This window comes from Trichomycterus rosablanca, chromosome 14, assembly GCF_030014385.1.
Source record: "Trichomycterus rosablanca isolate fTriRos1 chromosome 14, fTriRos1.hap1, whole genome shotgun sequence".
Lineage (NCBI taxonomy): Eukaryota > Metazoa > Chordata > Actinopteri > Siluriformes > Trichomycteridae > Trichomycterus > Trichomycterus rosablanca.
In genome coordinates this window covers 6596953-6669041 of record NC_086001.1, presented here as the reverse complement: position 1 = coordinate 6669041, position 72089 = coordinate 6596953, and the positions used below count along the sequence as shown (strand labels likewise).

General features: G+C 41.0%; 3 protein-coding genes across 3 annotated transcripts in view; 1 reads left to right on the top strand and 2 right to left on the bottom strand.

The window, feature by feature from the left end:
* Positions 1-15306, bottom strand: part of hgsnat (heparan-alpha-glucosaminide N-acetyltransferase) — an 18711-nt gene extending 3405 nt beyond the window's left edge. Inside the window, exons 1-15 of the mRNA XM_063009186.1 lie at positions 15129-15306; positions 11442-11557; positions 11220-11356; positions 10098-10201; positions 8660-8729; positions 8482-8551; positions 7773-7867; positions 5299-5375; positions 3640-3670; positions 3372-3532; positions 2646-2764; positions 1442-1563; positions 1203-1329; positions 1006-1092; positions 631-708 (exon numbers count right to left, since the gene is read on the bottom strand). Of these exons, the coding sequence (XP_062865256.1) occupies positions 631-708; positions 1006-1092; positions 1203-1329; positions 1442-1563; positions 2646-2764; positions 3372-3532; positions 3640-3670; positions 5299-5375; positions 7773-7867; positions 8482-8551; positions 8660-8729; positions 10098-10201; positions 11220-11356; positions 11442-11557; positions 15129-15306 (1572 nt within the window). The remainder of the gene's footprint in view (positions 1-630; positions 709-1005; positions 1093-1202; positions 1330-1441; positions 1564-2645; positions 2765-3371; positions 3533-3639; positions 3671-5298; positions 5376-7772; positions 7868-8481; positions 8552-8659; positions 8730-10097; positions 10202-11219; positions 11357-11441; positions 11558-15128) is intronic.
* A 2090-nt stretch (positions 15307-17396) lies between these two features.
* itln1 (intelectin 1) lies at positions 17397-25848 on the top strand. The gene is made up of 7 exons (XM_063008562.1): positions 17397-17455; positions 18038-18169; positions 18577-18692; positions 21954-22112; positions 22232-22352; positions 24396-24499; positions 25510-25848. Exons 1-7 carry the CDS (start codon positions 17431-17433, stop codon positions 25660-25662), a joined length of 810 nt encoding a protein of 269 aa, XP_062864632.1. The 5' UTR covers positions 17397-17430; the 3' UTR covers positions 25663-25848.
* Positions 25849-32109: 6261 nt separating this feature from the next.
* pcdh7a (protocadherin 7a) lies at positions 32110-71114 on the bottom strand. Its single transcript, XM_063008595.1, has 4 exons — positions 68520-71114; positions 64306-64962; positions 35535-35715; positions 32110-32693 (listed from the first exon to the last, which is right to left on the bottom strand). Exons 1-4 carry the CDS (start codon positions 71112-71114, stop codon positions 32161-32163), a joined length of 3966 nt encoding a protein of 1321 aa, XP_062864665.1. The 3' UTR covers positions 32110-32160.
* Between the last annotated feature and the right edge of the window lie 975 nt (positions 71115-72089).

Sequence of the window (72089 nt, the reverse complement as noted above, 5' to 3'; positions counted from 1 at the left end):
GACACAGCAATGCTTATGGAGTTTTTAAACATCTCACTGTCACTGCTGGACTGAAAATAGCCCACCAACCAAAAATATCCAGCCAACAGCGCCCTGTGGGCAGCGTCCTGTGACCACTGATGAAGGTCTAGAAGATGACCAACTCAAACAACAGCAATAGATGAGCGATCTTCTCTGACTTTACATCTACAAGGTGGACCAACTAGGTAGGAGTGTCTAATAGAGTGGACAGTGAGTGGACACGGTATTTGAAAACTCCAGCAGCGCTGCTGTGTCTGATCCACTCATACCAGCACAACACACACTAACACACCACCACCATGTCAGTGTCACTGCAGTGCTGAGAATGATCCAATCCAACACCCAAATAATACCTGCTCTGTGGTGGTCCTGGGAGAGTACTGACCATTGAAGAACAGCATGAAAGGGGGTTAACAAAGCATGCAGAGAAACAGATGGACTACAGTCAGTAATTGTAGAACTACAAAGTGCTTCTATATGGTAAATGGAGCTGATAAAATGAACAGTGAGTGTGGAAACAAGGAGGATCGGTGTATTATACATAAATAATACATAAATATTATTATATTATATTAAACAAAAAATTACAATGGAATAAAAGAAATGTACCAGTATAAAAGCCCAAACGAGAAATCTGGTCATTATCTGTCTGGGGTAATCTCTGTAATGAAGCAGGATATATCCTGCCTGTAACAGACCAACACACACATTATACTCACATTAAATCCACACCCATTTTATACACAAACATTATGTACCAATTTACTATTCCTTTAATCCTCCGGAGGAAAAACCAGGCTTTAAATGGTTGCTACACAGAAACAGTTTGTCTATTTAAAATGCTGTGTACAAGTGAACATCTCATAATCAGGCCAAGTTAGAAAACAAAAGAAAATAATAAAAGAAGATGATAATGGATAACTGCAGAACTATAATGTTGCACTGAATAATCAGTAATTAAGAATTAAGAAAATGTTGATGTACCTGCAGACCAAGAAATGCCATGAGTACAGAGTTGATGCTGCCCAACACGCCCTCAGGATCAAACCCTACAGTCGTCTGATACACCAACTACACAACAAGAAAATATTCATATCCAACTGTTCTTTTAAATATATTTATAACACATAATGTATATGTGTGTAAGAGAATTAGTGTGGGTGTAGTGGGGATGAGTATACCCGTGAAGATGGGGTTTGATACATATGATTATCTCCGAGCAGCCAACGGTCAATGACCGCTGCAGCTCCACCAGTGCAATTCTGGAAACGACCGAAATCTCCGATTCCACCTGGACCCAGATACCCTCTACAGGAAAAACAGAAACGCAGAACCAAGACTAAGCTTCCTATCAGTCCAAAATTCCAAAAGAAATCCAAAATGAACATATGTTACGTATGAATACAAGTTGATGACTTACGTTGGACAGCCAGGTACAGGAAGCAGGAACGTCAAACACAGCCAGATTATTTCCAGTGTCAACACACACAACCACGACGGCCAGTAGAGGACGATGTCATGAACAGGAAACCACCACACGTTCTGAAGACATCACACACACACACACACACACACACACACACACACACAGATCAGTCACCTGCTAAACAGAAACAATTAAAAAGCAACAATCCTTTTTCAAGACTGTGTTTCCTTAACTCAATCACCAACTTCATTGGCAAGCTGTAGCCTAGTGGTTAAGATACTGAGCTAGTAATCAGAGGGTTGCTGGTTCAAGCCTCACCACTGCCAGGTTGCTGCTGTTGGGCCCTTGAGCAGGGCCCTTAACCCTCAATTGCTCAGACTGTATACTGTACCTGTAATGTAAGTCGCTTTGGAAAAAGGCATCTGCTAAATGCCAGAATGTAAATGTAAATTGTTTTCTTAACTACTTAATGTCAATCTCTTTTGTTTCCTTATTCTTCAAATCCCCAATGTCACTAAACCCAAACTCTCTAGTTTCTTTAAATAATCAATCCTGAGCTCCATGCTTCCTCAGCTCCTCACTCTCCAGATCATCACATGCTTATTCACCAGCTCCTTCATTTCTTTAACCCCCTACTTCCAGGTATTTTCTACACTCCTCAATCCAAAACTTCTTTGTTCTTTTAATCACCAGATTCCTCTAATTTTGTTCTCCAGTTTTCTTATTTTCTTGTTTTTAACATTTCTAGCCTTGTGCCTTTTTATACCTCACGGCTCAATTTTTTTGCCCTCCCAATTTTTTTATCCCCTTGTTGAGCTTTTTAGGTTCCCTGATCTTGTTTCTGAACATCTTAATTTCCTTTCTCATCTGTTCACTGGATTCTTTTTCGATGGCTTGTAAATTTTCTTGATCATCATCTTCCTTGTTTTGTTCATATCTTGTTATCTCATAATTGTTTCATTAATTTCCAGAATTCTTTTCCCCAGATTTACCGAACGGAGCTAAACATTGAGAGGAAAATCTCAGAAGGTTCGACACTTTGACTACTGTCAGATAAACATCAGCACATCATACACCATGAAGAATAACGGTTCAGAAGCTGCATTCGTTATGTTCGTTACCAAGACTGAGGTGTTAAGCAAAAATGTTTATAGGTAGATAATGTGGTAGATAAAGGATCTGGATCAGTTCTACTCACTGGAGCTGTAGAGCTTCCGGGCTGAACTGGAGAGAAGGAAACAGCTAACGTGGCTATAACGAGGTAGGTAAATGCCAGACGCTGTAACACACCCGGGATACGGAGTGAATCCCACGTGACTAGACACAAACAAAAGTACAATTAGTTTAGCAGAATAAATATTAGCACAGCATTTAGCATTTATATTTTTGACTCAGTAGAAAAAACTAAACATCTTTACTGATACAAAATAAAAAGTGTTCTACAGAAGCACGCTAGTCCACCAATTCTGACATCTCCTTAGTTCAATGCTCAGCTCTGTTAATGGCCAGCCAGGCACCTAGAGGGACAATGATTGGCTCTTTCAGGGGAAGGAGGGCTGTAAAGATTCGTCATATTTGCTGTTATTAGAACCTTTGCTGGATGACTGATGACACTTGCACAATGAGACTAGGGATAATGGAGATCGATGCATGACTCTCAGTGTGCGATACGGATCCCCATATGATCACCTCGTGCAGGTGAAAAAAAGTGGTCGGTTACTGCACACGTGTTGGAGGGAGTGTGTGCTTGGTCAGGAGTGGAGGTCAGCAGCAGTAATTGGGTAATTGGATATGACCAAATTGGGGAAAAAATGGGGAAAAAGTGCATGATCCAAGAGTCAACTCTGGTGGAACTTCATTTAACACATAATCAATAATCCAAATGTAGAAAACATGTTTATTAGACAGATCTGATGTAACTCACGAGGTCCAGAGCAGTAATTTGGGTTGATAATAAAGACTCCGATGATGAAGAGCTGTACACTCCTCCAAAAGACCTTCTTTATGAGGTGGAATCGCCGTGCCCCTCGATTCAGAGCACTGCTAACCGAAAGAGATATCGATGTACCCATGATGAACACGAACCTGCACACAGAGAGGAGTTCTCATTACAAGTCTCATTTCTGTACATACTTCCACTGTTCATTACACTCCAATATGTTAATGTGCTTTTCCTGAAGATGAGATCTTACCAGGGAAAAACTAGATCAGCTACAAAGAGTCCTGCAGAAACAAAAACAAAAAAGTACTATTACTGAACTGTTTAATAACAATAATATGTTCAAAGATTAATAAATGAAAGAAGACAGGAAGAACAATAATCAATAAGAAAGAAAGGGAGGAAAAATAAACAGAACAGAAGCTATTCCAATAACAGATCTACATGGAACAGTGGTGGAACAGTGGTTTATTTGTTTTTGTCTGTTTAATTCTTAACGCCATGTCAGCTGCAATGGCTATTATCATGGCTAACTAATACATTATGTAAACGTCAAGGTGGTGGGTCCATCAGCGTTTGTGTGACTGTAAGGGTCTAACTTATATGGTGTTTGTAATTGCAAGTGATTCCAAAAATTTAAGCAGTTTTTGGGGGATACTGAAGTGAAAATGTCCTTGTAGCTGTTTGTACTGTAGAACTGTGTTCTGATGGTGTTCATTTGTTGGCATGAGTAGAGGAATAGATGTTTGATAGAAGTTCTTGATTTACAGAGGGGACAAGTGGGGGCCTGGTCTCCTTTTAGCAGGTGTGTATGGGTCAGTTTGGTGTGTCCTATGCAGCATCTTGTGTATATACATTGTTCCCATTGTATATATATACATATACAGTGAGCAAACATTCGAACAGCGGACGGTGTTTTTCCGGTGTTGTCTTTATATTTTGTAAAATTCAATATTAAAATGTCCCCAAAGAATGTGCAGGGAAAGCAAAGTGGTGAGAAAATGAACAAATCTATTACATTTGTTGTGTTGTATAAACTTCTGCCAGTAGGTGTCACTGTGTATCAGACAGAGGAGACAGTGCGTGAGAGAGAAGAAGGAAATCGCTGAGTAAAGTATTCTTTCTTTCGTGCAATTACACCTACAAAATACAACACTACTGAAATAAAGAAGGAAATAATAGAGAAATATGAGATTTGTTGTTTCTGGTAGATACATTTTATATAAAAAAGAAGGAAATTTATTATGGTGTATGATACAGCACACGTACTTTACTGAAATGTGATGTGTGTTTTATGTACAGTACTACTGTGTATTGTTGTTTATTACAGGAATGTCTATTCTCTAATTTAAGATTTAAGGGAAAATATACTTGTATTTATAACAAAAAAGACCATTTAAGACATTAGAAAGGTTAGGTAAGGGGTTTGGGGGGTCCGGCATGGATTAATTCTATTTACATTATTTCTTATGGGAAAAATAGGTTTAACTAACGAACATTTTGACTTAAGAACAGCCCTTCGCAACCAATTAAATTCCTAAGTCAAGGGTCCACTGTATTGAGCTTTATCAGCGTTTATGGTAGGGCGGATCTCGTACAGTTTGTTGTTGGTATGCGTTTCCCATTCTCTTAGCCAAACTTCTGCTGTGTATGCTTTTATGGCCGGTTTGAGATCAGATGGTGGGTAAGGACATTGTTGGAATGGGGACGTTACAGCTTGGTGGAACAGTGGTCGCTTTGCCATAATTCATACCTATTGCTGAGAGGAATTGTGTCTAGATGGTCAGACACAAACCAAGAACCACTGTTCCATATTCTTTGTTTATAATAATGTTGGTCAGTAATAATATGATTCATTTCATATTCAAAGTGATTAAAAGTGTGTGAGTGCAGATGTGTGATGTGATCTAACCGTTCCAGCTCTGGTGTCTGAAGAACCAATAACGTCCTCCTCCGTAATTCACGAACACCATCACCACCAAAGAAAACCTAGCACAGACAAAATCATTTAAGAACACAAGTTTAAAAAGCTGAAGATGACGACGTGTTTGTGTTGTTATACACTGATGTAAACAGAAATTATAATTAAATATACAATATCAGTCAAAAATTTGTGGACAATTGATATTTACAGATTAAGCCAGTCTCAATGTATAAATGAAGAATGTTGCACATTGTTATGTACAGTTTAACGTGTGTGTGTGTACGTGATCTGCCGGGAGCAGTGCTGGTTGTATAATCTAACAGCAGCAGGAAGGAAGGACCTGCGATACCGCTCCTTCAAACATTTGGGGTCAAGCAGCCTGTCGATGAAGGAGCTGCCCAGTGATGCCAGAGTCTCATGCATGGGGTGGGAGTCATTCTCCAGCATGGGTGCCAGCTTGGCTAACATTCTCCTGTCTCCCACTACCTGCACTGGATCTAAGGGGCTTCCCAAGACAGAGCCGGCCCTCTTAATGAGTTTGTTCAGTCTCTTTTTGTCTGCCGTAGAGATGCTGCTGCCCCAGCATACCACTCCATAAAAGATGGCTGATGCCACCACTGTATTAAAGAAAGTCCAAATGACCGCAGTCTCCTAAGTAGGTAATAAAATGAGTAATTTTGATTTTGCACTTGTAGGTTGCTTTACATTCACCCTTCTGTCCAGTTCATCCCAAACTACCTTGACAGGGTTTAAGTCTGAAAGCTGTTCTGTACATTTAATGATTTGAAGCCTACTGTTAGGTAAAATATCAAGATGTCCAAAGGTCTCCTCTGACCTCTGTGTTACACCAGAGGTGCTCATTTCCACAGAACCTGTCTCCCCCTCTGAATGTTAAACAACCCCAACACCTCTAACCATTAACTTGGTTCTGCTTGTAAATAATTCTCTTTAGTCCCTGCTATCATTAAAATTCCACTAAGCCTCGGCATAGGCTCACATTCTCATGTACACCTGTTATCTCCATTTATATAAACTTCCATCTTCATACAATAAATTGGAAGCTTAATCTGACTGTCTGTGTGATAAGGTTGTGCAAAGTTCTTTCTCTCAAACTCATAACAGCAAATTACATAAGTAGAAGATCTGAACGCCAAGATTTCTTTAAGATCTCTTGCTGTTTTAACATACCATCTTGTTCTTGTCCTTTTTGTCAATGGTCTGCCTTTCTTCTTTTGTAAATTGCCTTTTACTCACCATTACAATACAATAGTTCTGACCTAGAGGTCTAACCATGCTTTTAATCTGACAGCAAGTCATTTAAATGGGGACAGCTGTAGGTTTGATTTACTTCCATTGCTGCAGAACAGCTGTAAGTTGATTTGTTTTCTAATTAAGCTTATTTGTCATGACTTTAAATTGACATTCTTCTTCCTCAGCCTTTGTCCCGTTCGGTTGCGGGGTCGGCTCGTCTGGATCGCAGTCGCCATTTTTCTCGGTCATGAGCTTGGTCTAGGTGGAGTCGTGCAGCGGCGAGATCAGTGTGCAGCGCGTCTGTCCAGCGCTGCTTCGGACGGCCTTTCGGGCGCTTTCCGGGCACTTCAAGGCTGTAGCCGATTGCATTGACCCGCGCGTTGGCTTCGTGCTTCAGGCTGCCATCAGCCAAGATCGACGAGCCGAGGTATTTGAAGTGCTCCGTGCGGGTCAGATCAACACTGCTGACATTGATCGTGCCGTATTCGCTCGCATCCGTTGTCAGGTCTTTTTAAGGTTCAGCCGGAGCCCATTCTGTGCGAGGCGATTGTGCCAGGTCTGGACAAGCAGCTGCAGGTCGGCCTTGTCGTGGGCGGCGAGAAGCACATCATCTGCATAGAGCAGAGTATAGGGCGCCGTTCGTTGGAGGTCGCGAGTGATGGTGTCCATGACGAGTACGAACAGCAGGGGTGAGAGGGCAGAGCCTTGGTGCACGCCGACAGAGATGCGCAGTGGCTTCGACGTTCCGGCGGCGCTTCAAACTCAAACTCTTTGGTACTTTGGAACTTTTTGGTAACCTGAACTTACTATTTATAATCTATGGCAGTGTAGCGCTTAAACTTGGACCATTAACTGCTTAAATATCATTAAAAACTGAATAAAGTGGGGGTGTTCAAAAACTTCTGACTATTAGTGTAAATAGTGTGAATGCAAACAGGAACATTTTAATACATTTATACAGTAAGCAACAGCAGTATTAGTTTTGTATGCTGCTGCAGCTTCTGCTTCTTACAATATTTCTTTCTTTTTTTCATTTCTTTTTTATGTTTTACCACTGCTTAATTCTGGTCAAAGTCGCAGTAGGTCCTGTATCACCAGAATCACTGGGCGCAATACAGTAACACCCCTGACAGGATGCCAATCCAGTACACATTTATTATTACTATTTTTGTTGTTGCTGTTATTATTATTATTATTGAATTGTATCTCACCCTCTGAAGGTATCAAGTGAGCGGAGGCGTCTGAGGGCAGAAGATGGAACTATTACCTCTGTAGAATCTATCATCGCACCAGGAGAACCTAGATCCTACATACAAAACACATAAAGAACTTGAGTCTGGAATTTAGTACAGAACCTCTAACACACATGCATGTTCATCCTGGAAACAACCGGCAATTTAAAAGCATCTCAGAGTACAAATGCCTAGCAAACTGATGCTGTATATTTAAATCCAGTGTTTGGATGGGAAGGTTTGTTTGAAAATGTATCTGCTGTAATTCTGTAATCTAGCACGGGGTCTCAGCCTAGTGGACCGAGCACTTGTCAAAAAGAGGGGGGCGAGATGATAAATTATTATTAAGTTTACAAATGTATGTCTATGGTTCATTTACCTGAGCAAAGATGCTTAAAGCTGAGGGGAAATGACCCCCTCGCCCCCTGCTGCTGTCATTAGTAAACATTATTCATATGCCAGTATTATATGTACAGGGCTTTTTTTACTGTAACTGTTACTTTCTACTCTGTTGTAAGGTGCATGGAGGTATTGAGTTGGTCTTTGTTTGCTTTTTCAGTATAATTAATATATAACAGTTAAACATTTCTTAAGCAATCTGACGTGATTGAATCAGGCATTAGAAATTATGAAGAATGATGACAGGGTGAGTAAATATATAATAAATAAATAAATAGTGGAGTCTCACAGAGTTTATGAATCTTTCAGCCTCCATGTTGCTTCCTAAACACAACTGCAGATTCCTCATACAGTCCAACCTGCAGCCATGAACACATAAAAATAATATATATATATCGTAATATATATAATAAATATATCGTTTTCACAGTAGGTGTGTATGGGATTAAAACCAATACCCTTCTTACCTAGCCAATGTGTTCCACACTGCTGCCAAAATGTACAAACCCACAAACAGCAGGAATGCAAACAAGATTGCTAAAGAATACAATAAAAAAAAGACATATATTTAGTAACCAAAGCTCCCGGAGGAAACCCATACAGACACAGGGAGAACATGCAAACTCCACACAGTAAGGACCCAGACCACTCTGCCTGGGGAATGAACCCAGGACCTTCTTGCTGTGAGGCGACAGTGCTACCCATCGAGCCGCCCACTTTTAAAAGGTTAATAAAGTTACAATCGTAAAGCTTAGTAAAGTAAAGCTTCTTCATCACCTGCTAATGTTACATTCCCACACATGGTCGTCCAACCTCCCATCCAAAACAAGACAAATTGTATTTGTGTGGATCCCAGGCCAGGTTGATGGGTCTGTTGAGATTCAAACTTGCGAATCTGAATACTCTGCAGCGGTGTGTTACATACAGACTAGGCAAAACATTATGACCACTGACAGGTGAAGGGAATGACACTGATTATCTCCATCACGGCACCTGTTAGTGTGTGGGATATATTAGACAGCAAGTGAACATTTTATCCTCAAAGTTGATGTGAGGCAGTGAGATGGGATGGGCAATTTGGGCAATGTTCTGCTGGGAAACCTTGGGTCCTGCCATCTACGTGGATGTTACTTTGACACGTACCACCTACCTAAGCATCGCTGCAGAGCATGTACACCCTTTAATGGAAACATATTCCCTGATGGCTGTGGCCTCTTTCAGCAGGATAATGCGCCCTGCCACAAAGCAAAAACGCTTCAGGAACGGTTTAAGGAGCACAACAACGAGTTTGAGGTGTTGACTTGGCCTCCAAATTCCCCAGATCTCAATCCAATCGAGCATCTGTGGGATGTGCTGGACAAACAAGTCCTATCCATTGAGGCCCCACCTTACAACTTACAGGAGTTAAAGGATCTGCTGCCGACATCTTGGATCTTAGGGGTGTAGTGGGGTTCATGCCTTGACGGGTCAGGGCTGTTTTGGCAACACAATATCAGGATGGTGGTCATAATGTTATGCGTAGTCGGTGAATATGTTTTCAGTCTTATATTATTAAGGAAGTTGATGATTAATTCTGTATTATCTTATGTGATAGTGTCCTTTAATGTATTGGGCATATGTGGACTTTGTCTTCCACTGTTGTACTTTGGGCATTCGTTCAGGATGTGTTTTATGGTAATTGGTATGTGACTAGTGAGGAAATATAAAAGAAACTTTAATGCAGTTAGCTACGTAAAGTTTGTTAAAGTAAGTAAAACATAGCACAGTAAAATTCAGTAATGTTTTAAGGTTTACAATGACTGAAGCTGATCCCAGTTCTGCCCAGTTCTGAAAGTTTTGAACAAAAGCCTTAATAATAATAACAATTATGTATGTACTTATTTATTTATGTAGGTATACACTTACGAAGGTAGCTGTTGATGGGTTCTGAGTTGATGACGATGGTACAGTTGCCCTTATCTGCAACCCACAGTGAGTAGTTCCCATGCTCCCCGAAGTGGAAGTGTACTCTGTAAAAAAGAGTGCAGGGGAAGTTGTGAAAGATTGTGTCATGAAAACAGCACCAGACAAGAATTACTGTAACAGAACCTGAATAAAACAAACATACCAGAATAAATAGCATTAACTTAGTGCTAAATACAGGAGTATGTGATTTTGTTTGTTTATTAGGATTTTAACGTCATGTTTTACACATTTGGTTACATTCATGACAGGAACGGTAGTTAACATTACACAAGGTTCATCACTACACAAGGTTATATCAAACTCAGTCGTGGACAATTTAGTAACTCCAATTCACCTCACTTGCATGTCTGTGGACTGTGGGAGGAAACCCAAGCAGACATGGGGAGAACAAGCAAACTCCGCACAGAAAGGACCTGGACCGCCCCACCTGGGGATCGAACCCAGGACCTTCTTGCTGTGAGACGACAGTGGTACACACTTAGCCACCGTGCCGCCCGGAGTATGTGATTAAATACATGAACATGGGCCGCTCAGGTGGCGCAGCGGTAAAAGACACGCGCTGCAACCAGAGCTGGATTTCGAAGGAGCGTCGTTTCGAATCCAGCTCTGCCTTCACGGTCGAGGCTGGGCGGCTATGGACAACGATTGGCCTGTTGTCCGGGTGGGGGGCGGGACTTGAGACCGTAGGGGATGCTCTCTCAGGAACGGGGCGATTGCGCCCTCTGCTGGCTGGTTGGTGGCGCCTGTATGGAGACTGGAGGGGGTGTGGCGGAGTGTGTGATCCTCCGTGCACAGTGCTCTGCCACGCTACACTCGTCAAGTGTGGGTGATAAGACGGTCGATTGGCTGTGCACGTTTCGGAGGAGGCGTGGAACGGCCTCGTCAGCCCCAATCAGGAGCAGGAATCCGCACTAATGAGAGGATGATAGATGGGATGAAATTGGACGTGCTAAATTTATTAAAAAATAAAAAATAAAAAAAATAAAAAAATACATGACCATGTACAGTAGATAAGGCAACAATAAGAGCTGGTGGTACAGTAGTATGTTGTGTGTAACTCACCTGCACACTTCAGTTTTTAACGGCGTGCTGTTTAGCTGCAGTGTTAGCGGGTGTTGTGTATTCAGGTAAAATCCAGCTACAGAGACATTACTCGACGATGACGCGCCGGGTACGAACCCTACAGGCTGAGGCCAACACTGGAACCGAAAATATGGAATGACTGAATTATGATTTGTTCAGATAATTAGCACTAAATCATTAGATATAAAATATTAAATGAACCTGGAAGCACTCATCAGACAGCACGGAAAGGATCAGTTCTGAGTGGATCTCGTTCAGTACAGACAGGAAGGCCTCGTCCATCTTTAACGATGCATTCTTACGAACATGTCTGAACACTGTAGAGAAATATTAATATATAGAAAACAAGTAAAAACCTATTTTACTCTTAAATAAAGAAGACAAACACTTTCCTTTAGGCATGAGCAGTCCTTGTTAAAGGATTATGATTTAGAACCTGTGCCCATATAAATAAATAAATAAATAATAATAATAATAAATAAATGTGTTTGACTGCACCCATTAAAAAGTAGATGCTTTTGTTAAGGGCAGGAAACCAAAAAAACCCTGAAAACCCAAACTGTCCTGTTATGTTGAAAAGAAATTGGTCTGGACACGGAGATAACCATTATAAAACGGGTCTGCACAAATTAGAAGCTGTTGGAACATGGGTGACAGTGTCTACAGTCAAGCAAGCTTTACACAGCCACAGGCTTAGAGGATGATGTTTAATATAGAAGCCCCTTTTTCAGTTTTAACCTTTGTACTTAATTATACAACAAACTTCAGGTGAGTTTTAGGGTCCATGACAATGTAAGCCAGTGGCAATGTAAAGCTCACTTGACTGTGGACAGCTGACAGTTTGGGTTTTCCAACACTGGCAAAGGAACCACTGTTCCATGCACTTTATATTTACCAGCAATTATTTGTGCAACTTTTCTTTTTGTAAAAAGCTCCTGTTCTGTAATTGGTGTGCCTTGTTTATATGGGCACAGAGAAGCCACCACCTATTGGGCATCACAATTACAACAACACCTCCAAACAAATATTTTAAGATGCTGTATGGGTATGGTTGAAGATTTTTTTATATATTAAAAACAATAAACACTTATGAAACTAATGAATTTAGTTCTATAATTCAGTCACAGAAATCTTTGCTATTTCATGTTTGCCCTAAAATGCATGTACCTTACAAGTGTAGGTAAACTTCTGACCTCAACATTAATTGCATAAAATGTCAATGAGACTACTACGTTTGAAAGGGGGGCTTATATGAAGGTCACTGAATCCAGTTAAATTGTGGGTAATGGTATATCAGTGTGAGTATAAAGTGGAACTAAAGACTTTCACATGACTTCTGTCATCTGTCTAATAAAAACACACATGATCTCCACATGCTCCATCTCCACCAAACACACTGTTAAACACCCACACACTTCATCATATCCACACACAACCTACACCCTACACATTCATATGCACCATTACACACACACACACACACACACACACACACACACACACACACACACACACAATCTCAATGTTTCCTTTAATATGAACCCCATATACACCATAACAACAACACATGATCTCCACATGCTTCACTGCCACCATACACAACCTACAAACTAGAGATGTACCGATCGGGGTTTTTGGCACCGATTCCGATCTCCTTTCAGGGACATCGGCCGATAGCCGATTCCGATCGGGGAAGGGGGGGATTAGCAGTAAATAAACTTAAAAAGAGCCTCACAGTGAAGATAAACCGGAGCAGCGCGCGCGTGTGTGTGTTTGTGCCTTTAGAAGAGACGCTTTGTTCACAGTATCGCTATAAGTGATTCATTGATTCATGAGTTGATTCGTTTTTATATGAAGCGTAAGTTTCTCTTCTCAGTTATCTCTCCGTGTTTACTGTTATTAATTAAATGTCGTGGTTTTAAATAAACACCAACTACTACAGAACATTTTGTGTGACTCTCTTACATTAAAAAGCTTCATTAAAAAGCTTCATTAAACTGCTATTACCACAGATCTGTAACCGACCGTCAGACTCGTTCCGTCTAAGGAGCTAAAAGTTTTCTAAAAGTTCAGCAGATGATCCTGAACTAACGAATTTGGTAATGAATAAACTTTTGCCTCTGATTGGCTCTGTAACGTTTTCTGTTCTCATCTACATCACAAGTAAGAACCGCTTACGATTTACCAAAGTGAACCAGGAGTTTATATAACGTGCTGATAGAATCGACTCAGATGTGACCGGGTTGAATTATCTTTTTAAAGTAAATATTACAATCAGCAAAATTACATCGTAAGAGCTTTCACGATGGTTTCTGTACGATTGTTGATGAATGGTGATGTGATGGTTGGTGCTTCGTAGCTCAAAGTCTGGATCAATCCACTGAGCTGTTAACTTAACATGGTCTTTATATATCACACGATCGGATCGGCTACTTTTAGGAAATATCGCCGATCGCCGATAGCATATTTTGATTAAAAATCGGCCGATACCGATTCGTAGCCGATTGATCGTCCCATCTCTACTACAAACACGAGCTCCACATGCTTCCTCCACCATACACAACCCAAACACAAATACGCCTACACACATGATCTCAACATGCATCTTCTACCATACACAACCCACTAACACCCACACACACCAGTACACCCACACATGATCTCCACATGCTTCCTCCACCATACACAACCCAAACACCAGTACACCTACACACATGATCTCCACATGCATCTTCTACCATACACAACCCACAAAAACCCTACACACACCAGTACACCCACACACACATGATCTCCACATTCATCCTCCACCATACACAACCCAAACACCAATACACATGCATCTTCTACCATACACAACCCACTAACACCCACACACCAGTACACCCACACACACAATCTCTACATGCATCCTCCACCATACACAACCCACAAACACCAACACACACCAGTACACCCACACACGATCCAGACATGCTTCCTTCACCATACACAAACACCCACACACACCAGTACACCCACACACACCAGTACACCCACTCACATGATCTCCAAATGCTTCCTCCACCATACACACTCAAACACACAAATACACCCTCACACATGATTTCCACATGGCTCATCCACCATACACAACCCACAAACACCTACACACACATGATCCAGACATGCTCCCTTCACCATACACAAACACCCACACACACCAGTACACCCACACACACCAGTACACCCACACACATGATCTCCACATGCTTCCTCCACCATACACACTCAAACACACAAATACACCCACTCACATGATCTCCACATGCATCCTCCACCATACACACACACACACACACACACACACACACACACACACACACACACACACACACACACACACACACACACAATCTCCCCATGCTTTCTCCACCACACACACCAGTACACCCACACACAATCTCCCTATGCTTCCTCCACCATACACACTTAAACACCCACACACACCAGTACACCCACTCACATGATCTCCACATGCATCCTCCACCATACACAACCCACAAACGTCCATACACACCACCAAACCCACTACCACAGTTTAATTCCAGTTTAATTAATCTGATATTTTAATATAATGATGTATTCTGTGGTGTAAAGCAAGTGCTAAAGTGATAAAAGCAGGAAGAGTTTAAACCCTGACCTGAAATACCACTGTGGTAAATACAGGTCTGTTCTGGCATCTGGATGACGTCACCAAGCACAATTGCAATGATTGCTTTTTGTAAACAATCATTTATTATCATAATATTACGTCATATTTAAGTAAATAATGCATTATATAAGCGGTAAGTGAAACATGAACGTGTTTCTATATGGTATCTGGATATATAAGTATTATTTACTTACAGGAGGGCTGTGTTTGGAGCTGTGCCACACTCACACCCAACATCAGCACCATTAGAGATATAATAATGAATCCATATTGATTTTTAGAGGCCATGTCGTCTGTTCTATCGTTTACTGCTCCTCTCTGCTCCTCTGTCACTCCTCCTGATTTTTCCTTTCCCCCTTTTTTCCCTCCCATGAAGCACAATCCACTTCCGCTTCCTCCTCCGTGCAGCACGTGGTTCAAATAAATAAACCCACTTACGTGTTTTAAATCAGTTCACTGTGCACACTTGTTCACTAGCACTAGTGTCTCCCATAGGCTGAACAAGGGAGCAGACCCCCACCCTAACCCTACCCCACATTTTATTATCTAAATCTTTACATTTTATTTATTTATTTATTATTTATCAGGATTTTAACGTCATGTCTTACACACGGGCGGCACGGTGGCTCGGTGGGTAGGTCCGGGTCCTTTCTGTGTGGAGTTTGCATGTTCTCCCCGTGTCTCCGGGAGCTCCGGTTTCCTCCCACAGTCCAAAAACATGCAGTCATGTTAATTGGAGACACTGAATTGCCCTATAGGTGAATGTGTTTGTGTATGTGTGCCTTGCACCCATTGAAAAGCTGGGATAGGCTCCAGCACCCCCGACACCCAACACCCCCCCCCCACCCCCCGCAACCCTGATTGGATAAGCGGTTAAGAAAGTGAGTGAGTGTTTTACACACTTTGGTTACATTCATGACAGAAACGGTAGTTACTGGTTACACAAGATTCATCAGTTCACAAGTTTTAATGTCAAACACAGTCATGGACAATTCAGTGTCTCCAATTCACCTCACTTGCATGTTTTTGGACTGTGGGAGAAAACCGGACCTCCAAGAGGAAACCCACACAGACACGTGGAGAACATGCAAACTCCACACAGAAAGGACCCGGACTACCCCACCTGGGGATCAAACCCCAGTATTGGTTTTCACTGTGTTTCTGGATTTTATGTAACATTAATTAAACTTGTTATACTTATTTAAACATTATTGTGTGCAATCTGCAAACTTATAGTTGGGGAAAGGTAATAAAAATAAACAACAAAATCATCAATATTAATGTAACATAATTCAGGATCTGTGTGAATATAAAGTACAAATCCAGCAGAACAGAAAGTTGCTGAGTTAGTATAACAGTCGGAAGTGCAAAATCATCACCCATAAAATCCCTACATACTGTTTCCTCTGGTAGCTTCACACAGTTCTTCTTCCTCCAGATCAGCTACACAATTTTTTGTAACAGAAGCAAACCTGCAGTGGGTGAGTATGTTTTAAATTACTTTTTAATTCATTTTTAGTGCATGCGTCTAAATAATAAATACAATCAAGGTTGACATGTAGTACACTTGAAATGACATGTATTTCATAGAAGTCTTGGAATTCCTTTAACACAAAAACTTCCATGAAATTAAGTTCTTTCATGAGTCTACTGTTTTTCTAATTTGCTGGGTCAGAAATATATGTACATACAGCAGTGATGAGGAATTAGTAGGCCATGTCACAAAGCCAAATTAATCATTTACTGTGCTGTGAAGCAGATTTTCTGAAAATCCAAATTAAACTAATAAAAGAACTTAAATTGATAACATCAATCACAGAAAAAAAGACAGTTGAGACTGGTATAAAATACAAATCCTTTATAAGTGAATGTAAACTTTTGACCTTCAAATGTATCTGTAATTTTAACAGATAAGATGAAGTTGATTCTTCTGCTTTTGATGCTTCTATCTATAAACATCTCTACATCTCTGAGAGGTATGATATTAAACTTTAACTTTTTTATTTTGTTTCCAGTACATTGTGTTAAAGTAAATAATATAGATGGAACCAATACATTTATGGGAAAAATCTAAAAAATCATTTTTTTAATTTCTTTAAAAAAATAAAGTAACTGCAAAAAAGAGCACAACTAACAAGCACTAACATTTTTTATTTATTTTATTATTTTACTAATTTCCTGGCTGATTCATTAAACTGTACAGCTCACCAGTGATGTGCAGATTATTTTACAGTAAAGTATAAGTTCATTTTACATGTGAGAACTTTTTTTTAAACAATAAACTTTACACATAATAAAAAGGTTCTGTAGTAGTTTAGGATTGATGTGGGTTTATTGCTGAAAGAAATGAAGATTATTATTGTTACTGATACATCCACAGATTTTAATTATTACATGTTGATTTTATGGACTGTAAAATGCATTAAACTAGACATTAAATAACGTGTTGTTTTTGCAGAAATGAATTATTTCAGTCCACACAGCTGCAAAGAAGTGATGGAGAAATATAAAACTAGTGAAGGTAGGAACCAGAACTGACTGATTTACTGACATTTGCTGAATTTGTAAAATTAGAAAGGTACTTTTAGTGGTAGGTTCCGCCAACTCCGCTGCAACAAAGAGCGCAACAGGAAGTCATTTCTGCCCACAGCTACCAGAACCTATAGGACACATAACCTATAGTACTCACAAAAAACAATAAACCTTGGAAATGGTACTACTTGATTTGCAATTTGCACATGGTACTGTTTTTATTTGCACAGCTTTAATTGCACACAATGTCTATAACTGCACCTTTTAGTCTCACCCCCTGTTTTTGTTCTGTTAGATGTCTTATATACTTATTTTTTATATTATTATATATTTTTTTAAATATTTTTTTTAGACTTTTATATCTTGTGTTACATTACTGTAATACTGTTTTTCTATTCTTTCCTGTACTACACTGTAATGTCATTGTGTGATGTTTGAGATCATTGTAAATCGCTCCATCCCTGCATGATGGAGAAACTGTTGTATGTTGGAAGTGTTTTCTCTGTTAGGACACATGGATTCAAGACAAAATATCAATCCAGATATGTAATTCTGATGTTTGTTACTGTAGATGGTCTGTACTTTCTGAGCACTCCAAGTGGTGTGGTATATCAGACCTACTGTGATATGACGACTGCAGGAGGTGGATGGACTCTGGTTGCCAGTGTTCACGAGAACAATATGCATGGAAAATGTACCACCGGTCAGTATTTTTGCAGCTTTGCTTTGTTAGAGGAGACAATCACATGATTTTCCAAGTGATAATAATAACACATCATAAAAACTCAGTGGCACAGTTGTGACGGTATTTCTATTATTCACTGAATTTATCATATAAAACCTTTTTTGGCATGACACATTTAGTGTTTTTTTCTGATTTATTAAATTCAGTGAATAAACATAAAACCTTCTGTTACCTTCTTTAACATTTTGCTAACGGAAAAGCTGACACGATTTTTTTTTTTTTCAATTTTCATTATTACTTGCTTGATAAAATTAATGAAATTAATCTGCTGATAACAGACTGCTTCTATTTTAATAATAGAAGCCTTTCATAGCAATTAATAACACAATTTAGAACAAAGTGAGTATTTATTTTGTTTGTTACAGGTGATCGGTGGTCAAGTCAGCAGGGTGGAAGTGCTAATGTACCTGGTGGAGATGGATCATGGAGTAACACTGTCACGTTCGGTTCTGCTGAGGCTGCAACCAGTGATGACTACAAAGTAAACAACAACAATAAACTAAAAACAAATAAAAAATTAAGGCTGTGAATACTGAAATATATATATATATATAGACACTGATCAGCCATAACATTAAAACCACCTCGTTTCAACACTGAAAGGGGGCTAACAAAGCATGCAGAGAAACAGGTGGACTACAGTCAGTAATTGTAGAACTACAAAGTGCTTCTACATGGTAAGTGGAGCTGATAAAATGGGCAGTGAGTGTAGAAACAAGAAGGTGGTTTTAATGTTATGGCTGATATACAGTATATATACAGTGTATCACAAAAGTGAGTACACCCCTCACATTTTTGCAAATATTTCATTATGTCTTTTCATGGGACAACACTATAGACATGAAACTTGGATATAACTTAGAGTAGTCAGTGTACAGCTTGTATAGCAGTGTAGATTTACTGTCTTCTGAAAATAACTCAACACACAGCCATTAATGTCTAAATAGCTGGCAACATAAGTGAGTACACCCCACAGTGAACATGTCCAAATTGTGCCCAAATGTGTCGTTGTCCCTCCCTGGTGTCATGTGTCAAGGTCCCAGGTGTAAATGGGGAGCAGGGCTGTTAAATTTGGTGTTTTGGGTACAATTCTCTCATACTGGCCACTGGATATTCAACATGGCACCTCATGGCAAAGAACTCTCTGAGGATGTAAGAAATAGAATTGTTGCTCTCCACAAAGATGGCCTGGGCTATAAGAAGATTGCTAACACCCTGAAACTGAGCTACAGCATGGTGGCCAAGGTCATACAGCGGTTTTCCAGGACAGGTTCCACTCGGAACAGGCTTCGCCAGGGTCGACCAAAGAAGTTGAGTCCACGTGTTCGGCGTCATATCCAGAGGTTGGCTTTAAAAAATAGACACATGAGTGCTGCCAGCATTGCTGCAGAGGTTGAAGACGTGGGAGGTCAGCCTGTCAGTGCTCAGACCATACGCCGCACACTGCATCAACTCGGTCTGCATGGTCGTCATCCCGGAAGGAAGCTGATGCACAAGAAAGCCCACAAACAGTTTGCTGAAAACAAGCAGTCCAAGAACATGGATTACTGGAATGCCCTGTGGTCTGACGAGACCAAGATAAACTTGTTTGGCTCAGATGGTGTCCAGCATGTGTGGCGGCGCCCTGGTGAGAAGTACCAAGACAACTGTATCTTGCCTACAGTCAAGCATGGTGGTGGCAGCATCATGGTCTTGGGCTGCATGAGTGTTGCTGGCACTGGGGAGCTGCGGTTCATTGAGGGAAACATGAATTCCAACATGTACTGTGACATTCTGAAACAGAGCATGATCCCCTCCCTTCGAAAACTGGGCCTCATGGCAGTTTTCCAACAGGATAACGACCCCAAACATAACCTCCAAGATGACAACTGCCTTGCTGAGGAAGCTGAAGGTAAAGGTGATGGACTAAACCCAATTGAGCACCTGTGGCGCATCCTCAAGTGGAAGGTGGAGGAGTTCAAGGTGTCTAACATCCACCAGCTCCGTGATGTCATCATGGAGGAGTGGAAGAGTATTCCAGTAGCAACCTGTGCAGCTCTGGTGAATTCCATGCCCAGGAGGGTTAAGGCAGTGCTGGATAATAATGGTGGTCACACAAAATATTGACACTTTGGGCACAATTTGGACATGTTCACTGTGGGGTGTACTCACTTATGTTGCCAGCCATTTAGACATTAATGGCTGTGTGTTGAGTTATTTTCAGAAGACAGTAAATCTATACTGCTATACAAGTTGTACACTGACTACTCTAAGTTATATCCAAGTTTCATTTCTATAGTGTTGTCCCATGAAAAGATATAATAAAATATTTGCAGAAATGTGAGGGGTGTACTCACTTTTGTGATACACTGTATATATATATTTATATATTATAAGTAATTATAAAGCTAGGTCTTTGAGTCCACTATTAGTGACTTACCTTATAAAAATCTTTTGACTGAACTGTCACAAATTCCCACAGACATGTTCAAGAATCTTGTGTAAAGTCTTCTCAGAGAAGTGAAAGCTGTTATAGACCCAAGAGCAAGAGGCAACTCCCCATTACTGCCCTTGGGTTTGAAATGGGATGTCCAACAAGCTTATGGACAAGACAGCTGTCCACATATTAGTGTATATACATTTTTATTATCATCAAAGGTCAGATTAGTAGAATTCCAATATTTATTATATTACGTTTTGTTATTAGTGTCAAATAAAAACAGGATGTTCACCCACTTTGGCATTTTAAGAACTGCACTGAGATATAAATATGAGTGTTTATTTAAAAAAACAACATCATCTGCTTTTAAAGCCCCCATGGAACAAATGAACCACTTGTTATACTGTAATAAACCAAACACACAGAAAATGCTGCAAAATATTTGGCCAATAAAACGATTGGCTTCACCTAACCAGCCTCTGTGTTTATCTGTGTGAGTCACAGTTCTGACTCTCCTGGTTCCTCATTAACTGTGTACCCATCTGACCCTTCTGGTTTTCCACCTTCCTTATTTGGTTGTTGTTTCCTGTCCATTACAACTCTATTCCATTCTGTTTATTCAGTCTCTGAGATCTTTTCAGTAGTTGTGTTTGATTAATAATGGTGATGTAGATCTAGATGACTAGATTGAATAGATTTAAGTCAAAACTAATAAAATAATCGTATGAAATCTCAGCTCTGCCTGCCGGCTGGGCTGAGCAGCCACATGAACAACGATCGGCCTGTTGTTCAGATATGTGTGGTATTGAGCTGTATAGGGTTTCTCTCTCATAACTAATGCAATTACGACCTCTTCTGGCTGATTGATGCCGCCTGCACAGAGATGAGAAAAGAGTGCTCTCAGGGTGTGTCACTCCGTACACAACGCTGAGCTGCACTGCACTCATCAAAGTGTATGTGATAAGATGCAGACGGCATGCTGCCCACGTGTCGTAGGGGGCATGGGTTAGCTTCGTTCTTCTCAATCAGAGCAGGGATCGGCATTGGTGGAGAGGAAGCATGACGCAATCGAGCAACTGGACGCGCTAAAAGGGAGAAAAGGGAGAAAATGCATTAAAAAAAACAAAACAAAAAAAAAACAATATATATATACAGTATATATATATATATATATATATATATATATATATATATATATATATATATATATATATATATATATATATATAAACTAATAAAATAGAATTACTACATAAAAATAGAAAAATGTAAATTACAGTAAAATCACACATACATAACGGGAAGGGATTTTGTTCTCCACAGAATGCTGGATATTATGACCTGGAGGCCAAGAACGTGGCTGTTTGGCACGTACCGAATGACAACCGAGTGGAAAGTTGGAAACAGACATCTTTTCTGCGCTACCACACTGAAACCAACTTCCTTAATCAATCTGGAGGAAACCTCTACCATCTGTTTAAGGTTAATACACCTTACACTGAAACTAATGCTGCAATCTAATGCTGCAATCTAATGGAAGCTTATAGGTACCATTGGCATGATAGAAACAACATGATTGATAATACTGTTCATTTCTTTAGCTTTTCCCTGTGACGTACAATGTGGGATCATGTCCTGCTAACACAGGCCCTTCTGTTCCAATCGTGTATGATGTTGGTAATGCTGAGTCAACCCATAACCTGTATGGTCCCAACGTTAGAGGTATCATGTTCATTTTATTTTTTATCTTTACCTAATGTTTCTATTAGTTTTTAGCAGCGCTGCTGTGTCTGATCCACTCATACCAGCACAACACACACTAACACACCACCACCATGTCAGTGTCACTGCAGTGCTGAGAATCATCCACCACCTAAATAATACCTGCTCTGTGGTGGTCCTGACCATTAAAGAACAGGGTGAAAGCAGGTTAAAAAGTATGTAGAGAACAGATGGACTACAGTCAGTAATTGTAGAACTACAAAGTGCTCCTATATGGTAAGTGGAGCTGATAAAATGACAGTGAGTGTAGAAACAAGGAGGTGGTTTTAATGTTATGGCTGATCAGTGTATATAATGAATTAAAACAGTATTGACATCTTAACTATTTGCACACTTTAACTTTGAACTGATATATTGGTCATGTTACCCACACTTATAACACCCAAACATATAAAATAAGAAGACTGAAATTTCCTACTTACTTAATTGTTCAGACCATTTGCTTTGGCATAAATATGGTGAACTGCAATTTAAAGGAACTGGACATAGTTTGGAAAGGTACAGACCTGGGTGTAAAGATGCCCACAATCAACACTGCATTGCAACAATACCAACAACAAAAACATGTTCTGTCTGTTGATCTCTAAAAATGTGGCAAGGCCAAGAATATACTACAATATCAAGGGCTTTGAGTGTTCCTAGGTCCACAGTGGCCTTAACAAAATGTAGAACCTTACCACAACCTTAAACTTTCCTAGAGTTGACATTTTGGCCAAATTGCCCAATCGAGAGGTCAGTATGACCCCTCTCTTTGTGGTTTCAGGGCAAGTGTTCGATACTAATTACTTAAACCACATTTAATGCTTGCCATTCAGTTTGACAGCGCTTGAGAGGATATGCCATGACGATTGGGATAAACTGCCCAAAGTTCTCATAGTTGGAGATGAGAAGATGAGATCACCAAGTCATCTAGTTAGATGCTATCTTTATGCCAACTAAAAATTTTACCAAATGCCAAAAGAAAGCTTTCTTTTATCTAACCACAAGTCTAGGCACTTGAAGTTCATTAAAAAGTACTGAAAGTTAGACTTGAACCAAGTTCTCTGCTCAGACACAATACTGTATCCAGGTAAAAAGTCTAATTTACACTGTCAAGTATGATGAAAGATCTGTGGTGTTCAGGGGCTACTTTACCCCTGCAACATTGTTATGATACACAGTATAATCCCTGTGAAGTACCAGGAGAAATGAAATGAAAATATATCTGCCTCCAGCAAGAAGCTAAAACTGGGTCATAGGTAGATCTAAAATGTACAGCCACATTCACACAACGGGTGTGTTCGAAAACCTAGTGAGCTGCCTTGCTGTCTTACTGCCTACATAGGCAGCTGCCTCAGTAGAGAGGATTCTAATAAGTAATTGACTTATAAGGCATGTTATTTGAATGCGCTACTTAGACAGCGATAACATTGGGTTTCGCTTACTAAGCTTACGCAGTTAGCATCATGTCATTCAAACCAATGGGATGGGGAGGCACAGTGCGCTAGCATGTCAACTAACATCTAATTTCATGTACCGAATGTGCAAATAAATGACACTTGTGCAAGTTTATACAAACTAAAAATCAATACTAATTTATTTACGTTTGAAAATAACTCTCCATGTTTTTTTTAATTTTTCTGTGAGAAAAGTTATGCCGCATTGAACGCTGGGATTGCCTTGATCACTAAGGACGCTTCCGATGCTCACTCGTTCTTGAGTCAAAATAGTGTTGATATTTTAAGATACCTTACTAGTGAGCATATTAAGGCATCTAGGATTTCGAACAGCCTCATCCTCAGGAGTGTGCATAGGATGATGTAAAATGCTGCTTATGTAGAGAGCTCCCTAGGTTTTCGAACACACCCAACAATGGTTGGATAAACATAATCCAATTTCCAATCCAACAAAGATGTTCCAATTTTAAAATGTATAACAACCCCATAATTTGCTTCCTCAATTCTCAGTCATTTCACTTAATCCCTGTGTGTATTATCTTTACAGCCAATAGCGAGCCGGGTTTCATCACGTTCCGAGCAATTAACAGTGAAAAGGCTGCAATGGCAATCTGTTCAGGAGTTAAACCCACAGACTGCAACACTGAACACGTAAGAATAAATCTGTTCTACTCACACAGTGATTGTAATGTTAAAGGAGTAAGCTGCAAATATTCGTAAACTAACTGTGGTCTGATCATGTGTCTTTATAATTGACACATAATGCCAAAACAAGAACACCCACACAATTGTTTAGTATGAGTTATTGTTAACAGTCTGTGCTGGAAACGGCATTTAAATATCTGAGCTAATGTTGTACATTCATCAAAAGCACCAACAAATAAGACTGGAAGTGTTTTATCCAGTAAAAGGTCTGATTCTGCTCTTCAAGATCTGTTCATGTAAACACCTCAATCAAACCAGATTTAAAAAGAGTTGAGCATGGGACAAGCCAAGAAGATCATTTCTACTTTTAGTAACATTCCTTTAGATTACAGACACATTTTGGGTAGCGCTCTATCACTATCAGTGGCTAAATGGAGTTATTGCTACTAAATTAGACCCCCCCCCCCCCATTCTCCTCCCAATCCAGTCATATCCAAGTACCTGATTGCATTACGCTTCCTCTCTACTGATGCCGATCCACACTGCTGATTGAGAAGAGCCGTGACTAACACACGCCCCCTCCGACACGTGTGCAGTAGCCGACTGCATCTTTTCACCTGCGCGAGGCGAGTTCATATGCGGATCAGCTTTGTGTACAAAGAGACACACCCTGATCACACGTTATTCCTCAACTCAACTCTGTGCAGGCGCCATTAGTCAACCAGCCAGGAGAGGTCGTAATTGCATCAGTAATTATATGAGGTCCCTCTCCGACTTCCCACCAATCGTTGTTCATGTAACCTCCCAGTGCAGCCGGATGGCAGAGCTGAGTTTCGAACCGACAAGGTTGAGATGGTGTGCTAGTGTGTTTTACCGCTGCCCCACCTGAGTGGCTTAATGAGATTTTTCCTGCTCATCTCATACCTTTCCCCCTATATAATCCTCTTTACATTTTTTGTTTAGCCTAAGCTTTAATTATAATTTTATTGCTGTATAATTTTTGTGTGTGTGTATAGAGTTGTATAGGAGGCAGTGGGCACTTTCCTGAAGACAGTCCGAGGCAGTGTGGCGATTTCACGGGCTTGGATTGGAATGGTTACGGGACCAACATACACTGGAGTGCCAGTAAACAAATAACCGAAGCAGCAATGCTCATCTTCTATCGCTGAGAGAAATGCCTCATTTATAAACAGCACCGAGGCCGACCTCATGCTAACTCCAGCTAAACATTTACCATCTTCTGCTTTATATCTGTCAAAGCCCAAGAATAAAAAAGAAAAAAAAGTGTAAAAATGACTGAAATTAAATATTGATAACTGGTTTTTCTGGGGCAATAATAAACATGAATAATGACATTTCTGTTTTTTGCTTTTAATTATTCAGTTAAATTTATTTATTATCTTTTTATTCTAATTTTCTTTATCCAGCTTTCTTTTTTCAATCCTTTTCCTTTAGGTCTTTTTATTTCTTAGTTCCTTCTTGCTTTTTTCTTTCTTTTCCTTTAATATTGTTTTATGCTTACTTTTTTTGTTACTATACATTTTTTTAAAAATATTTTGTTTATGCATTTTCTCCCTTTATCTCCCTTTTTTTTTTGTGCGTCCAATTGTCCCATTGCGTCATGCTTCCTCTCCACCAATGCCGATACCCGCTCTGATCGAGGAGAACGAAGCTAACACGCCCCTGGGCAGCAGCCGTATGCATTTTGTCACCTACACTTTGACGAGTGCATATATGCGGATCAGCACTGTGTACGGAAAAACACACCCTGACAGCACTCTTTTCCCGTCTCTGTGAGGGCGCCATCAATCAGCCAGCAGTGGTCGTAACTGCATTAGTTATGAGAGAGACCCTGTCCGGCTTTTAATATCCCACCCCTATCTAAACAACAGGCCAATCGTTGTTCATGTGGCCGCTCAGCCCAGTTGGCAGGTAGAGCCGAGACTCGATATGATGTATTCGAGATCTCAGCTCTGGTTCCAGCGTGTGTTTTTAACCTTATGTCTTTATTCCTTTATTTTTATTTCTGTGTAGATTTTTCATTTGTCCACTCTTTTTTTCCTCGTTTTCTTTTTGCTTTTTTGTTTTTATCTGCTCTCTTATTCTCTCAATTCTCTTTTTTCTGCCATCTTTTTATTATCAATTTATTCTTTTTTTTTTTTATATAATTTTTCCCACTTTTCCCCCCAAATTTTTCTCCTTTAATGTAGTCGTGTCCGATTACCCTGAATGCATCCTCTATACTGATTCGACCCTTCACCGCTGACTGAGGACGCCTCTCAACTGACATACGCCCCCTCCGGCACGTACAGTCAGTACAGACTGCATTTTTCACCTGCACAAGTCAAGTTCATACACCGACGGCCCCTTTCCATCCTTCTTCATCCCTACATCAGCCTAAGAACAAAACATTTTCTACAATAAATAAATAAAAAGTCTCATTTCACTAGAAGTTTGAATACGGTTTTTAATGTCAAAATTGAAACTTGTAGATAAGTGGAACAAACCGAACCTTTCCAGAGCCCTCATTCTCTTTGATTCTGTCATCACAAACAAACATGAACCGATTCATCGATTCACCACACAGAAGAACAAAAGCAAAATAAACCCTGTTCCGGGTTGGTTCATTAAGTGCAGATTAAACACCGTTAGCATGCCATTCGGGTTAAAGTTCGTCGCCGTCTCTAAATTCGGCTGGTAAGTGAGTGAAGTGTTTGTTAAAAAAGTTCATAAATGAGCGTAGTGCGTAGAGTGGCTGAGTTATTTAACGAGATACCATGCATTAGAAAAAAAATGAGGAGATACAGAGGTGGAGAGACGGAGGTTCACCTCCACCCAAAACTGTACAGCTTTACTTACACACTGCTTTAGAACAGCAGATTTAACTTACAAACACACACACACACTTTTCATTTACCAAAAAAAATTGGCTTTAGACCTCAGGAGTTCAGTATCACTCAAAAAACTCGGTTTTGGTGAATTGAATAAAATAAAAAATAGGATACAGACATTTTTTAAATACAAAAAAGCTACTAAAGACTGGTTCATGCTTTATATATATATATATATATATATATATTTGTTTATGCATTTTCTCCCCTATTTCTCCCAACTTTTAGCATATCCAATTACCTAATTGCATTACACTTTCTCTCTACTGATGCCGATCCCTGCCCTGATTGAGGAGAGCGAGACATGTGCAGTACAGACTGCATCAACCTTTCAAATGTTAGTAATAACATCTTACAAAATCACTGTTATTCAAGTTTTATATACATTTTTGTTTTGCTAGCTAACTTGACAAGTTTTGAAAGTTTGTTTGTTTATTAGGATTTTAACGTCATGTTTTACACTTTGGTTACATTCATGACAGGAAACGGAAGCCACTCATTACACAAGGTTCATCAGTTCACAAGGTTATATCGAACACAGTCATGGACAATTTTGTATCTCCAATTCACCTCACATGCATGTCTTTGGACTGTAGGAGGAAACCGGAGCACCCGGAGTAAACCCACGCAAACACGTGGAGAACATGCAAACTCCACACAGAAAGGACCCGGACCGCCCCACCTGGGGATCGAACCCAGGACCTTCTTGCTGTGAGGCGACAGTGCTACCCACTTAGCCACCGTGCTGCCCAGTAGGTTTTGAAAGAACTTGACAGAAATTATAGCTAATAAGAGCTAACAGCATTTCTTCAATTTTCTCTTCTTGTACATTTTGGGATTATTTGTAAATATTTCTTAACATCACTTGTTGGAAAACTGCCTCAGTTAAACGCTGATGTGGAAATACTGCCATCTAGTGGTGGGATGCGGTCAGTTTGCGGGTCACAAAATCAGCATGAATTGTGAGAGATGCAGTTTGTGTACGATTTTACAGTGTATTTTAAGACAATCGTACGTCTTTTAAGCTCTCGCGGACCACATAAAATGACCGGATTTGACCTGCGGGCCTTGAGTTTGACATGTGTTTTAGGATCTTTGACACTTCTAAAAAAGCATGAACCAGCCTTAGCGTAACACAACTGATTCCAACTATGCAAAACAAACAAAATGAGTGTGATGTTGATTTATAAAGCATTTAATAATGTATCTGCTGCTGCAAAAGGGGAACTAGTGATTACTTTAATTTTGTTAATAGCACACTGATTTGTGCTTTTAACGCCATTTAGGTACCAAAAACATCTATGTTTCGTTTGCAGATTATCAAGCATTTTTTAAGCATTGACCAGGCATTCACGTTTCCATCTATGTATCTGCGTGTGTAAGGTACGCTCGAGTGGTTCCACCTGAAAGAGCAAACTGAACATAAAGAAATTCGCAGACCTCGTTACCACACACTGTATCTCAGATAAGCACAATGTTAGCAAAATGCAAAACAATCATTAACAAGATTCTTGTGTTAATAAAAAAACATTATTATAAATAAAACAATACAAAATAATGATGTGGAGATCCCACAAGCATTCATTTGAAAACTGGACTCCGTTCATAACTCTCTCACGCTGACACACATTTTTATAAAGAGATTTGATCTCTTTTCTATTTAAAAATTTTTTTTCTAAAAAAAAGCATTAGCTTAGTCATGCAATGTTTTCTTTACAGAAATTTGGTATATCTATGTGAAAAATGGATGAAGTATGTTATTATATTGTTTCAACATGTAATGCCCTGAAATACTGTATGCACTTAAAAAGAGGATTAGTTTTTAATTGAAGTATATTTCCAATAATGTCTGAAGATTAAGCAGGCAAAATGCTACAGCTAATCCAGCTTATGAAGCCTATGATGCAGCAGGTGCATGAACGTGTATCTAAGTGTGTCTCCTTATTCAGGTGTTGCGCTGAAATGTTGAATTGAAAAAGTTCCATGTTTTTTTTTTTTGCAGTTGTTTTTTTTTGTATGCTGTAAAAGAGTCATTATGAGATTTTTTGTTGTAAATCTGAACAATTCTCAGGTAAAAATCATCAATTTTGTCCACATTGTTCTTTCTTGTTGTCCAGCCACAGGAAAACAAAAGACAAGAAAGAAAAAAATACTGTTTTTTTGTGTTCACTACTTCTACGGATGCTGTCTGAATATCGTACTGAATACTGGAATTTGATTGGTTAAGTGCTTAATGATTGTTTAAACTTTGTTTACCTCACATACACCTCTCTGATTGGCTGTGGAGGGTGTGGCAATCCCACCTGACGTCATATATGCTGTTCGATTGGCTTAAAATCGCTCACTCTAGTAATCACACCAAGAAATTTGTTTATGCATTTTCTCCTCTTTTTCTCCCTTTTTAGTGTGTCCAATTGCCCGATTGCATCACGCTTCCTCTCCACCAATGCCGATCCCTGCTCTGATTGAGGAGAACGAAGCTAACCCACGCCCCCTCCGACACGTGGGCAGCATGCCGTATGCATCTTATTTTGACGAGTGCAGTGCACTATGGCTGATACACCCTGAGAGCACTCTTTTCTCATCTCTGTGCAGGCGCCATCAATCAGCCAGCAGAGGTCGTAATTGCACCAGTCATAGGAGAGAGACCCTATCCGACTTAGTCCCGCCAATATCTGAACAACAGGCCAATCGTTGTTTATGTGGCCGCTCAGCCTTAGCCGGCAGGCAGAGCTGAGATTCGATACGATGTATTCGAGATCCCAGCTCTGGTTCCAGCGTGTGTTTTTACCGCTGCGCCACCTGAACGGCCCAGAAAGTTCTCTTTTTAAGAGCTAATAAGGTAGTGTGAGCTTTTATTATTAATTGTATTGTCAAAACATAGTTAACTAAGTAATACCTCTATTGTTAGCTTTAAATATAGGAAGTCATTGTTGAAGTAGCTGAACCTAAAAATGGCTTACTAGCTCGCTAGCTTTGTACTAAGCTTCAATCCCTGTAAAAAACACAGTATTAGGAGGAATACTATTAAGTGCTTTCATTAGAAGTTTACTAGCCTTTTACTTAACAAATGTAAGCTAGCAAAGAGTGAATGAAGGGTGTGGTCCAAGAAACTTGTGGTTCCCCCAGCTTTTACTATGCAGAGTTTTCTTCATGATCCTATAACATTTATAACAATGTTATAACAATGTTATAAACATTAACAATGTTATAAATGTAAACAAGGACTGTTAACTAACTTTCAACATGGAAAATCTTGTGTTTGCTTTGAGTATGTTCGCTAAGTATCACCTAAAAATTACTCATTTGTAATTAGCTCTCATGACTCTTCACAATAGAGTATTAAATCAATTCATTAAAAAAAACACTAGACACTTTTAGTGCAGTAGCTAAACATCACAAAAAGAAGTTTAGTGACTAGTTAGATTTAATCTAGCTAGTCAACCTACACATTAAAATATAAAACATTTTTTGTTAACAACTGGCTGCTAACGTTAGCTGAGAAATCACTTCTCAACTTCTATGGATTCAGCAGGGACTCTTTTATAAGGATGACGTCAGAGAGAACTACCACGCCCACCACACCATATTATTTTTCATAAAAGCTTTCTCTTCCTGCAGCGCCCCTCTGTCTGCAGGAGGTCTAACATGCATAAAATCACTTCTAAGAATCTCTATGAGCCTTAAAAGCAACCACTTCATTCAGTTTATAATCCCTCCAAAGTTCAGAAACCTGGATTCTCTTCTTCAGGAGGTCAAACATGCACTTTCAACAGTTTCTACAACTCCAGACTTCCCCAAAGTCTATAAGATGATTTGTTCTGAATTCTTTACTCCATTTTTTTATTTTATTTTATTCACAGGAATGAATGGGTGTGAATGTTCCTGTTCAGGTTCATGTGGTTCAGTGCACAGAGCACAGTTTATTTTTCTGAACAACTGAATTCGTAGACAAATCCATAGCTCAGGTAAAAGTACGTCCTGAAATTTGTCCTGAAGTCATAGAGAACTCATACCTCAGGTCTGAGTTTGTATTTAAGGTACAAATTCTTAGTTCAGGTGTGAGTTTGTTGTGCAGGCTGGGGTTTGTAGGTAATAGACATGAGTTCTTCACTCAGTAGTGAACTTGTGGCTCAAGGAACAAATAGTTCAGGTGCAACTTGTAATCAAATGTGTTTGGTGCTCACGGGTCAGATTTAAATTTGGCGCTTTTTAAGGTTGGGTGCAGCTTTGTAGGTTTGGGTTTGACTTCTTGTCAAGGGCGTACATCTGATTCCATTCACAAGTATTAAAATATTTCTCAGATATAAATTCGTAGCACACATGTCGATTGGTGGCTCAGGCGTAGCTCCGTTATCAGTTTAGTGTTGACTTTTATACCTCAGGTCCGAGTCAGCACGTCAGTTTGTAGATTTTCGTTTCGGACTCATAGCTGCGGTACAAATTTAAATCCCGAGTGTGGTGAGTGCATTAAGCTTTACGTTTTGCTTCTGAGTTTCTCAGGGGCAACTTCACAGGTCTGATGCAGCTCTGTAGACGTGTGAACTGGTAGCTCAGGTCTGAGATTGTTGCTCTGGAGCGGATTTGTACTCTAGGTAAATAATGCTAAACAAACATATTGGCATATCATTGTTAAGAGCTACAGTATTTTCAATCCATTATTTTGCAAATGTTAAGCGAATTTCCAAAAAACCTTTAAAAATGCTTCTTGCAGGTGCAAATTTGTATCTCAGCTTCAAGTTTGTATCTCAATTGAGTTTGTAGCTCAGGTGTTTCTCACAGGTAAACCTCCCTGCGCGATAGTGTTAGACAAGACGTTGTTTTGAAGTCTCCACCGCCCGCCCTGGTCAGCGGAATGTCCTCACGTAGATGAGGCACGTCAGAGTCCTCGCCGTGGCGATGATTTCCGAACCCAGCGCTGCTGAACGTGTCGTACGACGCAGACGTCATTTTGCGGTTCAGCAAATTCCGGTTGTGGTCACCGATATTCCTGTTGCGGTCATGGTGGCGACGGGATGCCAGGGGATCTCCGTTGGCCAGCGGACTGCGAGTGTCGTCGGCGCCACCCCCTCCGCTGCCTTGGTCAGATCCGTCCCCTTCTTCTTCCTCCTCTTCCTCATCGCTGTTGTCGAGGTTGTTGTTGTCATCGCCTGGCGACGTGAAGCTGGAGAGCGGCGGCCGCGTCAACACGCTGCCGTGGAGTTTCCGTGGTGACCGCACAGGCATCCAGCAGGTGTCGGAGTGGCCGAACTCATCACAGTCACGGGTGCACTTTCCTGTCAGGGTGACGTCAGGAAGCTGTCTTGAATCTGAAAGATAAGAGAAAGAAAGTGAGTCCGAAATATTTTGAAATACAGGGTCTGTCCGAGAACTTTTATGTCATCCTACAAGCTCACGAGAAGAAGGCTGTCTAAATTCTTATACCCCTAAAATGCTGCCTACTAAGGTGCCTTAATTTAAAGCGATAATCTGACTGAATAAAGAGGGAGCATTCAATGCTTTCTTAGCAGTGAAGGCAATCCCAGCATTCAGTGCGGCACAACTTTGAGTTCTTTGAGATCAAATGTAAATAAATTCTCACTGTTTTTTAATTTGTATAAAGGTGTAAAATAAAAGTGTCATTTATTCGCAAATTCGTGCTTGTCAGTGACAATATGTGTTTTCACTACACGAAGGGAGACCCCCCTCAGCACATTGCTTTGAATGTTAGCTGTAAGGCCTCAGCATACTTCATGAGGAGACGACGTTCGCTGTCTGGCTTTGGCGAGCAATGTGACGTAATTGCGGAGAAAGTGAACAACCACGGACATCACGCAGAGGCTTCGCTCGTCTTGTCGCGCACATGGAAGCTAAGCGAACTCCGCGGACGATGACACTCCGCGACAACGCCTGTGATTGGTCGGTAAAAAAAGAGGCGTGCCATGAAAACAAACATGGACGATTTTGAGGAGCGTCTCTCAGAGCAACTCCGGCGGTATCGTCACCTTTATGATTCCTCGCTGAGAGATTATGAAGACACTCAGATTGTAATAAACTCATGGAACTTCCAATACCTCGCACGTCGCCATAACTGTGATCATCGTCTTTCGGTAGTCATGGAACTTAACATCATAAATGTCACAGTGTCACCTGCAGCTGTGGAGCAGACGTGACAGGAGAGACGAAACGGCTGAAAGTATGTCAGCTTGTAAGCTCGCGAAGGCGCGTTCGCAGGAAGTATGCGGAGGCCTTTAGCTTAGTAAACTGTGGTAAAAACATAATCGCTGTAATTGCTGTCTAAGTAGTGTGTCTAAATAATCTGCCTTATAAGTTTGATGCCTTATAAGTAGAATCCTCTCCTTATAGGCAGCTGCCCAGGTAGGCATCAGGCAGTGAGGCAGCTCACTAGGTATTCGAACAGACCCATATAAAATCTAACTAGAGCTAAATAGAGAGAACCATGGAGACACAGTGGAAACAGGAGTTGCAAGCTTGAATACAGTGGACAATAAGACAGGGATATCAAAGGCATTAAAACAATGACAGTGGACACAAGTATGAGAGAAAAATAGAAGTATAGAAGTAACTAGAAGTATTAATACATGATCAATTACTGCTTAGAAAATGTAGATATGCTTAGGGTATGGTTAAGGCTAGTAGTCATTTTCCAAGAATACTGCAACAATAGAATGATACTGGATGTGTACATGGTGTACGTGATAAGCAGTGTGTTAACTGCATTGTATGATGTCCAAAACCCAGTTGTAGCTGATTTAGACCAGTTCCTATGTTAACAGTGGAATATTCCACTGTCCTACAAGGTCACCAACGAGTATATAAGGATGTTTATTTTATCAGTTGTTATCGTATTCACAGAGCCTCTGTGTGAGACTTTGTCAGTACGATCCTTCTCTGCAGACAAGATTTAAACTCTTTTCTACTCACAATCCAGTCTTTGAGGTATTTTCAACCACACAGGAACAATGAAGATGCCCATTGGGTAGGATAACGAAAGTACGAGGGTAGTGGACATAGTTACAAAATGATCTAGGACAACAGGGATGAGGAGAGTAAAAACAGGAAAATAGGGAAATAGGACACATAAATATTGGGAACAGGGCTAGTGTATTAAGAAAAATATAGTAGAAGTATACCCTATATCAGTAAAATTGTGGTAATCAAAGGTGTGGACAGCTGGACAATGGACAGCAAGAATGATACCACAATAATAATCAATAAAAGGGAAAATAAGAATGAAGAATCAGGATGGCAGGAACGTGTGAAATATGAAGGAGAACATAAAAAATGAGAGAGAATAATTATGGATGACCAGAGTACAGGACATGTCTGTACATGTCAAACATGTCTCTGTGTAATAGACAGACAGATGTAACGGACATTGCAGTGAGAACAGCTTGGGACATCAATGTAACCCACTGCTCAGTCCAACAAAGCACTTTCTTCCGCCTAGTGGTCAAACCAGTTCATTACATTCACAACATTACAGTGGAACCTCGATTTAACGGACCTCCTTGTAACGGATTTTGGATTTAACAGACAAAATCTGGAAAGTCTGTGAAAAGCGTAGCAAGAACAGTAGTTCATTAACTCTCCACTAGGCAGCGCACGTCTCTCTGTTTACATAAGTAATAGGCTTAATTTTGTCAGGAGGCTTGCTTTGTTCTCGCCTTTTTCTCTGTGTTTTAGGCTTTTTTCTAGTGCTTAGTTATGCACCAGCGCTGCTCCAGTAGCCACCAGTAGTGCTTCAGACTCAGAATAATAGATACTCTGAGTGCTCACTATATGATTAGAGTAAAAAAAACATCTCCTCCACCACACATGGTAAATGAAATTCCTCCCCAGTAGTACAGTACACAGACTTTTATATTTATTTACATGTTTTACATTAAATATGTACATATCTATTTACATTGTTTATTTTACTGTTGATCATATGTGCATGACCTTAGGGCTGTGTTTTTGTATATTTTTGTACCCCGCTATTTTGGACAGTTGCATTTCACAGACCAGTGCACCCACTATTAGTCCGTCAAACCGAGGTTCCACCGTACCTGATTTATCCTGACTGTATAATTCTGTACTACAGTTCTTTAAAAAACTCCAGTTAAGCATGTGTAGTAAAACGTAAATAGCAGCCGAAATGTATATACCGTTCTCCACGTGTTCCTCCTCTCCTACACTTCCCTCGGGTGTGGTTCTCTCGTACCCATCTTCAGGAAGAGACAGGACACCGATCTTACTGCTCTTGCTGCTCGGCGTCTCGGACTCCTCCACTCCGCTGTCATAGCAACCAGGATCCGTCGCCACGGAAAACGTCACCCTACGCTGCGGCTGAAATGACAAAAACGTACAGAATTACATTAGATCTGAGCAATGGATAGTTTTAAAAGTGGTTTTGGTAAAAAAAAGTTCGTTTGATGAAGTTATATTTCTTATTTTAAACAGTGTTTTAGACTTCACCATGTGTAACATTAAATAAATAACAAAACATCAGGACATGGATGAAAGTCATATCTGGTGTTATACTTCTCTGTATTTTCTTCATATTTTGCCAACCAAGAATGAAATCAACCAGTACAAACTGTAACAAATCATCCTGTGACACCCTCTGATGAAATACTGGGAGTTCTATGCAAATTAAAGAACTATAGAGTTAAGATAAACTCTTATATATAGATAAAATATATAATATATAAAATTTATTCCTCATTAATATCACATTTCCAGATTTGTGTTAGTCCACCTCAGATGAGTTTAAGCTTAGGGTCCCTGGCTATCAGTTTGCAGAATGGACTCTTAACTTGCAGTAAACTCTCACGGATTCTGTAATGGTTTTTGGATTTGCAGTTAATGTACAGATATTTCTTTCTGCTTTCTGCTATCTGCTTTTACCAAACAAATTATTAACTAAGCTTTCAATAATGAGTATATGAGCATATGTTAACAAAAATAATAGTTGTCGTTATTATTTCACTGCTTTCTGTATTTATTTTACTTACAACATGATTATTCCACTACTGTGTTACTGAAACAGTGCTGTGAGAAATCTAGGCAAATAAAGCAAAATGAAAATAAATGACCTTTATATTCACACGAGCTGATTTTTCAGTTTTGCTGTCAAATTTAACAGCGAAGTGCAATTCTAGCCTCAGCAGACTAAATATTCATACATCATACCACACACAAACATACCACACACACACACACACACACACACACACAGATACACACACTACACACACCTCACTCAGTGAAGTGGAAGAGTGAGAGATAAATGACGTTTACATTCACATGAGCTCATTTTAAAATTTCACCATCAATCAAATCTAACAGCAAAGTACAAGTACGATTCTACTGAGAGTCATAACAGAGCACACATTACAAATGACCTGTCAGCTAGTCCACTAATACTCACTCACTCACCCACCCACTCTCTCACCCACCCACTCACTCTCTCACCCACCCACTCACTCTCTCACCCACTCACTAACTCACTCACCCTCAAACTCACTGTCATAACAGTGCACCAACTACAAATTACCTGTCAGCTAGTACACTAATACTCACTCACCCACCCACCCACCCATTTACTCACTCACCCACCCACCCACCCACCCATTTACTCACTCACTCACTCACTCACTCACCCACCCACTCATTTACTCACTCACTCACTCACTCACTCACTCACCCACCCACTCATTTACTCACTCACTCACCCACCCACCCACTCATTTACTCACTCACTCACTCACCCACCCACCCACCCACTCATTTACTCACTCACCCACCCACCCACCCACTCATTTACTCACTCACTCACCCACCCACCCACCCACTCATTTACTCACTCACTCACCCACCCACCCACTCATTTACTCACTCACTCACCCACCCACCCACCCACTCATTTACTCACTCACTCACTCACTCACCCACCCACTCATTTACTCACTCACTCACTTACCCCCAACTCACCCACTCACTCTCTCACTCACCCTCAAACTCACTCACTCTCTCACTCACCCCCTGACTAACTCTCTCTCACTCTCACTCACTCACTCACTCACCCACTCACCTTCAAACTCACCCACCTCCTTACTCACCCACTCACTCACTCATTTACTCACTCACCCTAAAACCCACTCACTCACCCTCAAACTCACCCACCCACTTACTCACTCACCCTCAAACTCACCCACCCCCTAACTCACCCACTCACTCACTCACATTATTAACACACTGGACTTACGTACGTTTCTGTTAAAATATGTTTCTGACTATAATATCTTAAGTTCTACAGAAGTGTTAGAAAACTGATTAAATATCTGTTCTATATCAAAAAGTTATATTAAAGTGCTATTTACATTATATTACAGTTAAAAAACAACTCCAGTAAAGCTTCATATTTTTGTTAATTACTGTTAATCAAATCTGATTAAAATCATATATATATATATATGTATATGTATTTGTGTCTTCATTTTTGCATCTATTAGAGTTGTATAAAGAATCCTCCTGCGTGGGCTGGAAGGGGTTGTGAAGGAAGTGACAGTGATTGACAGACCAGCACTTGTGGGAGGTAGAGAGGAAGCGAGGGGGTGGTTGTTAATTGAATGAGGTAATTAACGGAGGGTCTCTCCATCTGGCAGATAAACAAATTAACGTTAATGAACTGTCACAGACTGACAGCATAGTGGAAGAGAGGATGAAGAAGTAAACACTAAATATGGTACCATACATGAAAACTTATGTGGCAAGATTTTTCATCTTTACAAACGACCTGATGTGTGTTAGTGTGAGTCTGCATAGGAATTAAAGCGAGGTAAAGTCACTGCAGTACTCAGCTTACAGTACAGAGGCTGAAATTGCAGAGCTGGTTGAATATTAATAAACTTTGACAGCGTACATAAAAAATGTCCAGTTTAATCTGACACAGAGCAACAGTGTGTGTGTGTGTGTGTGTGTGTGTGTGTGAGAGACACTTCAACAAGACTGACAGGTAACTAATGAGAACTGATTAATTAGCTCTCATCCTTTTAAATATTCAAATGAAATGCACGTATATAATGAATACGCATATATAATGTATACACCGACCAGGCATAACATTATGACCACTGACAGGTGAAGTGAATAACACTGATCATCTCTTTATCACGGCACCTGTTAGTGGGTGGGATATATTAGACAGCAAGTGAACATTTTATCCTCAAAGTTGATGTTAGAAGCAGGAAAAATGATCAAGCGTGAGGATTTGAGTGAGTTTGACAAGGGCCAAATTGTGATTGCTAGACGACTGGGTCAGAGCATCTCCAAAACTGCAGCTCTTTTGGGGTGTTCCCGGTCTGCAGTGGTCAGTATCTATCGAAAGTGGTCCAAGGAAGGAACAGTGGTAAACCGGCGACAGGGTCATGGGCGGCCAAGGCTCACTGATGCATGTGGGCAGCGAAGGCTGGCCCGTGTGGTCCGATCCAACAGATGAGCTACTGTAGCTCAAATTGCTGAAGAAGTTAATGCTGGTTCTGATAGAAAGGTGTCAGACTCCATGCCTTGACAGGTCAGGGCTGTTTGGCAGCAATAGGGGGACCAACACAATATTAAGAAGGTGGTCTATACATACACCAATCAGTTATAACATTAAAACAACCTCTGCAATTACTGACTGTAGTACATCTGTTTCTCTGCATGCTTTTTTAGCATTATTTGGGTGGTGGATCATTCTCAGCACTGCAGTGATACTGACATGGTGGTGGTGTGTTAGTGTGTGTTGTGCTGGTATGAGTGGATCAGACACAGCAGCGTTGCTGGAGTTTATAAATACTTTATTGTCACTGCTGGACTGAGAATAGTCTACCAACCAAAAACATCCAGCCAACAGCACCCCGTGAGCAGCGTACCGTGACCACTGATGAACTCAAACAGCAGCAATAGATGAGCGATCGTCTCTGACTTTACATCTACAAGGTGGACCAACTAGGTAGGAGTGTCTAATAGAGTGGACAGTGGCCACGGTATTTAAAAACTCCAGCAGCGCTGCTGCGTCTGATCCACTCATACCAGCACAACACACACTAACACAAATAATACCTACTCTGTGGTGGTCCAGGGAGAGTCCTGATCATTGAGGAACAGCATGAAAGGGGGCTAAAAAGCATGCAGAGAAACAGATGGAGTACAGTCAATAATTGTAGAACTGCAAAGTGCTCCTATATGGTAAGTGAAGCCGATAAAATGGACAATGTGTGTAGAAACAAGGAGGTGGTTTTAATGTTATGGCTGATCAGTGTACATACGTATACATATAAATGCCAAGTCGAAGTAAAGTCCCTTCAAGACCAAACTTACCCCGAAGTTAAAAGACCAGACCAGAGTGTTGGCCAAAGACCACGCCGACATTCATGCCAAACAGTACTAACAAGTGTTATACCAGGAAAAACCTGATAAATTACCAAGAACAAAAAACAGAAGATAATAGTCCAACGGCTCTTGTTCAAGGTCCAGGGTTTCCAATGTGACTCTGACCAGGATAAATCCATTATTAAAAATAAACAAATGAATGAATAAATAAACCCATTTATAATCAGAGATATACCAGATACAGACATGTCTGAGAAGAAAGAAACAAAAATGGGCTGAACACTGAGACTCATACTAATATCTCCAGTACTCCAGTGAGTTTACCAGGGTGAGTCATATTGCTTCAGACAAAACTTCATGAAGGACACGATTCCACAGAAAGGTCACACCAACTATGTGTGTGTGTGTGTGTGTGTGTGTGTGTGTGTGTGTGTGTGAGGGCGGAAGTGAGCATGAAGCAGTTTAGTCTTCATCCTGCACCACTGCACCCACTCTGCAGTCTTTTAGCACTAACACACACACACACACACACACACTGGTCTCTGCAGGTGATATAAAGAATCACATCAGCAGAATCTATCAGCACTGACTCTGCACTACGAATAATAATCACTCTGCAGAGACACGGGGGAGTGAATGAGTGAATGAGTGAGTGAAAGAGAGAGAGAAAGATGAAGCCAGAGAGAGAAGGATGGAGAGAGACAGAGCGAGGATGAATAACATGATGAATCGGGAGAAGAGAGAAAGAGAGAGGAGACAGAGAATGAGAGAGGATGAATGTAACATGAATCAGAACGGTGTGAGAGAGATACATGGAGAGAGAGAGAGAATGTGAGACAGAGGGAGAGACATGAATCAGGAGAAGAGAGAAGGGAAGAGAGAGAGAGAGAGAGAGAGAGAGAGAGAGAGAGAGAGAGAGAGAGAGAGAGAGAGAATGACGGAGTGGTTGCAGATATAAAATAAAAGTAAAAATGATATGAAATGAAGAATATGAGCCTGGACACAGTGACTGATCTGTGAACTTAACAAACACACTATAGGGACGTTCAGATCCATATTAACCAGCATCTCATTGTGCAAACACCCTCGATCAACCAGCGGTCGTAATTGAAGCAGTTATGTGGAATCCCCCTCAGCAGTCCCACCCTCGGACGACCCAATCATTGTCCACACAGGCGCCTGACCTGCTGGTAGCAGAGCCGAGATTCAAACTCGTAAGTCAGCTGCGAGGTGTGTAAGCGTATTTTACCACTGTGCCATCTGAGCACCGCTATACAGTATATCTAAATATGATCAATATGTGTCAATATATGTTGAATTATTTATACCTGTGGATAAAAAGTTGCATTTTGTATCCTGTGCCAACACAACAAGGTGCAACTTTTTTGTGTCCACCAGTCTGACTAATTCAGTTAACAGGACAATTAATAACCGATTCAGAAATTCCATGATTCAAATCGATTTGACATGTAAAATGAATCGATATTCACTTTAAACAGCAGAGGGCGCTGGCGCTATACACCTTGCCTGGTTGACGTCACTGGCGCTATATGCCTGGTTGCCAAATTTGAGTTTTTTCAGCCAAATTGGGCTTAATTTAAAATTGTTTTGAATAGTTCGTACCTACCTCAGAAATAAAAAGGCATTCATTATTTAGATAAATAAAAGATAATCAGAAATACAGTATTTTATTTTATTTCTTAAGATAGGTAATAAAAGGAAACTTTGTTGTAATTTGTCTTCAATTTCAGTTTAAAAATTCGGGAAGAAATCGTATCGTGAACCGAGTATCGTGAATCGCACCGCATCATGGGTAGAGTGTATCGTTACATCCCTAGTGATGATAAAGCTGTAACTTTTGAATGTGTGTAGTGTGTATGTTCTATGTTTATGAAATAAATGTTTGGAATGTACAGTATTTGTAAGATTTGTAAGATGTTTTAATCATCTGCACAACCTCTACAAGGGTTGCAATCCAATGTTTAAACAAAATCAGTGGCTGTATTATCACTGTGACAAGTTATGTTTGCTGGGGGTAAATAAGCCTGAAATACATACAAATATAAAGGGAAAAGGAAGAAAACGGAGGAAATACATATAAATAAATAGATAAAGAGATAAAGACATTCAAATAGAGGGATAATGAGACAAGAAAGTGGGACAACATGGAGAGGGTAAATAAAGCATAGAATTAATAACAAGAGGGACAAAATGCAGTTAGAAAGAAACTAATATAATGCAGAGTAGGACGTGAAATAAATGAGAAAGAGAGAGAGAACGAAGATTATGATGCAAAAGGGTGGAAAAACGATGCAGAACTGCGACACACACGACGTTAATCTGCAGCATGACGTCACTCAGCTGCCCTCTAGTGGACACATTATGAATTGCTGAATTATTAAAGTCATTACATACGGATTTATAGGTGACGAAAGAAACAACAGAGTATCGTGTGCTGGGTGCACACACACACACACACACACACCCACACACAATATTTACAGGTTTTTAAATAGCAAGAGACCCCAAATGTCAGTCAGATTTCACTGATTTGATTCCTACAGCAACTCATTTTATATTTCACGATTCACACAAAACCAAGTCTTGTTCAAAATCAGTGCCTGACCTCACACAAACACGCTTAAAAAGCTTCTTAGAAGTGTAAGCTGTTGTGCCCTTGTTTTTGGAATTGGCTGTATAAAAAGCTCATAGTCAGACGTCCACATACATTTGCCCTTATACTGCATGTTAAGCTTTAAATATTGGATGTACAACATCTATAGGCGGTGACGTGTGTAACCTGATTCCCGTACTGTCAGAAAGATTAAAAAAGGTGTGTTAGTGTGTTTCCCAATTCTGATCCTTTCATGTGGGTAAAGCGGGTGTGTCACGCCCAAATACTGTCTGAATGGCATTGTGAAGTTCTAGTTCACTTGCTCATTCATTCGTTGATCTCCAGTTAAGTACCTGATCCAAGAATTGTCGTGGATTCAGGGCAAGTCCCGGAAACACTGAGCAAAACAAAAATGCGTCGTAGACACGCCAGTCTAGCACATTCAAATAAAGAAGAAATACTATAGAGACGCTAGTCTGCCTTTTAAAGGTTAAATGGAACCAGAGCAACTGGGTGGATGGGGCACACGTGGACGCAGCAAAAAATCAACACAAACTGTAAGAGCAACTGGGGACAAAACCCGGATTCCTGGAGCTGTACACCACCAAAACAACAGTTTACTGTGCCACCCAATCACAGTAAATGTAAAGTTATTAAAAACAGCATTTATAAAAAAGCTACATAACTTTTACTCACCTATTAAATTATGCATCACAATCATGAAATACCATCCCCACTGTAAAATACGGTGGTGGTAGTATCATGTTATGAATCAATTTTGTCCAAGGGCTTGGCACTAAAAGAGCCTGTACAGTAGAGTTGCCAGAATGACTGTGCCCCTTTGCTCAAAGTGATGATTTGACGAGTTTGATGTGCCGGACCTCACATGAGCTCTTTTGACTGAATGAGCACAAATTCCCACAGACACACTACAAAATCATACAAGATTTCGCAAATATTTTCTACGTCTGTTGTGTGTTTTCAAATGTGCTGAGTCAAAATGTACATACAGCAACTTATTATCCTGGTCAGGGTTGCGGCGGGTCCAGCTTCATGGGAAAACACTAAGCGCAAGGCAGGGCTGGTGTAAAAACATGTACCTCGGGGGAAGATCAAAGCATTGTGTTAGCGTATGTTCCCAAACTCTAATCCTTTCATGTAGGTAAAATGGGTGTGTCACACGCAGCTAAACCGCATTTTTTATCATTTTAATTCACTCATCAGTGTCGTCAGTTTTTATCCTGGTAGGAGTCACAATGGAACCAGAGCTGCCATGTTCTCAGTATCTCCTACTAGCATTGTGGTTTGCATGGTGACGTGCTATGAGCACTGTGATGTGTGTTTATTCTGATCTTCATTTATAAGTAGCAAAAGTCAGTGGCTGTGATAGAAGGTGATGTTCATGTTCATGAATCAACCAGATCCAAGGTTTTACATCAAAGCAACAGTGGAAGAAAGTCTCATAGTACGATGAAGCTTTCTGAGCAGAATGTAGAGTATAGCTATAACAAGCCACGTCAGCCAGGTAACACCATCCTCCCTGTGAAATATGATGTTGGTCGCATCATGTTCTGGAAATGCTTTTGACTGGTGTATTGGAAATGTAACTTGTTCCTGGCTGTATTGCCTGTCACCTCATCCTGAACCACTTATATCAATTGTATCAATCTTTTTTTGTTACATATTGGCACAGATATTACTTACATAACTTGTGTTCGCATATTTGCGTGGTCAAGTACGCTCTGGGCAGGTGGCCACATATCACAACATGATCAATCAGGGGGTGTGCTTGCGTCAGGGGAAGGAAGGGGAGCCGTTTGCCCAGCACAACTATTCTACTTGCGCAAAAATGCTTAGCACACACGCAAGTTTGGTATAAAAGTTCGGGTCCCTAACGGCTTGGTAGAGGCTCACCTGTGGAGTCGACGCACTGCCCAGGATTTTTCCTGTTCAGTTGAACTCCTGCCAAGACTGCACGGTCCTGACAGTCATTGTGAAGTGGCGGAATGATGATTTAAAAAGCTGATTGGTGACGTTGTTCTTGTTCTTTTATCTTTTGCAATGTGTTGCATAGATTAGTATTGTTATGGTAATGTATGTGCTGAATGGTCATTTACAGTGTTTTGATTGATATTGCTTGTTTGTTAATAAAATATATACATATTGAACCACAATCCTTGGTCTCGTTATTGAATCCTGAAGGTTTCGGTCCTGTTTTTAGATAAGAACATTTTCAGATATTTGGTAAGCTAGTCAGAATTGATTGGGAAAAGAACAGTGCTCAGTACAGAGATCAACCTGGACAAGAATATTTACCAGAAAACTACAACTGTAAACAATTTTTACATACACTAAACCAAATCCTCAAAACAGAGACTTGAAGTTGAACTCAAATGTATGCACACACTAGGGACATTTATTTCATAAATCATGGGCTTTTAATGAGGTATATAAATGATTGAGAGATTTGAAAGATTTTTGTCGATTAAACCAACAACAAAAACACTTTTAAGGCATCCAGGTGGTGCAGCGGGATATTCCACTAGTACACCAGCGCTGATATTCTGAACACCGCGGTTCGAATCTCGGCTCTGCTATCAGTTGGCTGGGCGCCATCTAGCGGGCACAATCGGCAGTGCCTGCAGCAGACAAAATCAGCCACCAAGTCTGCTGAGTGGGAAAAGACCGTAAGTGGGTGGGGTCTTCAGACGCTGTGCAAGGACTCTAGTTAGCAGACTGACGCACCTGTGGAAAAGTGGATGAGCCTCTAGTGCGAATCCACTGAAGCACAGGCGAAAAAGAAGGGATTGAGAGACTGAGCACGGGTTGGAAGGGGCAAATATACCCTCCTCAAACACAATCGGGATCCCAAGCAGCGGAAGACTAATTGGCTACACTAAAATTGGGAGAAAAGGAAAGAAAATGCATAAATAAATAGGTTAAAAAAAAAACAATTAGTAACTTAGGTCTGCTGAGTTGCTCTTTCCACCTTGATTAACTTCATTTAATAGCCATGAACAGGGTTTTGGTACAACCTTGGTTGAATCTTGAAACATCTGGAACGTTCTGGTACAAAGTTGACTTTTTAATACACTACACATATTGTTCATAAGACTCAGATGAGGACTTTAACCTTGTTTAAAGCTTGATTGATTCATTTCAAATCAAGTTCTGATTTGTGCTCTGGGTCATTGTCCTGCTGAAACTAACTGTGCCTGAATCTAAATGACTTTAAAGTCATATTTTTTCTTTATTATTACATTTACTATTTGTAAAAAATGCTCCAGAGCATCATACTACCACCATCATGCTTTACAGTATATACAGTGCTAGTCACATTGAACGCTTCACCTCTTCAATTCATTTTTCAAACACACTTGTGCACCATGTTCAAACAACTCAATCTGATAAATAAAACTATTTTAAAAGATAGGCTAAAAACTTCAGTCCAGCTTTAAGGTTCTTCATACACAGAACTCTAAGCTCATAGTAATTTAAAGCTTGCTTGACTGTGCACAGTGACACCTGTGTTCCAGCACTTTCTAAATCATGGGAGATATTTTAATCATTCAAAAATGCTGGTTTAGCCAAGTACTACACAAAAGGCACGGAAACTTTTCAAGGCTTTGTTTCTATCAAAAAGCCGGTGGTATTGTACAGCATCACACTGGATACACACAAAGAACACACTGTCACAAATCTTAAAGGACGAACAATGAGCTGAATCATGAAGTCTGGATTTGCGTGTTTGCTGCTAATAAGCTGTATAATTAACGTCTCACGCACGCACATACACACACACGGACACACACATGCACGCACAGTGCGACAAGGTCATATGGACTGGGTAGTAAATAATAAAGACAATGTCCTTATTCAGGACGTGCAGTGACAGGAGACATGGGAGATCGCTCTCTCACACACACACACACATTCACTCCTTCACTTGACCGTGACCTCCACGGCTGTTGCCCATTGGAACCTTGTCACCACCGCTGTGCCACATACTGTCAGGAGGAACTTCATGCTGTGACACGGACACAAACACACACACAATCTGATGAGTCAGAAAGTAAAATCCAATTTCATTTAACCAAATGATTCTGTGATGTTCTTTTCTCCAGTTGTAATTAAAAAGCAACTCCTTAACTCAGAACCTCCTCTCCAGATCCTCCATGCTTCTAGATCCTCTCCTGTGGATTCTTCTGCTCAGCTCACCGCCCAGCTTCTCAACATGCCTCAGGTCAAAGGTCTGGGACAATTATGGCAAAATCACTGTTCTGTCATTCAGCATTATAGCCAGTTAATGCGAATTTGCATGTACAGTTGAGTTTCAAAATTACATACATTTACACAGACGAGTCACATTATTATGACCACCAGCTAATATCCAGAATATCCAGATGCAACTAGACAGACCGGGAGTGACTCAATAAGGTCTTGGTAGGTTGTCACAGGTATCTGTAGCCATGCTGACTAAAATGCAACCCACAGCTGCTGGAGGGTGTGTGGGGGAGGATTCATAGAGCAAACATGACAATTAAGGTAGTCCCACAGACGCTCAATTGAGTTAAAGTCTGTGGAATTAGGGGGCAGGGTAGTACTTGGAAGTGCTCTTTTAACCAGTGTTGGACATTTCTAGCTGTGTGACATGTCGCATTGTCTTGCTGGAAGATCCCATCCAGCCCTGGGAAGACAGTTTTACCGATGGTACTTTCACCCATAACACAAGGAGGGATTTATGTGCAGACAGCCAATCAAAAACCTTGGGTGTGTTCGAAAACCTAGTGAGCTGCCTTGCTGTCTTACTGTCTACATAGGCAGCGGCCTTAGTAGAGAGGATTCTAATAAGTCATTGACTTTTAAGTTATTCGAACGCACTACTTAGACAGCGATTCCATCCGGTTTCGCGTTTAGCATTTAGCATCTTGCTATTAAAACCAATGGATTGAGGTAGCACAGCACGCTAACATGTCAATATAGCCTCCCTTCATGTACCGGTAACGGTTAAATTTCCTGACAAGCCCAAACTTGCAAATAAAAACACCCGGTACAAGTTTATACAAGTTAAAAATCAGTAATATTTTATTTACGTTTCAAAATGACTCCATTCGTTAGTCCGCACCGTCAGCCATGTTTATTTTTCTGTGAGAGAAGAGCACCTGACCCACAATGAATCTGGGATTGCCTTGATCACGTCGGATGCTCACTCGTTCTTGAGCCAAAATAACATTGAAATATTAAGATGCCTCAGTAGTGAGGATATTAAGGCATCTAGGATTTCGAACAGCCTCATTCTCGGGAGCGCGCACAGGATGACGTAAAATGCTGCCTATGTAGAGAGCTCACTAGCGTTTCGAACACACCCCTTATATATCCACCGAGCCAGTTCACAAAACACGACATTCTTAATGAGCTACGCGCTGCCCCTGTCGAAAGTAGGAAATGGTCATAATAATGTGACTCAACTGTGTACAAGGATGAGGAAAAGAGAGGGGATTGAGGAAATCTGACCCATCTGTGCAGCCAACCATTACAAAGCGGTAACGGCGTAGTGACATGACATAAGGACTATGTATTACATAGACTTATGCTGCTGCAACATTATTCTCTGTGACTGTTTTTTGCAAATCTCCAGGGTCAAAAACATACATACAGCAACTTAAATTATTAATTTGGTGGTAAAATTTTGATGCTGATTATTACTGATTACAGTTGGTCACTTTTCTGTGCCTAAATAAATAGAACTGGATTGAATGCATCCATTAAAGTGCAGTGCACATGGAATAGTTGTTTTCTGCCAAGGTCAGGAGGAAAACCCAAACCGCCTCCTCATGCTGAGAGAAAATTTGCCCAAATGGCCCGATATAATCAAGGAACCACGGAAAACCAGGTCTGCCATGAACTGAAACTGCTGGAACGCAGGTTTACATCACCATGGGCTTAAAGGTTGATGTGCAAGAAAGTAATCACACACACACAGACAGACAGACACAGACACACACACACTTTGGCATGGTGAGAACACACCGCTGTGTAACACACACGAGCCCAGAATGTCTCACTACAGGCACCCGTTCCGTGACAATGGGCTCAGTGTGTGTGTGTGCGCGTGTGTGTGTGTGCGTGTAGACACAGAGCTCCGTTATTACCCAAAACACACTGCACTCATTCACTCGTTTACCATCGCTTCATGATTTTTAACTTTTAAACAAAACCAGCTTTATGCCACACAAAAATAAAATCCATTTTCATTCATTTTTATTTATTCCGCTCTTCCTACATGACTCGACCTTAAAATGTCAAACATGCGTCAAAAACGGCTCTTTTCTCTCAGGAAATACAGTCCAAAAAACACATATGGAACACTTATATCCTTTCTAATGTATATAGTTACAGTCGTGTCCATATAATAAATGTGAAGGACAAAAGGTGACTGAATGGCTGTGAAGAATATGCTGGGTCAACTGAGGCAAAATCAGAGTGGATGTGTGGAAATGAGGAACAGGTGCAAGCAATCAATAACGAGAATGTGAGTTAATGAGAACAGGAAGCAATGACCAAATAAGGAAAGCAAAGAGCAAAAAAAATCATAACAACCAGTGCAGGGAGTGTTGGGACGTTTTTTTTTATATATACACGGATCAGTAGTGGTCATGTGGGGGTCCTGACCATTGATGAACAGGGTGAAAGCAGGCAAAAAAATTATTATAGGCATTTATTTTCTTATTTGCCTTCCAAAGTACTTTCAAAAGTCCAAAGTACAAAGGAACGCACGTTCTTCTTGTCCCTCTTTTTACTGTCCAGCTTTCATTTCCATAAAGAACCACATAAAAGACCATAGTCTGGACAGTACTGATCTTTGTTTGTGAAGACAAACCACTATATCTGAAGATCTTGTCTAGCTCCTTCATTCTTGGTCTGCCAAATGCCCGTGTGTGTCGTATTTCCTGATTGCTAAATCCTTTGTTGTTAATAATTGATCAAAGTACACAAAAGCTGTTCACCACTTCAACATTATGACCATAAATATTACATTAAGTCATGCACCACGTCAACATTTTTACCAAAATATATGACATTACTACCACAGGTAGGGCGGCACGGTGGCTCAGTGGGTAGCACTGTCGCCTCACAGCAAGAAGGTTCTGGGTTTGATTCCCAGGTGGAGCAGTCCGGGTCCTTTCTGTGTGGAGTTTGCATGTTCTCCCTGTGTCTGTGTGGGTTTCTTTCAGGGGTTCTGGTTTCCTCTCACAGTCCAAAAACATGCAAGTGAGATGAACTGGAGATATGACATTGTCCATGTCTGTGTTTGACAGTAAACTTGAACTGATGAACCTTGAGTAACCAGTAGCTACCTGTCCTGTCATGAATGTAACCAAAGTGTGTAAAACATGATCTCAAAATCCTAATAAAAAAAATAAATAAATATTATAATTATATTAGCAGTGACACCTACATTTATGCTATAACCTGCATTAGTATATGATTACTACTGTAACATTACTATTACCGCAATACATATTAAAAGTGCTGTGCCATAGATACTAGATAAACACACTGACACACACATACACACACACCTACACACACACATCGTTTTATCTACCAGGTATCAATCAAAGCAGAGACGAGCACACACCTCTTAATTTCAGATCAGATCTTTTATCTGACCAATTAGACCACAGTGTTTGGTCTCCAAGGAAACGTGTGCCTGATTCTAATTGGCCGTTTGATTTGCATAACTTTGATTTAATCCCATCTGAGTGAGGAGGTTATTCTCGCTTCTGTTCCTCCGAGCTGAGTGTGTATATATATCTGTGTGTGTGTGTGTGTGTGTGTGTGTGTGTGTGTTGACCCCATTGGTGTGTGTGTGTGCACCCAAGTGTAAAAAGAAATGCCATGTTTAAGATTGTTGAGTGTTTACAGCAGATAGCGGATTCGGGTTCAAAGGTTTTATGTGTATTTGTGTGCATGTGTGTGTGTATGTTTGTGTGTATCCATCTATCTGAGAATGTACATTTTTAGAAAGCTCTGCAGTGGGGTGGGTGCAGTTCAATGCAGTGGGCGAATGTATGTGTGTTGACTGTTTGCGTGTGTTGCTTGGTTATCTTGGCGCAGTGCACCTCTGAGGCTACTTGTCTTAGCGCTGACTTCTAGCTATCGACGTGTACTGGCAGGTTGTAGGTCAAACACACACACACACACACACACACACACAGGCCTTAGCTTGCCTACACACTGGGGTTTGTGGAGTGGGATAAGCATAGCGTCTGACAAAAATGTTAGAGGAATAGAATCGGCACTAGACAGCGACGACAAGCCCATCACGAAACCATTAATTTCAGTTGAAATGAGCTTTTGTTTGGTTAGCATTAGCACTTAGACTTCCTCTGGCTTATTTTGTTTAAAATAAGCTTCGGCTTCCTTAGCTTTGCATTTAAAAATAGCTACTTCTGCTTCTGTAAACCCTTGAACCTTCTGATTGATTGCCCAAAGCTCTAACCACTAACCCACCACCACCAATTCTCTAGATACTACAGTCCTATAGTATATTCCCAAAGTCCTGTAGTATTCTAGAGTACTAGAGCATATTAACCAGGTACTACATTATGTTCCTAGGATCCTACAGTTCCAAGGTACTGCAGTATGTTCCTAGGATCCAGCAGTTCCAGCACACTACAATCCTATGGTATATTCTAGAGTACTAGACTATAATCAATGGCTTCTACAGTATATTCCCAGATCCAGAAGCTTAAATCCATTCAGAACTGAAAGACTGAACAATTATATCTGTAGGTGGGGGGATGTAGGGTGTGTGTGGGTGCATTAGAATCCTTGTTGCTTAGAAATTCAAAGAGAATTAGATCACGCATTCACAAAACCGGGCGTCAGTTTATGGAATTTTTCGGCGTATGTGTGTGTTGTTGCTGCTTGTTAAACATGTGTTAAATGTGTCAGTGTTCTGAGTTCCTGACAAGGTGAGCTTCACCTGTTTTTACTTGCTTGTGGATCTTCACACTTTAAATCATTTCATTTTTACAAGTGAATGAACTGGGAAAAAAACCCAAAAACTAAAAAACATCAAGACTACAGGACCCTATCGTGTAAAACTATTCATCACATATTGTTGTATTTATGTAATTATTTTAATAAAATTATTAACTATATTTAAAGAAAAGTAAAGTTTAGTTTTTGTTTTTTCTTCTTTATTGTAGCAAGTCCTGTTTAGTTTAATCAAGTCTTAAAGTAAAGCTAAGTGTCACTGTCCAGACATTGTCCAGTTTTTTTTGCAATGGATGTAGTCAAACTAGCCCTATTTATATATACACAAAATATATAGTAATTAAGTCTACAAAACTGTCTACATCATCACAATACCTTTAATTCATCCATATTGCAATGCAAGTTGCAGCATGTACACTTTATAGCAAAACCTATGTGGACACCCCTCATAATTAATAAATTCAGGTGTTTCAGCCCTACCCATTCCTAACAGCTGTATAAAATCAATAACAATAAATAAATGATATGTACCCACCTTAGGGAAGCCATTGTGGTCCATAAAGACATGCCTTGACAAGTCTGGTATGGAAGAACTCCAGTGACCTGCACAGAGCCTTAACCTCAACTCCACTAAACACCTTTGAGATAAATGGAAATGTTGATTAGGAGCCAGGTCCTCTAGTTCAATATCAGTGTCTGACCTTACAAGTGCTCTAATTGGCACAGATTCCCACAGAATTTACCACTCCCAAATCTGGTTTAAAATATAGGAATGAAGTTATGGCTATAAAAGGGGTCGACTGAGAGGCAATGGTCCTCGGTTTTAGTCTTGTATTAGGGTGTCCAACAAGCTTATGATCAGGTGTCCACATAGTTTGGACCACATAAAGCATCATTTTCTACTAACAAAAACTTTGTAAACAGCAATAAACAGAACTCCTAACAGACAATAAGCAAAAGCAATGATTGAGGTGCCCAGGACCCTGGAGCAATACATCACCCACTCGACCAACTGCAACACCCTGCCACCCTGTAAATAAAAAATTCAGAAAGGGGTGAAAATAGAAAACCTCTTGGAAGTGTGGTGTCATCTACCGTATGTGTGTGTGTGTGTGTGTGTGGGTGTGTATTATATTGCCTGTCCATCTGATCTATATCGGTTGTCTGATCCTGGGACTGTTACAATACACTGATCACACACCTGCTCGACAGGTAACCCCGCACACACACACATATTTGTGTGTGTGTATGTGAGTGTGTGTGTGTAAGTGTGTGTGTCTTTGCTGTATTGATTACTGAGGTCTACTTAACTGATTAGAAGGGCAGAGTGGTGGCAACGGGATACTGGCGAGACAGAGTGAGTAGTAACAGACACACACACACACACAATTGGCCCATATGTATTAACAGAAGGCTAGTATCGAGTGTGATCTGCAACGTCTGCACGGATGAAGTGGCTGAATGTTTTCTATGGCATCTAAAGCGCATTTTAAATGCCAACGTCTTACTGGCCAACCATGACTTGATTCCAACTGGAGGCTCCTTCCAATTGTGCGGATTAGTGAGGAGGCAACCAGCAAACTTATTCTACGATGAAACCAAAGCAAACAATTTCAACACACAAAACCAAAAACACAACAAAATCCATCACTAAAAAGACGACTGAGAGATGGAAGCATAAGGGCACACCTAGAACACCCTGTCCACCTTCTTAATGTATTAATAGAACACCTTTATTTGTCAAATATACATTAACAGTGTACAGTACAACGAAATTCATTGCATATCCCAGCCTTTTGGAAGCTGGGGCCAGAGCGCAGAGTCAGCCATTGTACATTTACATTTACATTTTCAGCATTTAGCAGACGCTTTTTTATCCAAAGCGACTTACACAATGAGCGGAACACGATGAGCAGTTGAGGGTTAAGGGCCTTGCTCAGGGACCCAACAGTGGCAACTTGGTGGTGGCGGGGCTTGAACCGGCAACCTTCTGTTTACTAGTCCAGTACCTTAACCACTGAGCTATCACTGACCCCTTGTACGGCGCCCCTGGAGCCAAGAGGGTTAGGGGCCTTGTCCAAGGGCCCAACAGAGGCAGCACGGCAGAGCTGGGATTCGAACTCTTAACCTTTCAATTGATAGCCCAAAGCTCTACCCACTAGGCTACCACTGTCAAGTTATTGAGAGGCAGAAGGAAACTAAAGTACTTTTAGTATTTTACAGAAAAGGGCTAAGTGATGTCAAACTATAGTCCCAGAAATGACCTCTGCTTATTAAAATATAAACATGTTGTTTCGGAGCTCAGCACTGTGCCATTAACCATAAAAAAACAACACAAACAGTACAGCAGCACTGAAGCACCTCTGAGAGAATTGCTACAAATGTTAAACCTATCTCTGGAAACTTTCAGTTTGAAGATTTAAATGGTTTATAAATGTTAGAGACAGTGTTTTATCTGGATTTTTTGTTATGGATTAAACTTCTTTGATGTTAAACAGGGTCATTTTTTAAAAAGTCTGAGGTTGCGGTTACACTCTATTACTGTCTTGCTTAAAGGCAACACTAAATAAGTGTAGTTTAAATATGCAATTTGTGATATGCAAAAATGTTTTAAAGGGGGCACTGTGGTGGTGGTAATATACCGGTTCGAATCTCAGCAGTGCTTTCGGACAGTCGATTGTTTGTTTGTTTGTTTATTAGGATTTTAACGTCATGTTTTACACTTTTGGTTACATTCATGACTGAAACGGTACTTATCATCAGTTCACAAGTTTTAAGGTCAAACACAGTCATGGACAATTTTGTATCTCCAATTCACCTCACTTGCATGTTTTTGGACTGTGGGAGGAAACCCACGCAGACACGGGGAGAACATATAAACTCCACACAGAAAGGACCCGGACCGCCCCACCTGGGGATCGAACCCAGGACCTTCTTGCTGTGAGGTGACAGTGCTACCCATTGAGCCACCGTGCTGCCCGACAGTCGATTGTCTACACAAATATGATTGGCTATATCTGAGGAGGGGGGGTTGCAAAAGCCTTGCACTGGATTAGTGTCCCATCCAGGGTATTCCAGGGGGGGGAGCCAGACTTGTGACAACCCTGACTAGGATAATTAATAAACAAAATAAAATCTTGACACACCTAAATCATCAAGGCTTGCTTTTGGCACCTAAAAAAACCAAGACCCAAAGTAAAATATGGTAAGTGTTATGAACTGTGTATAAACGTATGCTTTTAAATTTGGCTAAAACAAGGAATCTCAGAGGACAGCGTTTATTTCTGGACTGTTAATGCTGCCTAAACATGTTGCCTAGTGAACTACCTTCAGAAAACAATAAGTGTTAAAGTAATGCCACATGAAAAGACAAATTACAGTCAGTAAAGTCACCCACGTTAGCACTTTTTTACCACTCGTTCTTCTGTGTACGTTACAGCTTAAGACAAAGACGTGCTTATTAGTTTTAGCATTACAGCATACACGTGGGGCTGATCTGGGGTCAGGGTGCTCACGGGTGGAGGAGTTAATTACAGTCTGATCAATAATTCAATGTGCTGTCTCTCACTCACTCACACACACACACACACACACACACACTCACAACTCAAAGTAAGCATTTTTCCCCATGGGAAAGAGATGGATGAACATCAGGATGACAGCGTGATCGAGTTGACGATGTCTAAGTGTCTCCATAACGACTGCATCAGCACTTTTTGAAGATGGGTAACCACGGCGACAGACCTTATGCCAATAAAACTCTCCACTAATTCTACAGTAAAGAGCTAAATCAGCACCGAATGCTTCAGTAGATGCATGGCCAAACATCTGTACACCTATTCATTTCTTAGAGTATGTGCTATATTACGAGGGTTCTTAAAAAAGTTTCCGCACTTTTTAAACTCTGTTTATGAAGAATTTAAAAAACAAATGAGATCACTTTTCTACAACGTCACCTTCTGATGCCTTTTTCCCAGCGTCGTACCAACTTCTTAATTCCATCAGTAGCCAGTAATGCGCCGCTGCTTTCACATCATTATCACATGTAAATCTTCTTCCCCTTAAAGCTTCTTTAAATGATCCAAAAAGGTGAAAATCAGATGCCGCTTAATCCGGACTATAAGCGTCTCTCAGTCTCTCAGACACGACCGATTACTGCTCCTCCCACCCTCACCGCTTCCAAACAAAATATAAAAGTGCGGAAACTTTTTGAAGATCCCTCGTACATAATGTTGGTGTCTATTGCTTCTATACTGAAACACACAATTGTATCCAGAGTACAATACACAATACACCACCATGATTAACAGCAGGTACAGTGTTGTTGGGTTGTTTATGCATTGCAGCCCATGCCGATTTGAAGGAGACATCTTATCATAAGGTGACCACTGGTTCCATGTTCATGTATTTACATTTTCAGCATTTAGCAGACGCTTTTATTCAAAGTGACTCACAGTATAGATAGATAGATACTTTATTAATCCCTAAGAAAATGAAAGGTAGATAAGTAGATATACACCGATCAGCCATAACATTAAAACCACCTCCTGGTTTCTACACACACTATCCATTTTATCAGCTCCACTTACCATATAGGAGCACTTTAGTTCTACAATTACTGACTGTAGTCCATCTGTTTCTCTACATGTTTTTCAGCCTGCTTTCACCCTGTTCTTCAATGATCAGGACCCCCACAGGACCACCAAAGAGTAGGTATTATTTAGGTGATGGATCATTCTCAGCACTGCAGTGACACTGACATGGTGGTGGTGTGTTAGTGTGTGTTGTGCTGGTATGAGTGGATCAGACACAGCAGCGCTGCTGGAGCTTTTAAATACAGTGTCCACTCACTGTCCACTCTATTAGACACTCCTAGCTAGTTGGTCCACCTTGTAAATGAAAAGTCAAAGACGATCGCTCATCTATTGCTGCTGTTTGAGTTGGTCATCTTCTAGACCTTCATCAGTGGTCACAGGACGCTGCCCACAGGGCGCTGTTGGCTGGATATTTTTGGTTGGTGGACTATTCTCAGTCCAGCACTGACAGTGAGGTGTTTAAAAACTCCATCAGCATTGCTGTGTCTGATCCACTCATACCAGCACAACACACACTAACACACCACCACCATGTCAGTGTCACTGCAGTGCTGAGAATGATCCACCAACTAAATAATACCTGCTCTGTGGTGGTCCTGTGGGGGTCCTGACCATTGAAGAACAGAGTAAAAGGAGGTTACAAAAGAATGTAGAGAAACAGATGGACTACAGTCAGTAATTGTAGGACTACAAAGTGCTTCTATATGGTAAGTGGATCTGATCAAATGGACAGTGAGTGTAGAAAGGTAGGTATATATATTGTCTAAGCAATTGAGGGTTAAGGGCCTGGCTCAAGGGCTCAACAGTGGCAACCTGGCAGTGGTGGGGCTTGAAACAGCAACCTTCTGATTACTAGTCTAGTACCTTAACCACTAGGTTACGACTGCCCTATTTATATGGGTACAGAGCAGTCACCTGCTGTTGAGTGAATGATGTGCCTACATTTTTCTAAGCAAGAGTAACTAAAGTTTATTTCTGTCTCCTCCGCTGTTTTAAACCCTTCTGACAGCTTGTTTTCACTCCACTACACACAGTGAGGTTTTGATTTTGACGTGGGTTCGGAGGGTTAGGTATGGGGAATTTGTGTCTGCGTGTGGTAGTACAGCTCTGAGATTAGGGAGGGCTCCGGGAGAGAGGGAGGAAGTGAGGGATCGGTGGAGAAAATAAAAAGCTAAGCTAAGCTGTGAGGTGCAAAGCCAGCAAGTCTTTTTGACATGACATGTCAGCCTCATATCGCCTCACAGGTCATGAGCTACGCGCCATTTATCCACAGTGAAGTGTGTGTGTGTGTGTGTGTGGGTGCCACTCTATTAGCGCTCAGCAAAAGCGTAAAAGAGATGATGTCTGCACTTCCTGACAGGTATTTTCAGCTCGCGGGGCACTCGCCGACCAGATTAAATGAGACATTTAATTTCTACACCTGCGTATTTTCGACTTTTAAGCTCCCTGGTGCGTTCATATGCACTAGAGTCGAACTATATTTGCTAATATTTAATATCGGGACATAAAATATTAGACTGTCATCTTTAACATGAACTGTATTGCTGCTGCAGATGCTTTAAATTATCGTCCCAGCATGTTCTGTTTGGGATGAGGCTCCCTAGGTGGCCATCATTTTTTGAGGAGATAAAGCCTGTCTGACTGACGACAGCTTTCTGCTAATATCCTTATAGAGACAGATTTGACAAAGGTCATGTGCTCATTTTGGCATAATTAAGTTCAAATTTTGCTGAATAGAGCAGCTTGAGCCTTATGTTGACTGGATGCTGCTCTTGAAACCCTTTCAGAAAACTCCCATTGTAAAGCCACACCCATTATAGATGAACAGTGGTGGTATAATCTGAATCTTTATAGTGTGTACTATTACTTTTGATGTATTTAACTAGCTACTGAGGCCTTAATTTCCTTCAGGATTAATAAATTGACTGTCCGTCCATCTATCTATGCATCCATCCATTCATCCATCTATGTATCCATCCATCCATCTATCTATCAAATGGTCCATCCATCTATCTATCAAATGGTCCATCCATCCATCCATCTGTGTATCCATCCATCCATCCATCCATCCATCCATCTATGTATTTGTCCATCCATCAATCCATCCATACATCCATCTATGTATTTGTCCATCCATCCATCCATCCATCTATTTGTCCATCCATCCATCCATCCATCTATTTGTCCATCCATCCATCCATCCATCTATTTGTCCATCCATCCATCCATCCATTCATCCATCTATCCATCCATCCATTCATCCATGCATCTATGTATTTGTCCATCCATCCATCCATCTATCTATAGTGGGTCATTGTTAAAGTTTAAGAGATTTTAGTGTGCCCCTGTCATTGGCTTCCACCTTTCCATCAAGGTCTCCTGATATATTGTGAAGTCCAAATGTCTAGTAGCAGTAACAGCTCAGCTGTAAAGCAACACAAACACAAGCTCTAAAAATGAAGAACAAAGTTTTAAAGCACTGATAACCGAGTTCCAACCTCTTTGAAAGCAACATCAGCACAAGAATTTTCATCAGGAGCAACATGGTTCAGGTTCCCATGGCTGATTGGCTACCAGGTGTTGGTTGTAATGGTGTAAAGCACAACATCATTGGATTCTGGAGTGATGGATCACACTTCATATGTTACTAACAAATAAATCTTAATTTAGTAGGTTCCAGAAAATCACTACTAAATAGTCATTTGTGGAATCTTGCTGGATTGGACAAACCTATTTTAGTTTTAACTTTATGGCAACAGTTTGGGGAATGTTCTTTTAGTGTCTGATGCCTGGACTTTGCCTGACATGCACTGACCTGCATAGCCCTGACCTTAACCATAGTCAACAGTAAATGAGTTAAAATGCAAACTTAAAGCTTCACCCAACAACAGTGTCCAAAGTTAAGCTATCTAATTCATTGGTAAATGAACATATTTAAACCCCAGCAGGCATGTTCCAAAATCTATTATTAAGCTTTCTAAAAGGGCTAGCACAGCAGCGAAAGGTCAAAAGCTGCCCCAAAAAGCTGCCAAGGCTTCCTACCGCCAAACTGAGCATGATAGATTAGTAAAGAGAGAACAGAATGAATAAAAAGAAGATGAGAAGAGGACAGCTTTATGATGCAGAGATAAAATTAAGAAAAGAATAAGAAAGAGAGTCGAGTATGAGAAAGACTGGATGTGTGAGAATAAAGTGATGATTTGAATCCCTTGAGATACGGTGAAAAAAATAGGTTAGCGCTGACTTCCTCCTCGAAAGCTAAACGCTGAGAAATAGAGCAGCGTTAGCATTATGCTCGTCAGATCTGAGACTGGCTAATTTGGCTTACGGTACGTTCATCAATCATTCATTCAGTTTTCTGTAACTGCTTCATTTTGGTCAGGATGCCACCCAGAATCATTCAGTGCCAGACAGGGATATAGAGTGGGCAGGGTGCCAATCAATTGTACTGCATCACACACACACTTAATTCGCTCACACCCAGAAGGGAACCATCAGGGCCCTCTATGCCTTTAAAGAGGGCCTAAGCTTTCTAAAAATAACTCATTTAAGTCTATCATAATTTGACAATCAATATTTAAACAAATGCAAATCTAAGCAAATAAACCCTTCATCCCTTCCTATTTAATTTGTGTTGGAATGTAAAGGGTTAAAAAAGCACATTTTGTCTCCCTATGAGAATTTTGCAGCCTCTTTTGTTGCTGGAAAGAATAGAAAGGTTGGTGGTACAGCTATCAATTTACAAAGTGCCAAGCAATAGTAGTTTAATTAGATACAGTAAAATTGACCAATCATATATTCCCTATAAATGGGTGGGCTTTGTTATCACTAACTTTATGACAAGTTCTACCCGCTGTGGAGACACAGGCACAGTATTATGATGCGATTATTATGATGAGGATTTGTGCTATATTGTTTAGGTAAGAACCCTCTCTGTTCTGTTTGCTCATTGCATTCCTTATCAGCTCCACTTACCATATAGAAGAATTTTGTAGTTCTACAATTACTGACTGCAGTCCATCTGTTTCTCTACATGCTTTGTTAGCCCCCTTTCATGCTATTCTTCAATGGTCAGAACCCCCACAGGACCACCACAGAGCAGGTATTATTTAGGATTATTTAGGTGGTGGATCATTCTCAGCACTGCAGTGACACTGACATGGTGGTGGTGTGTTAGTGTGTGTTGTGCTGGTATGAGTGGATAAGACAGCAATGCTGATGGAGTTTTTAAACACCTCACTGTCACTGCTGGACTGAGAATAGTACACCAAACAAAAATATCCAGCCAAAAGCGCCCCGTGGGCAGCGTCCTATGACCACTGATGAAGGTCTGGACTCCAGCAGCACTGCTGTGTCTGATCCACTCATACCAGCACAACACACACTAACACACCACCACCATGTCAGTGTCACTGCAGTGCTGAGAATGATTCAACACCCAAATAATACCTGCTCTGTGGGGGTCCTGACCATTGAAGAACAGGGTGAAAGCAGGCTAAAAAAAAAGTATGTAGAGAAACAGATGGACTACAGTCAGTAATTGTAGAACACAGATAACTTTCATCTTGTCCTGGGATTTAAGTTTCAATTTATTTTAATAAAGGAGTAAAAGATTGGAATACATTGTTATTCATTTAGAAGTTTATTGTGGTTTTCTGAAATTCTGTGTCAAAAATATACATGTAGCAGCTGAGATAAATAATGTGCTGGTGTACAAAGTTCTAGTTAATGTTATGGCACGGCCTCCTAATTCCTCATTATTGATTGACTACAGTTTAAATGGGGAAGAGTTTGACGGCACTCATTAAATAGTAATCAATGATGATTAGATGCTGAAAATTCTACAGATTAACCGATGCTTACTGATGATAAAGCACAAAGATGTAAACAAAACAGTATTAAAACTAGAAAGAAAGAAGAACGAAAGAAAATGAGACAGAAATTAAAAAATTTAAGAAGAAAAGAAAGAATAAAATGCAAGAATGCAGCCACCATTCTGATTTGGAATTCAAATGTACCAACACAGCCACAACATATTTACATGTAAAAGGTTCAGACAGAAGGTTTTAGAAAGATTAAAGAAAAGTAAATACGTCACCACAGATCCACCAGTAATTATCTACATATCTTACCATTTTTACTAGCATTGTGTAAAATAATTCGGGGAGAAGACATGGATAGAACAAAATAACTTGCTCGTTAGTGAAGAAAACCAGCATCACACTGCTCACACCAATCTGATCTCTAACCACTGATCCTTTTTCTTTACACACACACACACACACACACACACACACACACACACACACACACACACACAGTCCAAATTTAGTTGTTTGGGGTAGGCAGCAGCTTGAAGCAACATTAGCAATCCTGATGTAAATATCATCCTGATGTAGGTCATCTGTGGTAAATATCAGCAAGCTAACATAACACTGCCTTAAATATTATGTAAAGGCAGCCAATGCTAAGCACTCACAGTATTTCTTTTCAAACCTCCTCAGTATTGGCTTACCGTTTGTTGGGGGTCAATAAGAAAGGCTTAACAGTAATGGAATGACTGTGATTAAATTAACTGGAGGTAGACCAGGGGTTTTTAACCCCCTGCCCACAGGCTATGTGCAGCACGTGACACATGGAATTACGCCTGATGTGTCTGGAATGTAGGTTTATTATTACTGTATGATCATGCAAACGTTTAGTCCGTGAGCCAAATTCTGGTCACTGTGGTGACCCAGATGATATTAATGATGAGAATCAGTGCAGTACTCAGTAGTTAGGGGAAAGTGTAGTGTACAGCAGAGGCGGCTCGTTCCTTAGGGCGATCGGGCGACGCACCACCAAAGGACGAAAGGGAAGAAATTTTTCTATCACAGCTGTGACTGTTCTGGGCAGTCTCTTGCCTCTGAATATCGTCCAATCAGCGTCGAGTTGTGTTCTGTACAGTACCGCCCAGATTGCTCTCATAGACTCTCATGTTAAGGCTCTTTTTTTTTAACTGCAGGCGCTGCAATACAATCTGAATGGCTTCCGGGAGGGCTCGCACTTACGTGCTTGCGTCACACGTAACCTGGTGTCGCGATCTCATCACCATGACTACCATCACCTCAGTTCGGAGCAACTCTATTGTGTAATCAGGATAAATAAGCAACTGAAGAATTAGGGCCACCCAGACCAAATTTCAACATCAACTATCTACAAAGGGGGGAAAATCATATAAGTTACAAGTAAATTACAAGTAAGTAATGTAATTTTTTAATTGTGAATTGTGATTGCACTTATTGTATCTCCCCAATTGTTTAATTGTACTTCTTTATTCATTGCACATCAGCCCAGATGCCAATCTTTATTCTGGATCTGCTGCACCTAAAATAAAATGCTATCTGATGAAGACTGAATTAAATTGTTAGTGTGAAGGCTTTACTTCATTTTATGATTAATGGTAAAGCTGCTCTCTCTCCATGTTCAAAGTTATCTGTGAGGGCAAACTGACAGATGACTTAAGATGTTAATTATTTAAGCTTTAATTTACCCATTGAACGGGTCACCTTGGCCATCATCGCACCACAGCACAGGTCAGCCTTAACATCACTAATGTGCACATTAAATAAATAAGGAGACAGTTTGTAGGAGGTGTTTTAGCCACCTCTGTGTTCACATAACACTTGTGAAGCCACATAGGTTAGCTAGCAGCATAAAACTATCAGCATTAGTAATTGCACCAGGTTCTTCTTTTCACACGTTCCTCGGGAGAATATTTCCTAGTAAACGTCTCTCTGAGGTTTGAAATCCATGAACTGTTCACTTATGCCAAGTTCACACTACATGACTTTTAAAGTGTTCAGATGGCTTTACAGTTCACACTACACAACTTGATCTCTTGTACTCGGAAGTCTTTTAAGTCGTTGTGGTTTTCACACTACGCGACTGACTGGTGATAGAGGGTCACACACTACATGATATACACTATATTGCCAAAAGTATTCACTCACCCATCCAAATCATTGAATTTAGGTGTTCCAATCACTTCCATGGCCACAGGTGTATAAAACCAAGCACCTAGGCATGCAGACTGCTTCTACACACTCAGTGAATTCCAGCGTGGTACCGTGATAGGATGCCACCTGTGCAACAAGTCCAGTCGTGAAATTTCCTTGCTACTAAATATATATGCTACTATATACTGTATATATGCTACTAAATATATAAGTCGACTGTCAGTGGTATTATAACAAAGTGGAAGTGACAGCAACTCAGCTACAAAGTGGTAGCTACGTAAAATGACAGAGCGGGGTCAGCGGATGCTGAGGCGCATAGTGCACAGAGGTCGGCAACTTTCTGCAGAGTCAATCGCTACAGACCTCCAAACTTCATGTGGCCTTCAGATTAGCTCAAGAACAGTGTGTAGAGCTTCATGAAATGGGTTTCCATGGTCGAGCAGCTGCATCCAAGCCTTGTATCACCAAGCGCAATGCACAGCGTCGGATGCAGTGGTGTAAAGCACGCCGCCACTGGACTCTAGAGCAGTGGAGACATGTTCTCTGGAGTGGCGAATCACGCTTCTCCGTCTGGCAATCCGATGGACGAGTCTGGGTTTGGCGGTTGCCAGGAGAACGGTACTGTCTGACTGCATTGTGCCGAGTGTAAAGTTTGGTGGAGGGGGGATTATGGTGTGGGGTTGTTCTTCAGGATTTGGGCTCGACCCCTAAGTTCCAGTGAAATGAACTCTTAATGCTTCAGCATACCAAGAGATTTTGGAAAATTTCATGCTCCCAACTTTGTGGGGACAGTTTGGGGATGGCCCCTTCCTGATCCAACATGACTGCACGTATATCACCAGAAGGCCTCTCAGACGAGTCTGTCTGGTCTTCAGAACTATGGTTTGTCACGAAAACACACGCAAGAAGTGACGAGGGGTTTAATGGTACCATGTCCAAAAATGCACGTCAACAAGAAGCAATCAAAGAGCGATCAAAGTTGTTTGTGCGCTTATACGTAGCTTAAAAGCAAGTAGGATAAATGAATGAGTCTGGCTAAAGTCCGTTCTGCAGAGAGAGTTGGAAGTCAAATATTTTTTTGCAATGCAACGTTGGTATTATAGTCTGACATGGGCGATAAGTCACAAATACTGTAAAGCTTGTTATTATGCCTCATATATTTAGTATCTGTATCTTGCATTCACAACAACTACAACCTGATCGCAACACCTTTCACACGGGTGACACAGGTCCAGATATTTAGCATGCTAGATATTTCTCTTGAGTCTGTGAACGCTCAGCAAGGATCCTTGGGAAGCAAAACGTATGACCTGCAAAGCTGACTTAAAAATATCATAAATCACCTTACCTGTTTGCTGTACCTGCCGTTCTGGCAGCTGTAGTCGGAGCAGTGGTCCGACCCGAGCGACATGGCGTCTGCATTTCCGTTCCCATTCCCTGTAAAGGTGTTGGTGGGAGGAAGTTCCTGCACAGCCTGGTGTTTCTTTCCCTCCACCGGGGGCGAGTTGGTCTGTAGATGGACGGCCGGTAACGGAGAGCTGGATTTGTAATGACGGGCCAGATCAGGGCTCGATCTGTGCCGCCTAGCACCAATCCTCTGGCTCACCTCCTGCTCCTCTTCCTCCTCCACTTCTTCTTCCTCCTCCTCACCGGGATGTCTACATCCGTTCACCGTGACGATCTCAGGGTAGAGCGCACGCTCCGATTTGGACCTGACACCGCGCTTCTCGCTATCGTTCCGTTTCTTTTTCTCGGGCGGTGGCTGTGAGGTAGTACGTGGGGTGAAGAAGTCCTCCTCCGGTTCCTTTTTTCCTGCCTCGTACCCGTTCTTTCCTAGAGCACCGCATTGCCGAGCTGTCAAAACTAAAAGGATCACCAGGACCACGGCGGCTGCTCCCGACAGCACTCCAATCGCCAGGCTGAGACGCTGCTTACCTAGAATTCTGTCGTTATCAGGGTCGCCTGCTATGTCGAGAGAAAGAGGAACCCCCAAACTACGTGCCACCTGGGAGGGGTGAAAAAAGAGACATGTCAGTTTGTCAGAAAATATGAAGCTAATCTCATTTTTAACATTCTGGCTATTTTGTCACCCATGTCCACTATTAAACCCCTGCAACCTTATTCAAAATGCAGCTGCTCGCCTGGTTTTCAACCAACCTAAACGCTGCCACATCACCCCACTGCTGCGTTCTCTACACTGGCTTCCTGTTAAAACACTGATGCTCGCCTATGAAGCCAAAAATGGACCAGCCCCAAACTACCTTAGAGAACTCATCACACCCCGCTCTGTACCACGCAACCTGCAAGCCACTAGTCTCACTTGACTTGATCCTCCACCCAGAACTCAAGGAAGACAAGCATCAAGGATCTTCTCTGTACTTGCACCCAAGTGGTGGAACAAACTTCCCTTGTCTGTACAAACATCTTCAAAAGACGATTAAAAACCTTCATCAGCTCTTTACTAAGCGCTTAGGCTGAGAACTAACATGTACCTACTAACACTCCTATTCATTTCTTATGTCCTAAAAAAACTGTTGTCTATTTAAACTAGAGTAAGGAAATGTTTACTGTGGAAGCACTTCTGTAAGTCGCTCTGAATAAGAGCGTCTGCTAAATGCCAAAATTGTAAATGTAAATGTAAACAGCTCCGCCTTCATTTACCTACCATTTCAGAGCCTGACTTGTCTCGCCTACCATACCACAGCTCCACTTACCACAACCTTTTACACTCCACCCACCAACTTCTATCATATAATAACCCAACATCCCAACACCTACCCAATCACAACCCCAAAACTGCCATACCCACCAACTCCTAACTTACTATAGCTTATCTGGGACATTCCACCCACTGGCTCCCATCCTACATCTCTGGAAAAAACAAGACGTGAATTACATTTTATATGTGCAAAAAAACCCTATCACTACTGGGGAGAAATCTAACCCAATCAAGTTCCTAAAAAATGGGACAGTAGTGAAAATCTAATATAAAAAGACAATGACTTGCCAGATCTTATTGACCCATACTCAACTGAAAACAATACATACATCAATACAATACGAAGTATTTAATGTTTTATCATTTGAATATGTTTAAATAACTTCAGTTAACTTTAGGTTTTGGTTTTTCTAATTGTTCAGGCTGCACCACCTAAACAACCTTATGCTTCTTTAATATCCAACCATAATAGCATTTTAAAAAATCATTCTTCTATGTACTGTTTACAAATCACTGCTTTCTGTCTGCATGTGCATTTCATCAAACTACAGATTCAGATCCACAGTTCAAAGCTTTTACACATTCTTTAAACATGAACCCACTTTTAGAGTCTAGTGATACCCTTATTTTCTCATTTGTCTCGGTTAATGGCGATCTAAACCATGAATATTTATCATTATCAGACATTTTAGAGCGTAGCAGGCTGAGACGATTTTCCACACAAGTAATGAAGTGCCACATCGTTCAATACCTTCCAGTCACGGACCACAATGCACCTCTCTGTTCTATTACTAATGCACACACACACACACTAGTCTTCCATTCAGCAGTGGTTCATCATGAATCTGTCTATCTGTTCTTTAAAGTTTTTTGTCATTAAGACTCCATTATTTTCTCAATGTTCATTGTTCCAAACATTCATTACTGTTCAGCAGTATTACTCACCAATCCATTATTCAACAGAATACTGAGACTTTGTACTCTCACTCTGAGCGTTTATGATCTGTCAGGTCTGTGCTATCTGTAGAGACATGTTTGCTGTACATGTTTTCTATCTGAGGCTACTGTAGCTACCAGGTGATGGAAATCTGTTTCAACTAGTTCATCTAACAATACATCTCTCCATCATCAGTGCTTGTGTGTGGGGAAAAAACTGACCCTGAAAAAGGAAATAAATAGAAACTGAGGAAAGAAAAGAGGAAAAAGCTAAAAATAAATAAATAAATAAAGAAGAAATTAAATAACAATAAACTGAGGAAGGAAAAGAGAAAAGAGAAATGTAAAAAAAGCTCATAATAAATAAATAAATAAAGAAGAAATTAAATAATAAGAAACCGAGGAAAGAAAATAGAAAAAAGAAATGTAAAAAGCTAAAAAAAAGAAAAAAGAAAAGAAAAAAGAAGAAACTGAGGAAATAAAAGAGAAAAAAGAAATGTAAAAAAGCTTAAATAAATAAATAAAAGAAGAAATGAAATAAGAAAAGCAGGAAGCACTAAACTCAAACAAAAAGGTAATAAAAAATGCAAAAAAGAGGGTGAAAATATGAAAACTGACAACAGAAAACTGGAAAGAAAAATGACAAAAATATTAGAAATATTTAAAAAATAAAAAATATAATAAATAATATATTAATAATAAATAATATATTTAAAATAAATAATATAATAAATACTATATTAACAATAAATACTATATTAATAATAAATAATATATTTCAAATAAATAATATAATAAATAATATATTAATACAAAATAATATATTTAAAATAAAAAATATATAAATAATAATAAATAAATAATATGTTAAAAATAATTAAAAAAAAAATTAATAAAAATATTAATGGTTAAACATATAAAAAAGGGGAAAAGAAGGGCCTGGGTTCAAATACCCGGCTTGATGGGCATGGTTCTTTCTGTGTGGATGTTCTCCCTGTGTCTGTGTTGGTTTCACCCAGGTGCTCCGGTTGTCCAAAGACAGGAAGTTGGGCCAACTGAAACTACCAAAAATGTCCTTTAGTGTGTGTATGTGTGTGTTTCTGCCCTGTGAAGAACTGGCAACCTGTCCGGGGTGTTTTCTGCATTTCACCCCAATAAATCAGACCTACCACAACCCTGACCAGGATAAAGGGGTGGTAAAAACAGACAGTTAATTAATAAATGATTTTACACACCTGTCAGGAATTAGTATCGCTAAAACAGCTGAACTCAACCAGAAGGAGTGTCCACTTACTTTTGACCATATTGTACGAGGGTTCTTCAAAAAGTTTCAGCACTTTTTAAAACTCTATTAGGAATTTCTAAAATAAATTACATCACTTTTCTATATAGTCACCTTCCTTTGCGATGCGTTTTTCCCAGCGTTGTCATCAGCAAAAAATGTTTTTGGTTGAGCGTGTAGCAACTGATGCGCCGCTGCTTTTACATCATCACATGAAAATATTCTTCCCCTTAAAGCTGGAAATCAGATGGCGCTAAATCCGGACTTTAAGCGTCTCTCAGTCACGACCAATTACTACTCCTCCCACCCTCACCGTTTCCAACCAAAATATAAAAGTGCGGAAACTTTTTGAAGATCCCTCGTATATATTATTATTTCAGAAACAGTGTGCGGTGTGGTTACACCCTGGACAGTCCTAAAGTCAAAAATGGTTCTTATTAACCATCAACCAGGGTAAAGGAATTATATTCAGAACTTTTCTGAGAACAGCCTTCTCTTGGGTTTTGACCCCTGTCTGACCCCTGTAACTCACAGTGATTCTTGGATTTGCTGAGATAAATAAAACTTCTAAGCATGTTTTGATATTAAATCAAAAGTTGGCAGATCACATGGCATTTATATTTACCTGAGTGTCCACCAGGGTGGCGTTGCTGACACTCTCATTGACAAAGACGTGGACGAGCGAAGTGGCGCAGAGTGACGGAACTCCACTGTCATTTACTCGTACCACCAGGCGGTGGAGTCCTCTGTGCCTCCTTTCCAACGGTTCAGATAGAGTGATGACCCCGCTGCTTGGGCCAATCTCGAAAAGATGGAAGGGGTTCCCGCCAATCAAAGTAAAGCGTAGCTCTGCGTTGGATCCGGCATCGCTGTCCAAAGCGGTTACAGTTCTTACGACGGTCCGGGCACCACTGGACGGTGTTAGGAGTGAGTACGACTCGTTGGATGGAGAGGTAATAAACGGAGCATTGTCATTTTCATCTGTGACGAACAATGATACAGTAGCTGTTGCAGATCGAGGTGGGTCACCTCCGTCTATGGCGCGAACGCAAAATTTATAGGAGCTACGGCGCTCACGGTCAAAAGACAGCGCCGAAAATATAGTTCCTGTGTTGTTCTCAATGGAAAAGGTTTTGGTAAACGTTTCTTGCTTTCTGTTGTCATCCTGTTCGTTGTCCTCTTCCTCCTCGATGAACAGACTCAGCTCAGCATTCTCCCCCTCATCCGCATCAGTGACCGTCACCATTCCGACAGGACTGTTTGAAAGCAGGTTTTCTTTAACGTAAAATGTAAACACATCCTGCACAAATTTAGGAGTGTTGTCGTTTCTGTCCGTCACCTGGATGACGACAGTTGTGGAACCTTGTAAAGACGGGGTTCCCTTGTCTCGAGCGATGACATGAAACTCATATCTGTCCCGTTGTTCACGATCTAACACTCCAGTTGCACGTATGTCTCCGTTATCTGCGTCTATATAGAAAGCACCATTTACTGACGGATCCAGGGAATATGTGATTTCAGCATTTTTACTGCTGTCTGCATCAGAAGCGACCACGGTGACTACTCTTTCTCCTGGCGCATTATTTTCCGCGAAGTGAACTTCTACTAGACTCTGAGCGAATGTTGGAGCGTGATCGTTGATATCCACAACTCGTACCATCAGGGTACTGTTCACGGATAAACTTGGACTCCCCGAATCCACGGCAACAATAGTGACTGTGTAATCCTTTGTAGTTTCATAGTCCAAAAGTGCAGAGGTGTGCAGAAAGAACTTCTTTTTGTTCCGCTCGAAAGCATCATCTGCAGGAGGAGGGGGTGCTAGCACATTTTCTCCCGCTGGCTTTAATGTAAACGGGACGTCTCCGACAACCGTACAGGTCACCGCTCCATTTTCCCCCTGATCCCGATCTGAAACTTGAACCAAAGCTACCGGAGTGTCCACTAAGACGTTCTCAGGAACCATAGCAGCGCCGTCTCGCACGAGGATGCGTCCGATTTTGCGGATATCAATTACAGGAATGTTGTCGTTTTCATCTCGGACGTTTAGGATTACAGTAGCGCGGTCCGTTCGAGGTGGCTGACCTCGGTCTTTTGCTGTTACCGTAAATCGTAGTTGGGAAACTTCCTCCCGGTCGATTCGGTGCAAAACACTAAGCCAACCGGAGGCCTCATCAAGGCGAAGGAGGCGTCTGACAGATTCGGTCGCTGCCCCGAACACGTATTCCACCTGTCCATTCACACCAATGTCACGATCAGAAGCCCGGATTTGAAGCACAGGAGTTCCAGGTGGAGTATTTTCTGCCATTTCGGCTTCGTAAACGGCTCGTTCGAAGTGTGGGTTGTTATCGTTCACATCTGTGATCGAGACACGAAGCAAAGCTTGTGAGGAACGTGGTGGATTCCCACCATCTCTTACCCTGAGTAGAAGTTCAAAGGAATCACGTGCTTCACGGTCTAGTGGTCCTTTTACAATCAGCTGTGGTTGCTTCTGTCCATCAGGCGTATCTGCAACTTGCAACTCGAATACACTATTGCTCCGTCCATTCTGAACGGGCCCTGATTCTTGGGAGCGTCTCCTGTCAGGGTTGCCATTCCTTTCAGTTCCTGTAGGCATGCTAGGATTGGGTCGTCGTGAGGATGATGGCATGGTATCCTGGTGGACCAACTCGTATCTGTCGATTCCATTGTGTCCAAAATCCCGATCGGTAGCAGTAGGGAGGAGATATAAGGTCCCGATCGGACGATTTTCCTCGACGGATAAAGTTAGAACTGGAGATGGGAATGACGGAGTGTTATCGTTGATGTCAAGAACTACAACTCTTCCATCGAAAAGATTCACCCAACTTTGCAGAGGCCCGATCACGGAAACTTCAAACTTTAAGAAACACTCATTTTCGTCGAAGATCATGGCACACGAGGGCAACTTCTCGCGATCGATGCGCCGACTGCTGGTGCTCAGCTCGCCGGTCACATTGTCGATTTTGAAATAATCCGAGCCGGACTCCAGCGCAAAGGTGACGTCTCTGGTCCCGATTCCAGACTGCGCCAGGCCGAGATCGGCGGCGACGTTACCAATCCGGACGTCCGCCGGACCTTCCTCGGCGACCCGGTATCGCAGAGCGGAGTTGGCATATCTTGGAAGCTGAGTCAGCACCTGCAGCACCAGGATGAGGTGGCATCCGAGCAAGGAGTTAACTGCACCAACCTTCCGTCTGGCCATGGTTCTACTCCTGTGGCAGTGCCACTTCTAGTGCCAGTTGTATGAGAGACCACTGCTGATTTTTTTCCCTCTCTCTCTCTTGATGATCTTGCACTTCCTTAGTTTGTCAGATCACGTCCGCGCGTGCACTAATGTTGGAGTTAAATGTCTTCTTATTGGCTGGAGCCCCTTCGTCTGGCTTTCATCTTTACCGCTGCAGGTCCCTTGGTCTCTTTATTCTTTTATTTGGATTCATTTAAGTGGTGCATGGAGTGCACGCGCTCTTAAACTGCAATGCAGCAGAACACAAAAGAGAGAGAGATCCGTCCGTGACTTCAACTCGGGACGCTCTCTCTCACTGTTTCCCTTTTTCTTTCTCTTTCTTTATACCTCTGTCTCTGCGGCTCCCTCTCTCTCTCCTTTTTCCTCTCTCTTTATTATTTAATCCAGCTTCTTTTCATTAAAAGTCCTTGCTGTCCGATTCCGCAGCTCACCTCGCGCTCAGCGCCCGCGCGCGCCGCTTCTTTCCTCCGCAGTCTCCGTCTCGTGCGCCAACCGCTCGCATTTCCGCACCGTCTCAGAACTTACGGCTCTCGAGCGCATGCGGTGCACTTGGGACGAATTAAAAAAGCACCCTCTCCGGTCCGATTAGTGCAACCGAACTGACTGCAAAGTAATCTGCGTCCGGGATGCGCGTGCGAGAACGAGCGAGCGAGCGAGCGAGTGAGAGAGAGAGAGAGAGAGAAAGAGAGAGAGAGAGTACTGTTCCGCGTGCTCTATGCGTCTTTTCACCCCCCAAGTCCGAGTCCCGCATGCTCGCTCGCACCACACTCCTCCTCCCCCTCTTTCTCCTCCCCTCACCTGCTCAAATGATGCTGCAGACTCTCTCTCTCTCTCTCTCTCTCTCACACACACACACACACTCTATCTCTCTTTCACACACACGTGCACTACGTAACTTGATAGCTGAATGAGAACAAGCAGAGAATGCAAGTG

Excerpts from the sequence above, each read along its gene's own strand:
- pcdh7a (XM_063008595.1), bottom strand. The coding sequence starts at position 71,114 with ATGGCCAGACGGAAGGTTGGTGCAGTTAACTCCTTGCTCGGATGCCAC. Across the intron at positions 35,716-64,305 it reads ACGGCAGGTACAGCAAACAG|CCGCAGCGTAGGGTGACGTT; the intron begins GTAAGGTGATTT and ends TTGTCATTTCAG. Across the intron at positions 32,694-35,534 it reads GGAGGAACACGTGGAGAACG|ATTCAAGACAGCTTCCTGAC; the intron begins GTATATACATTT and ends CTTATCTTTCAG.
- itln1 (XM_063008562.1), top strand. The coding sequence starts at position 17,431 with ATGGAGAAATATAAAACTAGTGAAG. Across the intron at positions 17,456-18,037 it reads GAAATATAAAACTAGTGAAG|ATGGTCTGTACTTTCTGAGC; the intron begins GTAGGAACCAGA and ends TTGTTACTGTAG. Across the intron at positions 18,170-18,576 it reads GCATGGAAAATGTACCACCG|GTGATCGGTGGTCAAGTCAG; the intron begins GTCAGTATTTTT and ends TGTTTGTTACAG.